The sequence below is a fragment of the Pangasianodon hypophthalmus genome, chromosome 22 (assembly GCF_027358585.1).
Source record: "Pangasianodon hypophthalmus isolate fPanHyp1 chromosome 22, fPanHyp1.pri, whole genome shotgun sequence".
NCBI lineage: Eukaryota > Metazoa > Chordata > Actinopteri > Siluriformes > Pangasiidae > Pangasianodon > Pangasianodon hypophthalmus.
Genome location: NC_069731.1, coordinates 12,168,259 through 12,220,699, shown reverse-complemented (window position 1 = coordinate 12,220,699; position 52,441 = coordinate 12,168,259). Strand labels below are relative to the sequence as shown.

The 52,441-nt window shown below is 38.2% G+C and overlaps 2 protein-coding genes across 2 annotated transcripts; one reads left to right on the top strand and one right to left on the bottom strand.

The window, feature by feature from the left end:
• The first annotated feature begins 976 nt into the window (after window positions 1-976).
• On the top strand, window positions 977-7,940 carry cdv3 (carnitine deficiency-associated gene expressed in ventricle 3). The gene is made up of 5 exons (XM_026937979.3): window positions 977-1,530; window positions 3,515-3,591; window positions 3,803-3,933; window positions 5,788-5,950; window positions 6,530-7,940. Exons 1-5 carry the CDS (start codon window positions 1,336-1,338, stop codon window positions 6,654-6,656), a joined length of 693 nt encoding a protein of 230 aa, XP_026793780.1. The 5' UTR covers window positions 977-1,335; the 3' UTR covers window positions 6,657-7,940.
• A 554-nt stretch (window positions 7,941-8,494) lies between these two features.
• On the bottom strand, window positions 8,495-52,176 carry vps41 (VPS41 subunit of HOPS complex). The gene is made up of 29 exons (XM_026937978.3): window positions 51,928-52,176; window positions 51,366-51,404; window positions 42,608-42,715; window positions 38,432-38,509; window positions 38,188-38,262; window positions 32,601-32,663; window positions 32,042-32,107; window positions 27,106-27,225; window positions 24,417-24,563; window positions 24,265-24,331; window positions 24,062-24,159; window positions 22,048-22,177; window positions 21,391-21,506; window positions 21,166-21,222; window positions 20,953-21,014; window positions 20,790-20,871; window positions 20,250-20,342; window positions 19,418-19,545; window positions 18,166-18,310; window positions 17,264-17,305; window positions 17,114-17,164; window positions 15,629-15,766; window positions 15,470-15,524; window positions 12,884-13,024; window positions 12,499-12,635; window positions 10,923-11,022; window positions 10,788-10,832; window positions 9,452-9,531; window positions 8,495-8,977 (listed from the first exon to the last, which is right to left on the bottom strand). Exons 1-29 carry the CDS (start codon window positions 51,946-51,948, stop codon window positions 8,897-8,899), a joined length of 2,565 nt encoding a protein of 854 aa, XP_026793779.2. The 5' UTR covers window positions 51,949-52,176; the 3' UTR covers window positions 8,495-8,896.
• Window positions 52,177-52,441: the final 265 nt, after the last annotated feature.

Genomic DNA, 52,441 nt, shown 5'->3' with positions numbered 1-52,441 from the left:
TATGACTTATAACACTACAGCAATAAATTTACTGCATTATTTGGTGTTTCAAATGTCAATGATAGCATTGTTGACTGTATTTTAGTTAATTTTTTAAATTGAACTAGAGAATATTTGAGCTGCCTTTTGAATTGCAAGATTATCATTATTTCAGTAAGAAATTTAACTACACTTAAACACAAAATCATTGTACTGTGGCACTGAACCAGCAGTTCTAATACTTGATTGAAAATCAATATATCTTGTATCCCATCATCCTATTCCTCTTATTTTCATTAATATTTTGTTTGTTTAGACTGAAAATATTAGTTGTATTAGTTCCTTGCCTTAGGGACGGCCAGGGTGGTTTCCTTCAGGACTAGTGGAGTATTAGCATTTGCATTTGCATCTCAGGTTACTCTGTGTGGGTTTCCTCGGGGTTCTCTGGTTTCCTCCCACCTGTCGGAAACATGAACAGGATAAAGCAGTTACTGAAGATGTTGTTGCTGTTATAATAATAATAAAAATAATAATAATAATAATAATAATAATAATAATAATAATAATAATAATTAACATTATTAATTATAATTAATAATAACAACAACTACAACAACAACAACAACAACAATAATAATAATAATAATAATAATAATAATAATAATAATAATAATACATATGCTAATAATATATTTGAATAATCCAATCCATCGGTTATTGATTGATGATGTCTAGGCATGTATATATTTGGCACTTTAAGTTGATATGATTGTATGATTGGAAAAACCGAAAACAAAGTCAATTTTCAGGGTAAACTGCTTATGCTTTTTTTTTTTTTTCATGTTTTGAGTGATTTTTTTTTTAATCCAACGCATATCTGTTCTCTAATTGGTTAGCGTATCTATTTAATTGATTTAGTAGTACTTTTTAAAAGTCTGAGCGTCGAAAGCCGGGCACTTTTCCAATCCGGGGTAATCAGGTTTGGGAAGAAACTCCATCCGGTTGGCTCTCTGGATGAATGGTTTCGTCCAAAACCGTGTACTACCATGCTACATAGTGTGTACCGCACCGTTAGTGTCGTACTGTTTTGGCACCCTCTTTAGTAGGGTAGTGTGCGGTTTTGAACGTGGTTTGAATAACGTGTCAAACAGCAGCGTCAAGTCACACACTTCCAGCTGGTCAATGTGGCGGCAGCAGAAACCCGGGGCGTGTTTCGTGATTTGAGTTTTGACACACACACACGCGCGCGGTGCAAAGCTATTTAAAGCTTGTATTCCCTGATGTGTAAATCATTATTTGACAGCTGAAGTTGCTCTGTGAGAATTTAAGTTTACGAGTGAGAATTTCTTCGAGAAAATGGCGGAGGTTGCTACACCCGGCGTGGAAAAGAGCCTCGACGACTTCTTTGCTAAGCGGGATAAAAAGAAGAAGAAAGAAAAGGGTAAAGGGAAAGAAGCAGGCCCGGTGAGCGCACCGGCCTCGCTGAAGAAGATCAAGAAAGAAAAGGAGAAGTCGATGAAAAACGAAAACCAAGACGCGACCATTGAGAAGGTAGCCATCTGTGTGGCCAGAGTCACGCCAGTGGAGCTGCAGTAGCGCTAACGCTAACGCTAGCTTTCGCCACTGCCGCTCAGTGAACTGCTCGCTAGCTAGTTAGCTTCGATGCTATGTTACGATACTAGGCTTAGGGTCAGGCTAGCAAGCTAACCCCGACAGGATGGGCTAATTCAGGAGGTGAATGTGTGTCCACATGGCGGCCAGCTAACTGAAGGCCAGGAGGAGTTAGAGCAGGAGCTCAGACGCTGTAAGCTGCTGGTTATCTCTAGCTGTGCCGCTCGCTGACATTGACTGTGGCGCTGCAGAGTCATCGTGTCACTGCTCGAGCTCTCGCTAGCTGAATTAGCAGCGTGATTTAGTGAAGACGGCTGGACTTCCGAGCTAATTCAAATTCCAGTTTATCGCACTGTGACTGAAATTAGCACAATATTCTAAACTTATTTTTCCCTAATTATGAGCGCTGACGTTAAATCTGTTAACCAGGTTAGCTAGCTAGTTTCTTCATAGCTATTAGATAACTGAAGTATCTGGCTAACGCTACAATACCGAATTACCAAAAAAAAAAAAAGTTGTAAAAGCTATAATAATAATAAGCATAACAAGCATAGGATTTCAGAGTACTTGGTAATGTTAAAATTTTCAAGGTGTCACTCTTTTTAAAAAGGAGTGTTTTAACTCTTTCAAAAAAAGAAAAAAGGGTTGGAGTGTAATTTAGCATTATTAGCTAACTCGTTACACTGACTACTGAGCTATGTTTGTGTAGTAAGTGAATGTTAATGTATCTGTTGGTGTACTGTATTGACACACACAGGACAAAAGAAATGTCACCACTCAAAATAACACCTTAAAGCCAGTGGTATTGTTAGGGTGTAATGAGACCATATGGTTATCTGTTGGAGGAATGTCACTAGGCTGTTCCCACAAGTCAGGGTTGCTAGGTGTCAGCAAAATGTCCAGCTCTCACACAGCACAGAAAGACCTGAAAGTTCAGCCACTGCAAAAGGGACTGGGATTTTTATGATGTTTCGCAGTCTTTGTGTACAAATCGCTACCCGAATGGCGTCTTGATCATCTTGTGTTCCAGATGATACTGGAGGTTTTGAAGGCACCATGGGTCTTTGGGGCCCAGCACTCTTTACTAGTCAATGCATGTAATCTTACCAAGAACACTAGAAACTAGCTAGATTTCAGTACCATTCAAGTTTCGTGACCCAGTGATGAGCGATGCTGAGCTCTGAGAAGCATATTTTTCAGTCAGTAATCAACTGAGCCATGGCACATTAGTTACAGACTAGTAGACGCATATAACGTACAAAATATCAACAGGATCAGATAAGTGGTTAGAGAGAAACAGTTATTTCAGTGTTTTAGCACTGCTTATTGAGGAACATGCATTGAACTGATAGGCTACCGCAGTCAGGGACCGTACACGTGTATCAGATTTGGTGTGAATAAGCAGAGGCATTGTGGAGATGCGCTTCAACTTCTGTCTGTCATATTCACAGTCATTCTCAGAGCCGTCATGGGTGGATGGTTTCGAGAATTCTTTATCTTTGTGCAGTCTTTCCGAAACAGATATTGAAGATGCGTTGCCAGTGTTGTGAAGCTCAGTGGAGAACTTTTTTTCACCACTCTACTCATCCAGCAACTGGAGTCAAAAAAACTTCCCCCCACTGACATTGAGAAGAAAATGTTTCATTTCAAGTGTCAACTGTAACACACTCCAGCTTGTTCATGTGTAGCTACATAAAGTACCATTTTCCATAGTCTAGATTAATTCGTATATTTAGCTTGTCATATTTTATTAAATTGTTAGTTGTAGGTTTTTTTGCATAGTAAATTGGGCTTTGAATTACATGGGTCTGGACACTGGAAATCTTGATTTTGCAAACATAGTTAAGGTGGGTTAGTGGAGAAGACAGTAAGCAGGCCAGTACTGAGTTAATGAAATTTTATTCTTTTGCTTTTCCATCTGCAGGAGGATGAGGAATGGAAAGAGTTTGAGCAGAAGGAGGTGGACTACAGTGGCCTGAGGCTTCAGGCTCTGCAGATAAGGTAAGGACCACTTTCTACTGGGGATACGAATGGTGAATCATCCATCCAGCAACCAGCCAGTATTCTGTATGGTTTTAGTGCTTAATATTGACTGATGTTTTATTTAACAGTATGGTTAACATTCTTTACATAGAACTGTAGTCTGTATTTTGACACGTGCATCGGACATTTTTTTAGGTATTAATGGTGTGAATTTCCGTATGTCTCATAGTGATGAAAAAGAGGAGGAAGAGTATGAGAAGGAGGAGGTGGGAGAGGATGGTGAGATCATACTGGTCAGTGGAGATAAAGTGTCTGGCCCTTGGAACAAATCCGGACCTCCTCCACCAGCTGCTCCCGTGGGTGAGTGAACGAACACACATGGTTTAAAGGTTTGGCTTTTCTCTAGCAACAGAAAGTAGGAGAGAGCTGGCACAATTGTAACACTTTTTTTTTTCTCCCTCTCTAAATGCATCCATGTAAATGCAGCTTCCACTATATTCATAAAAAAGTACATCACTTCTTGGCCTGTGGTATGATTGTAACATCTCTTATAAATTACACAATCCTGGTACAGAGGGTCTCAGACTGTTAAGAGTAACGAAAGGTGACTAAAAAATGGTATACTATGGCTTAATAAAATAAAAAAATTAAAGATAGGTGTTGGGTAAGTTACTTCAAAAAAGTAATTAATTACATCATCAAAGTTATATTTAAATTACTAATTACTCTGGCTGAAAAGTAATTGCATTACTCACTTCCTAAAATCTTCAAACTTGCGACAGCCATGAGAATCATTTCAATACGTTGTTCTTTTGTCAAAGGCATTCTTAAAGGCTATCTGAAAAAATATATATAATATAAACCAAGTATGAAAAATTTTGGAAGACATTTTGCTAAAAAGTGTTCATTTCCCCTATGTATGGAGACTCTTGGGACACCCTGTATATTAATAATAATAATAATAATAATAATTATTATTATAATAATAATAACCAACCTTGGGTTAAATATAACAGTTTAGCATTAGGATATAAACAGTTTTAATAATTAAGGACCTTCTACTCCAGCCTTACATTGTTAGGGGCTTTGATGCTGCAGTAAATAGTTTTATGAATGGTAAATTCTTTAGTCTCTTTTGCTCATTTCTGCTGCACTAAACTTGAATGTTTTATAAATTTAATGATTTAATGGTTAAAATGTGAAGTTCACTGAATTTTTACTAGCCTAGTATAGAACATGAAGCATCTCTCAACTGGCATTTAATGCAACCTGAACGTAAGAGTTGATCCGGGAAAATGATGTAAAAAGTGGTTTGAGTGTCTCTGGCACTGTGTATTTAAACAGTGCATATTGCAGTTTTTGATGCTATGTACATTGAAACAAAAGAAGAAAAAAATATCTTCAAAATAACCTTTCAGTGTGTGTTCTGTTCAGGAAAACCCACAGAATCACCATTTTAAGTACAAAACTGGACTTTCATGAATGCCATATTTAACCTGGAAGTCATGTTATCCTCCTTGGCTCACATCTGTTTAGGGCATATAGTATTATAGAGAGAGCACAGGATGTCCCAGAGTTGATCTTAAATTAGTCTTAAGAAGGACTGCTTATCTATGAGGTGGATGTTACTGCTAACATCAGGGGTTTGCCAAGTTCTCAGAACCTAGTGATTTTGTATTGTAAATGTAAAGAATCAAAGCAGTAACTGTCTTGAGAGCAGATAAATAAGTAGCATTGCAGTGTTGCATGGCCATGGGATTTTTTTTGTTTTGTTTTTGTTTAAACTAGTAAAGCAATGGAGTTCCTTTTTTGCAGTCTTTCTGCCATGTTTAGGTTTAATGCATCACCAGATTTGATAGAGTCTGGGACATATAGTTCTTAGCTTTAAACAGTAAAGCCAGAATTAGGACATCTTTTGCTATAATCTTTTACTTTCTGTGTGCTCATGTGGTATTTTTTATTTTTTTTTGTCCAGTACCAGATATTTAAGGTCATAGATTATGTAATGTGTATATTGTACTCATTGAACGACAACTGAATTGCAGTATTCAGTATGTACTGGGGCTATAATTGATTGTATTTAAGAAGTGGTCTTCCCAGAACACTGCAAAGGAAGTATTTTTTTTTTTTTTTTTTAAATGTTAAACCCCTAAACTTGAAAATCTGAAAATAAGTAAAGTCACCTTGTTGACTGTCATCCTTTGTATTTTGCAGAGGAGAAAGAGGTTCCTGAGTCGAAGCCTGCTGGTGTATATCGTCCCCCTGGAGCTCGGTTAGGTCCTCCAAAAAGAGGGCCATCACAGGGGCCTCCCGAGATCTTCAGTGATGCGCAGTTCCCCTCACTTCTTGCAACTGCCAAACACGTGGAGACTCGCAAGTAAGATGCTCGTCTTTTACCTGGATCGCTAACAGCCTCGAGCAGTTAACCATCCTGTTTTGGTTACTGTATAGCCTTTGTTTTTTTTTTGTTTTTTTTTTTAAATAACACACAGAAAGTCACCAAACGGAAGTGTGGGCATGTCTCAGCAATGGTGTGATCTATTCGGACCAGACTTTGTAGCTGAGTAAATGACCGTGTCCTAAGGGACTCCAAGAAGTTTGGTCTAAATCCCCTCTAGGGGGTGCTATAGTTCACATAGTAAATCTGCTTATAACTTTTTTTCTTGATTCTCTGGAAGGTACCTGAAGTGTTCTTGATGTGTTTAAAAAAAAAAAAAGTGATTTGCCAAACAGGAAGTCAGCCATTTTGAAACTGCAGTGTTAATGCAGTGTTAATATAATATAAAAAATCAAGTTAAAAAAGAATATTGTCGTAATTATTTTCTATTATTTAATTGCCCACCCCTGGTTGTGACTTTCTGGGTCGCTGTAAATAGAAAGAATTGATTCTGCTTTAGAACAGTGCACAATTATGAGCCAGTGTTTTTTTTTGTTTTGGGTTTTTTTTGCACTTTAGGGATAGAGAGATTGAGAAGACGTTCGAAGTGGTCAAACACAAGAGCCGTGCCAGAGAAGGGGAAGGTCCAGGAGCCGTGCAGCATTTACAGTTAGACAACCAGTTTGCTGTTCTGGAGGATAAATAAACAACGTTATGTCCTCACCCCTCAGCCCACCACCAATGGTGCAGTCCAAACCACAGGGCAAGATGACCCGCCGCTGTGCTGATGCAGTCCTGATCATGCTGGAGATGCAACACACACACACACACACACACACACACACACACACACACACACACACACACACACACACACTTGTGTCTATACTACATGGTTCTTTCCTCTCTTTTGCTCTCTGTTCTCTCACACGATTCCTCTCTCTCTCTCTCTCTCTCTCACACACACACACACACACACACCCCACAAAGACATTCAGTAGTGCCCTCAAGTATTTCACTCACACTTGGCTGGCCAAGGTTCTCTCTTATTGAACACATCTAAAAGGGCTGCGGCAAAGGGGACTGAGTGACTTTAAAAATTCTCCTTCTTATGACAGTGGAAACAAGCAAACTTCTGTGATGGTGGATTTACTCAGAGCAGTGGATGGTTGGAGAGCTGCGCAATGGGACATCAGCTGAACTCTGAGAAAGCCCTCTCTGAGGATGGACTCTTATCATGTGATCAAGTGAACTTCTGTTGAAATTACACACATCTATTTTTTTGCTTTGCTAAATCAACAGAACTCCTGAACGTGAAGTTGTTTTCTTTTCATGATTCGAGTACAGCGGGAGTGTTTGGGTCAGGCCAGAGGAGAGGGTAAGACTACCTCAGTTGCAGATCTGTGGTTACCCTGTTGACAGAGTCCTTGGGCCTGGTCACAATCCCAGCTGAAGAGGAGCACTTAACACTTCATCCTAAACTTGAAAATCTCTTGTCTCTCCCCCACTTTCCTCCTTTTGGAGCTCTAAAGCTTGCGCTATTTGAATCAATTCTATTAAAAGTGGCCTTACTGTAAAGAGTAAAAGCATAGAGTGATTAGAAATATATAAGTATATATGAGTGAGAGAAATGTCTATCATCCTCTGGAGAGATACGTGCTGAGTGTGTGGAAAGCTGCTGCTTGCCTCAATTGTACCACTTCGAGGAGTAAAAACCACCTCCCTGCTTCCTTGTACTGGATTGTAGTGCTCAGTTGTAGTTTAATTTTTTTTTTTTTCCCTGGACTCTGCTTAAGCACTGATTGTTTATTGCAAAAATGAATTTGGTGCAAGGCTTACTGTGTTCAGAAAAAAACCCACCCTATTTTGATTAACTGTTTCCATTTAATGTTTTCACCCTTTTCCTCTCTTTCTACCCTTTTCAGTATGCTTTTTAAGTCTGATTTCATGATTGGCAAACCAGAATTAAAGCGTAACCTTCTGAAGTGTCTTCACTGGAATCTTTGTGCTACTTTGAGTCAGAACTGGCAAATTGCTGAATTTTCTAAGTGTTAGTGTAGCCTGAGTTTAGAAAAGCTGTCAGGGACACGGACTCTGCCTGAATATGGGGTTATTCATTTCTTTGTATTGGCTTCATGTTCATTTAGTCAGGGACCAGCTGTCAGTTTGCATCTTTAACATTTACACATACAGGTCCCCTCCCCCCGCTTTTTCTTAATTAAGTGTTCTCTTTGCTATCTGAATGGTGCTGGGGCTTTTCCCTCCGGGTGTCGTTATAAACTATAAACTCAGCTTTTAAATTTTCAAGGTTCTCACTCATTATATTTCTGTGGCCACAATATGCACGTTTTTGAAGACTGTAATTTCCAACCTTTTAGCTAGTCTGTGCATTCTCATGCAGGTATTGATGACAAGTATTGAAGTCTGTGCTTTCTTTTCCCAGATAGAAGAAGATAATTAATATAAGCCTTGAATCATCGAGAAAGTTGTTAGGGCATTAAACGTTTCAGAACTGACAAAAACAGTATAACATTAAAGACTGTGCACAGTGCAATATTGATTAAATTTATTGTGAGAGAAAAAGGCCAAACTACTGATAACTTTGCCTGGCCTTATAATATGTGGCTTCTTATAGCCACATAGATGATCATCCACCCACTGGTGAGCTCCTGCACATATTCTTCTTTTTCTGCTTCACTGACAACTAAATACAAGTGTACAAATTACTTACATGCCAAATGGAACAATTTATAAGCCTTGCAAAAAAAAATTACCAAGTGCCTTACAATTCTGCACACAAAAATGTAAAAAAAAAAAAAGATTCTTAAATAGTATGTGCCAATAGAGACTCAGTTAACCAGACTTCATTTTTTTTTTTTACCAAGACTTGCAAAACAAAATGATAGACTGCAGTATGTATGTAAGGAGTCACTAGGTGGAAGGACACTATTTCTTTATCTCCAGAATGCCGCTGCCTGGGCCTCTTCGCTTGGCACTGCAGATGTTGCAGTACTGTCCACCTGGCATCTAGAAAATTAAAGACACAATAAGTATGTATTTACATGCCTCATTTTCTAGAGTGTTTGTTAATGATTCTTAACAAATCTGAGGCACTTAAAACTCTCTGCAGCATTTACAGTATCACTATTTCAGTCTTAAGTTCTAAATTTAAGATTAAACACATATCATGCCTTGCATTATGAACTAAAAAGGGACAGATAAAAGACAATGGAAGTCATAGTTCCTCAGCATGTGTAGATATCAGGTTTTCAAGAAACAAATAATCATATGCTAAAATAATATGAAAAATACAAAATAGAAAAATAACCAAACTAGAAGTATTACCTCTGAAACTGCACATTTAATTAAAGATCAGACACTAAATCCATAGAAATCTGTAGTAAAATCTAAAGTGAAAGTTTTAAAACTGAAAATGAAGTTAAAATCCTGAAACTAGCTACAGCGACACTGAGTATTCTGTTTTTAGGAGAAAAGTCTTACTGTTCCTGCTGAGGGGAGACACTCTTTATGGAACATATGCCTGCAGTGGAAGACCACTACACTGAAGGGCTGAGCCGTGTCTAAAACACACAACGTGATTTGGAAGGAATTACACATGTTCCTGTCTTCTGCATACTGTAGCATGACCTATACTAAAATGTAGAAGCATTATGTTAAACCATAGAAAATGAAGGTAATCAGGTGGAAATGTTGCATTTAGATGACAAAATGGGCCATTGTTATACTGTAATAAGGAGCAAATAATACTATAATGAACTGTAATATAATGAATATATTACCTCATAAGATATAACCCTGTCATAATCATGCCAAGGCAGATGACACACGCTGTCAGGACATGTCTAGTCATGGGCTAGAATATGTTTTATGCCCTTGTAACAATAGCAGTGTCACAAAGCAGGGTTACAGAAATCAGGATATGGAATCCTATATCAGCAAGCCTGGGGTGACCTGGGGGGGCGGGGGGATGGGTGATGGGGGGGGTCTTTACTCAAAAGGCAAGCCTTCTGGGTAACACTGGAGAGTGGGATTATTAATCTTCTACACTATAAAGTCAAACAGTATCTAGTATGTTGAAAGGACTTTCAGTATGAGCATATTGTGAATAGGAGTCCTGGGACTATGCCACAGCTTCTTGGTGGCAGGGATGACATACTCTGTCTCCCGTCAATCAGAGTGACATTAGCCAATCATGGGCATCTGAGAGTTCATTTACACGGAAGAGGGTGGACAGCACTTTCTTTCGAGTGCGTTACATTGCCCTGTGACGCAGCATGAACAGCAGGTCAAAAAAGATGCAGTTGGCTGGTTCATGTGTGTCTCGGAAGAAGCGTGTGTTAGCCTTCACTATCCTTGGTTGGTAGCTGTTGTATGAAAGGAGAGGTCTGGCTGGTGGGTAGCGATTGGCAGATGACCATATTGGGGAGAAAATGAAGAAGTGCTGGGATGGACATCAGGACAGTCTTTATGATTACAGCAGCAGTTCTTTGGTACCTGTTCTTTGGCACAATTTATCCACTGAAGCAAGAGTAAAACAGGCATAACCTGCTTTTTGCAGAAGAGCAAAGTTATGAACTGAATTTCCTGTAAAATAATACCTGATGACATAAAAAATGACTAATGGTGCTCCGGCCCACATGAAGGACTGGTCATGAAAACATAACAAATAGGAGCTCTTAATAATAATTATAGAACAAAACAGGCTGTAACGGCAATTACCAGTTACCAACATGACTCTGTTCATGACAGAGTGACACCGTGTTTATGACATGACTATGCCAGTCTCATGGCACAGGATTCATGCTAGAAATCGTACCTGATGGTAATATTGTGACATGACATGCTTCACAGATGTTCTCCTCTACAAAAAAATAAGAAAAACGGCATTAATACACATTTTCTGGAATGTACAGATTCACAAATGAGTGAAATGCTATGAATGGTGTTTTACCGTCCACTCGAACGCCTCTCATCTGTGTTCTGTGCATCTTTTGCAGCAGGGAGAGCGAATCTGCTACCAGGATCTTCTTACAGCCCTCTCGCAATAAAATCTAAAGGGAGATTCATGAAGATGCTTATAAACTTTGTATATTTTACCTCTTTACATTCTATTTTGATGTACATTCCTGGTGCAAAAAAAAAAAAAGGACCAAGCCCAAAATGGGAAAAATATGAAGCTTTTAATAGTCTTAACAACAAATCATTGGTCAGGAAGTTAGCAAGAATTAAACAACTAGATAAAGGAAGTTAGTATGGGAGCTTTTCCTTTTTATTTCTTTAAATGGTTAAGCCTCGTGGCCCTTGATGGGCTGCATCAGGTGTGGCAGATAACCAAATAATGACTTTTAAGGAAAAAAAAAAAAAAAAAAACATCCCAGAAGATATTTTTTGGAAAATTCTGTACACTCAGACATGTGTTACTTTGAATTTTACATCAAACATTTTAATCATTATCATAATTTTACCTTTGTGATTTTACCAAGAAGACTATATAAGTGAATTTCCCTAGTTCTAGCTTTTCCCTAAACAAATAGTTCACTGCAGCAAAAGTAGACAAGCAAACAGTGGTACAGGAGCTCTCAGGAGTGTTTAATTCTTACTAATTTTCTGGCCCATGATTAGTTGTTAAGACCATTAAATGCTTAATATTTGTTATTTGTTTTGGGCCATTTTTTTTGCCCAGGAGTGCAGATTGAGATATGGCCAAACTTTTCTTTCTTTATTTCTTTGTAATATGTTATTGTTTCTATAGTAACCGCTTACACAGCGACTTGTATGGAGGACGGTCCACATTTAATGGATTAAAAAGCTTTAAGCTTTATCTTTTAAGTTTTCAGACACAGCAAAATCTTCAAGACAGGAGTTTAACATGACAAGTTGTTTTTTTCCTTAAAAGGGAGAAAAAGAGGCTGGTGAGGGAATGACTGTTTTATAGCTCTTATAACATAAGTGATAACAGGAACTAACTTGTTTCACAGATGTTCCATAACATGAAATGTGCCTATAAATGAATAAAAAGTATGATGTTTTTTATTCTTTTTGCCAATAACTAAAAATTATTGGCAAATTGTTGTGGTATAAGAGGAATAAAACAATTAGGGACCTTGCTGTTAATTGGAAAATAATCAACTGACATGTCATGTCCCGCATTAATTGTAGCACCGTGATTCTGGGGGGAAACTATATTTCGTCCCTATATTTCCTTTCATTCGTGATGTGATGAGACATGACAGTAAAGCGTACTTGATTTAATTGGGGTTGTAACAGTAACCCTGCTTCATCTCACCACCTTGCCATGTTTATTTTCCTGCAACAGCATGCCCTGTGGAGTTTTACTGGAGTGTTTTATCTGGAGATTAATATTAATGCAAAACACACCTAAAGGCATCTAACTATAAACCTAAAGCACAAACATCAGCATCTTTGAATCTCAGGCATAAATCATGTTCATATCCAGTACACTATACCCAAATGCACACTAAGTTGTATGAATAGACAGCATTCAGTAGTGTAATGGCTGACTCTACCTGTAGATTGTAATCCTGCAGGATTTTGACGAGTGAGTCTCTGAGGTTTGGGATCTCCATGCCTTCTTTAATGCGCTGGATTAGGAGAATGGGGTCCACATGGGTTCCTATGTTGTTCAGGAGGCCAGTGATGAAGGCTGGAGAGAGTGTGTGAGGTCAGATTAGAAATATTTTTTAACCATAATTGAAGATCAAATTGCATGTTCTTTTGGGACTTTCAAATTTTTCAAATGTAGAAGGTTTGCCAATATACTTGACTTAAACCACTTTATTAATGTCAGCATCACAGGACCTTTCATACTTGTCTGGTCCTGTTTGACAAACAGCACTGATAGGATTCAAAATGCCACAGAATAGCACGGGATCAAGCCTGGACTAGACGTACGCGGTTTATCTATGGAGTAAGAGATGAGATCCTCCCACAGTTCAACATCATCCTGCTCTTTGGCAAACTCGATGGCTTTATCCACATCTTCCAGCTCCTCCATGATCATCTGCAACGCCCGCCTACAGTTCCCCATACGACCTTCAAACAGAGCAAGGAAGGCGTTAACAATCCTCTCAGGGACAAAAGTTTAGGATGTACGTTTATCAAACTTTTTTTTTTTTTTTTAGAGAAAAAGTGCTAAGCTAGAATCAGCTTTTATACCTGTACAAGACTTTATAATACTTTAAATTAATTAATACTTAATACTTAACACTTTTATAGCATTTATAGTTATGTTTAATGTGGAATGTCTGCAAAACAAGTTTGTTCCTGTTATAATTTATAATAGTTATAATCAGTTATTCCCTTGATACTTCCTTTTTTTCCTCTTGAAGTTTAAAAAACCCCACACCTTTGCATGTTACTGGGAAACTGCATATCTGCACATGTCCTACAGACAATCCGGTCTCGGAAAACTTAAAAGTGGAAGTACAAGTACAAGTGAGAGTAAAAAAGTTGCTAATCAAGTATATGTAAATGTTTTTATCTGATGAAACTAATGTCATGTTTTCATATGAAGAGTAACTTTTATTACTTGTCTGAAACTGTCAGAAGATGATTTTCATTTTCACCTGAAAACATCATTCAATGTGTGTAAGTCTGCTGGACATATGGAGGACTAATGCTATATAATTTACTTATGAATTAATCAGAAGTAAAATATCCTGTAAATAACCAATATTTACTATTAGCTAGAATCTGACTTGCTGCCAGTTTATATTGGCTACTGGATTCGATGATTTAAATATAGTTAATGTTCGCATATTAGCTAAACTAACCTAAACATGCTTTTTCAAATTAGATTGATTTCACGCCCTCTAGGGAGGCAAAGGACATAGCTCATTTTATCTTCTGGGTCTTTGCTAACGACAGCATATTGAAGCATTTTACACAAATAGCTGTAGCATCAAATACACTGTAGAATGAGAAGATCACAGCAGATGACAAATTGTTAAATTCTTAATAGTGTTTTTCTACACTGATGAACTTGACTGGATGCTAAACTGAGCCCATTCGATTGATAATCAGCATCTGTCTTTGGCTGGATGATTCAAAAGACCCTTGTGATTTGTAATGAGTACTTTGAAGGTCTAAATAAAATTGTAATTTTCTTGGAAATGTAATTAAATAAGAGTACAAGTATTCAAGTTCAATAATACTCAAGTGAAGTATAAATATGCCAAAGTATTAATTAAGTATCGTAACAATATATTTTCTACCCCTGTTGGTCAGACGTTGTGCGTTAATTTTCTTTAAACTACAGCGTCGTATATTCTCAAATCTGATTGGTCATAAGGGTGTGCATTAATTTTGCATAACAACACGGCTCGGACAGTAGTTCAAGCTGTAACATGAACTATAATTAATAGTTAATATTAATGTGCTCATTCTAATATGTTATTGTTTCTATAGTACTAACTCATTCACAGGGACTTGTATGGTGGACGTGCCATATAATCTAAGACTAACAATAAACGGATTTTGGGAAAGTCTTCAGGACAGAGGAGTTTACGCTTCCTGGATTCTCTGTAAAATGACAAGCTGATTAATTGCTACATAATCTAAGGCTCATATTACATGGATTTTTTAGCATTTATGGAAGGAGTCTCAGGTGTCAGTGCTTTGTAATGGTCAGTTTTCTGTTACAGGAAAATCCTCAGGACAGAGGACAGGGGTTTCTTGGTAACATGACAAGCTGCGATTTTTTTTGTCTTATAAACACAAGATATAGGGAGAGAGAAAAAAAGAAAGGCTGGAGGAACTACTGTTTATAGCTGCTGTAACAAAAGTGATAACATGAACTGGCTTCATGGATGTTCCATAACATTACATTTAACTATAAACTGATGAAAAGCATGATGTGTCGTTCATAGTAAATTAAAATTTGTAATTGTCGGCAAATTGTTCAATAGGATGCCTGTTAAAATTCAGAACAAAGTGCCTAAAAATTAATATACTTTTATGACCCTGTTTTTAAAAGTATGCCATAAATGACATTCTGGATCAAGTTACATGATTAAAAGAAGTTTAAGACTTTTAGCGTAGCAAATAAAAGAGTGTTTAACGGTCTAACATTGAACACTGACTTTTGGCTCGCAAATATGTAAACAGTATGCACATTTAAAAACTATCTGAATAATGAAAATCATTCAGACAGCCCTTCATTCTTAGAAATAATGGCTAAGTGTAGAACACTAAAGGTTATATGTAGAACCCTACAACAGAGTGCTTCCTCATCAGCGAGGATTCCAAGTATGAACTGCTCTAGGAGGTGAAGGAGTGAAATAATTCAAACAGCAACTGAGGAAGCCCTTTTTTCCTAGATACAGAGCCCAGATCTGCACTCTTAAAAAGGTGAAAGATATTTTATGTATCATGCTTTTATTTCTGCTTTTATTTCACTATATCACTGGACCTTTCATTAGCTTAGTGAGAAGCCTCACACCAGTAACTATAAATAAGCCCACAAAAGGATGGACTCACTGAGTAGAAAGACTGTTTCCTCCACAAAGTGTCTCTGCTGGCAAATCTCCAGGGCCTACAAGAGAAGAGCAGACTGTAAATGTATATTTCATTTTCAGAAAGCATTATCAGACATATGTATAAACACGATAAAAGAGCGTATCATGTCAACAGCTGTACCTTCTCCAGTGGGCAGTGAGTGCTGTCTCTGAGGAAAGGTAGAAGGTTGGACCGGTCGTACTCAGCATAAAGACTGATCTGCTTCTCGTGATATCTCTGGCCCTTGTGGTGATCTCGCTTAAACAGCTTGTGCAGGTACTGAGAGCAAGAGAAAAAAAAGAGTGTCTCCTTTTAGATGTGATAAGAAGGTGGAATACTGCTTTGAGCAGATTTGATAAACATTGCAATAAACCAGCTGACAAAGTGACAAATTGAGGAAAGAGAAGGAGGGTGGAGGTTGGTAAGCCTGTCTGATGTTTGCGTCATGTCACAGCCTTTTCCCCTCCTGTTCAGTTTGAGGAGGTGGATATGCTAAAAATATTGGTTTTTGTTTTGCATTTTGATTTCACACTTGAACAAAAATAGCAGTAAAGTGAGATAAATTCCTGGATAGACAGTAGGTTCCACTAGTAGAGTCCACTATCAAGATATTTTATTGGTTATATAAAAAATATACAACTTTGTTAAACTGTACACTAATATAAGGCTTTTAAGTTTGTTCTTATTAATTAAAGCATAAAGAATAGTCACACAGCATATTGGACTGTACTTCCTAAAGGAAAAATACATAATGACTTGAATGTAAACGTTTATAATTAACACTTAAGTGATCTTCAGTGGTGTCCAAGATTTATTTTGTAATGAGATTCTGAATTTTTTTTTAGTATAAAATTCTTTCATCGATGTTAGTCTATTCACTTCAGTTAACAGTTCCCTACAAAATAATGCCAGTCGACTACCTTGTGATAGAGGTGCCAGTGGGATTTAGCCCTCGCTTAATCTCAGCCTAAAGAGAGCAATGCAGCAAAGCTTTAGTTCTTTAGTCTGACCAGCTCTCTCATCTGTAAACTCTGCTCAAACAGATCAGCTTCCAAAGCTTTCATGCTAATACCGTCATCAACACCATCACACTTGTAGAACAGTAAAGAGGCAAGCTGAGTCTCTCACATAACGTGAGTCTCTCACATTTTCCTTTAAATCATAAGCCAGATGTTTATCACTGAGATATAAAACTGAGTAAGAAATTAAAGGAATATCCCAAATCACACATAAAAGCATAATGGAGACAATCAAGTGCACTCATTAAGTCCCACAATAGGTCAGTTTCTGAATTCTGTTACCTATCGGGTACAAAATACCCATAATGCACTTTGATGTTGTTAGAGAATAGTGAGGACACCATTTCAGAGTCAGATTGTGTTTCCTAATGTGTAGCTGAAGCAATCAGTACAACTCATGTTGTACAACTCATGTTCAAAGTGAATGCTAGTTTTGGAGATGCCACTGGAAATATTGCTTGCTCCAATTTTATATTTCCTTGTAGTCTGAAAACAAACACTGCTGGATTTTTTTTTTCTTTTAAATTTTAGTTTTCACTCATTTTCTTGGCACCAGCAGCAAATTATAAAGATTAAAAACCCTGAATTTGCTGTAGATGCTGCTTACCACATGCAACAGCTCAGGTCTGTCTTTCAGCTCTTCAACTACTCTGTCCACCTGAAGAATGAGAAAGAGAGAATAAAAAGTCAAGACACATCAGTAAACAGAGTTTGTGTGTTTTTAATCAGAAGACAGAGAGCACTGAGGTGAACTCACAGATATTTTATCTTCATTATCCAGCAGCATGTCAACAGCTTTCTGAAAACGGGAGAGAAAGAGGCGGATCTTTCAGACATATGTGACAAGTAATCAATGCACTCTTCCCATGCCATCCAACTACAGAGCATCGACAAGCCAATCTATAACCGTGCTGAACATCAGTTCAATAATACACATCAATTCAACACATCAACTCTGTAACTAAGCCCTTTAAATGACCATAACTCTCTTGTTTTTATATCTGTACTATTAATTGCTTTTGCTTGATTAAAAATGTGTGATGGCCTGGGAAAACCCTTCACCTGTTCAAATTTGAACATTTTCTACTATATACTGCATAGTTCTGAACACTATTCTGAACTGAAATTGTTGTCTTATTTGCACATACCTCAATCACAAGTATAGTTATAACATTTTAAAATCTAAATTTTACATTTTTAAAGAATTATGAGTTTTTTATTGGAAATGGGTTTTCACTTTAATTATCAGCACCTTCCACATCAGTCTCTGTCTCATCACCTGAACAGGTCACGTCAACTTGATCAGACTGACTGCATTTACCATTGCGTTTGTTAAACTGGCTCTTTACCAGGTGTGATCTATGCTGGCTGTTTTGGTAAAATATATGTATGTCTACGTAAAACAGAGATGTATATTTTTAGCAGAATACTGTGAAAACTCTTTTTTTCCGTCTTTTTTGACATTTGACTGGTTTTCCCAGACCGCCACACAAATATTGAATACTCCTTAACTGTTCATCAATATTTTCCTATATTGTCAAATATCTTTTAGTATGTTTCTTTGTGCTTTCAAAACTGACAAAAGCTTCTATACACTTTAATAAAAATGAGCTCCTTCTCCAAAGCAAACATCTGAGGAACATCTTGATGATAGTTCACCTCCTTGTCAAAGTCCATGAGGAGGACAATTTTATCCTCAATGGAAGAGAAGAGGTTGTGTTTGTGGATAAGCTGGTAGACGTCTTTGTGTCTCAGCTTTAGGTAGATCTCCAGAGCTCGGTCATAGCGCTGGTCATATGTGTATCTAAAGACAAAGATACGACATTCAGAAGTAGATGCACTTTTCACAAAGTTATTTGCAGTATATATTTGCAGTGGTATAGTAACTAGTGTTCCAGAGTCATTTTTTTTTTTTTTTTGAGGAACAAAGTTCTCTCCACGATTTTCATCTAACTCTGGCACCTGCACTAAGTTACCCATCTGAATGGAGAAGTGTGCTCAGTCTGTTATGCGCCACTCGTTCTGTTAGAAGATATAGTTAAAAAGGAGTGACTAACCTTCAAGTGTTAGCTAAGGTCATGCAGTCAATAGAATACTGTTAGGAAATTTAGCTAGTGTTAACTCTCTTGGTTTATACCATCACTTCTTTTTCTTACACTGTATTGCCCATTACAATATCCGTACAAGGATTACCCATACTTATATTTCCCTGCTTAATATATAGATCCTCCTGAAAGTGTTATTTCTGGTTAGTCATACATGTTGTTGACAATTTGTTGGTCAAGAAGTGTTACTGTAAACTAGTAAGCTAGTGTAAACTAGTTAACAAGATAGTTTAGGCATGAACTATATACCAGAACAAGTGCAAAGACCGCCCCTGTTATGATATCCACCTATTTATACAATCTTTGGCGTCAATTAAGAGAATTTGGGTTACTCTATGTCTACATTCCAAATTTCCTACTACCAGTTTAAATGGTATTTTACCATAGTTTGGTAACTATGGGAGGGAAATGTGTACGGTTTAGACTGTTAGTATGCAGTTTTGGACAACACAATTGGATAACAGGACTTGTTTTGATTAATTACTGGAAATGACTTTAAATTTGTGAAACATTTAAGTGGAAACACATACAGAGACATGGTAGCTCAACTAAGTCAGAAAATCAGAACTAAGCTGAATCATTTTCATGTGATCCGGGATGTGTCAGACAAGATAGCAGAAGAATATATACTTTTTTAAATGCACCTTGTTTATAGTTTATGGCCACGTCTGAAATGGATTGGCTGTAATAACTATAAGCTTCTTAAGTGCCTTATAATTGACTATTATAACTGAAAGAATTCACAAAAGCAGTATTATCAAGGTTGAAATCCAACACAAGAAATGTTTTCTCATTGAGCTACTCACAATTCAGCCAGTGTAGTGAGCAAGATGCTGTTGGTAGGGTCCTTTCTTAGGTGGTCTGTCACTGCCTGAACTATAGTCATGTTGTTGTAGAGCTCTCCTGGCCACTCTCGGATCAGTGTGGCAAAACCCTGCAGGAGACGAGAATTCAACTTCAATTTAATTTTATTTGTATAGCAGTTTCAATAATAGACACAGTCACTAAGCAGCTTTACAGAAATCCAGATGTAGATTCAGATCTCTAATGAACCACAGGTGGCAGTGGCAAGGACAAACTCAGAGATGAGAGGAACCAGACTGAAAAGGGAACCTATCCTCTTCCTGGTGATACTGGATAGTGGGATTATAAATCATTACTCTCCTACAGTTGTATACTATGAAGTGAAACAGTACTAAGTGTGTTGAAAGGATGTTCAATATGAGGCTACTCTGAATAAGTGTTGTGGGATGAGCACAGGACAGTTTTTATGACTACAGCAGCAGATTATCTCATATTGATGCTACAGTGAGTCTTAGACAGGTTTTGGGAAGTGCTAAATTTTAGGGAAGAAGAAGTGTATTAGAATAGAAAATACATTGGATTGGAGTGCATTTTAAGAATTGTCACTTCATTAAATAGTGTAATATGATACCCAGATGTATAAATTTGCACAATTATTGCACTGATTTAATTATATCCTTAACTGTGAAGCCTTACTAGTATCAAAGCTGGAATGTAATGTGTAGCCTGTGTCCCAGTGTTTTGCTTTAACTATGGAAAAGACTATTAGTCAACTATCATTCTGAACTGGTCAATTAATAAAAATCATGCAACCCCTACTGTATATACACTCACATCATAGTCAGTCTTGAGGAATTCATGCAGGATCATCTCATAAATGGCAGGTCTGAGGCGCAGATCTCCTCTGGGTAAGTACTGACTGATGGACTGGAGTCAGAAAGAGATTTTAGATAAGCAGTGTTACACTCTTGTATGGCAAAGTGTATGACACATGGGATTGAGCTGCAAGAACCTTCTATTAAAGCAAGAAAGGTGTAGCAAAATCACAGGTGTAGCAGTATGGGAACTTTGAAAGACCATAATGCCCTCAGGAGATGTAATAGGTAAGTCTGTTCTATTGGAAAATGAAAAAAGCTGCCAGTGTAAGGAGACTGAAATACTGTACAAATGCAGCGGAAACATTGTGTTTTCGCATTTCTGAAATGTGAATTTACTCAGTTATTTTTAAGCATTATTTACAGACACATAAAAGCAACATATCCCTAATGATCACACTCAGATACTGAGCACCTGCTATGTGAACATTCCTCTCCAAATCAATGGCAAACTGTTGCATCAGTTTATTTCAGCGTGCAGCACTTCAGAATAACGTACCTTCAGTTGTCCAATAGTTTTGAACCTGTACACCTCATTCTCCCATAGGTCCATATTTTTTCCTAGAACTTTCTGACATTTTCTGTAAGTGGAACAGAGAGATACTGTGACATATTTCTCACCAATATCTATCTTTAAAATATAAGAGAAACTGTTATAGTACCTTGCTGCAGCATCATAGTCCCCTTTCTCCACCAGGTGATTGATGTAGGCCATCCCGATTTTCTTCACATTCACACACAGGCAATTAAAGTATATAAATATGTAAACTAATGGTACTGTTAAAATTAATTTACTTTAGAATTTAACCACATTTTTGACAGAAATCTTCATGTAATTAAGATTTAAGTTATGCTTAGATCCTGATAGTCTGTACCTGAACATCATGCCTTTTGATATTCTTGAAGCTGATCTCTGCTGCCATTAGTGCCTCCTGTAACACACGCCAATTTCAAACATCTCCACAAATATATAGCTCATTAATATAAATAATGTAATATAATAAAATTAATATATTAATGATAAACACCAATAGTTTCAAATTAAATCACTGGAGTTATTCAAGTCATTCAATAATCTGCTGCTACTTATATACTCAGACCTCATATTTCTTCTTGTCGAGCAGCCAGTCGATGTGGTCATCCTGGTCTCGTTCTTTAGCCACTACAATGTCTTTAGGGCTTATGATGTAGAACAGAGACTCTCCCTCCGAGTGCTCTATACACCGAAAACAGTTGGATTTATGATTGGCTCAAGGTGGCATTTCAACTTTGTGACATGCCAAAACAGGTTATTTACATTTACATTTACGGCATTTGGCAGACGCCCTTATCCAGAGCGACTTACAATAGTGATAAATTATAAATTATATATAAATTATAAATAGGTTATAAATCTATTATGATAATATTAATAAAATGTATACTCTCATCTTTTTGGAAAAAATAAAATTTTTTGTTATATTCAAACATATTTTACAATGTGCTGAAAAGGTAAATTTATTGTCCATATCCCAGTACTGTGTAAATAGCTCTTCCATATTTGCAAATTTAGTGTATTTATACCAAAATTATTTAATCAAAATGAATCATGGTGAAATCTGAAATGTCACGGTGTACTGAATCACTTCTTAAAGAATCCTAAAAAAAAGATTCACCCCCTTGGATAAATTCAAAATTGCTTCAGGGATACCAAGCCTGAGGCTGTCAATTCAGAGCAGTAAATGATTTAACTCTCCCTCTATCCCTCCTTCCATTACCCAGTCTGTAGTCCCGGCATTCATTTTCCTGAAAGTTGCGGACAGTCAAAGCATCTGACGAGATCTCCTCACAGCTCTCGGGCAAAGGCTGGATGATGTCTAAACGTGGACGTGACCGGAACTCCTCCTCCTGTGATACACACATGTACACACTTAAACAATCCACACTTTGAAGGCTTGGCCACAGACACCACTGCTACCGCTGACATCCAGTCATCCTGCATCCAAAACTCAAATTCATGTCCTTCAAGTATGAGAACTTCTATATTTAACAATGTAAATGTTTACTCTAATAGATAACCATTCCACTTATACTTATCATCTACTTCTAATAATAAATGTTCCTATGTCCAATTATTGCTTGCAATTATTGACTTTGTGCTCTTCAATGACAAATTCATGGAAACAGTGAACAAACAGCCTACACAAACTCATTCTATAGAATAATTCTAACATAAAATGTATCTATGTGTAAATATGAATATATATCTTTATCAGTGCAAATGCTTAATATTCCACCTAACAATTGAGGGCAAAAGTTTGCACCCACCATAGTTTTTGATTAGTCGAAAAAAAGGAAAATGTGTCTCTATTTAACAAATTATATTACAGAATATTTACAGACTATTTATATCACATTCAGAAAGGAGAATGTACAGATATAATTTTGTTCTAGCAACACTACTATAGCCCATATGAATTATAGGACATAGTATATAGTATAGTATAATGTATATAGCACAGTATAATGAAGTATAATCTAATATAAGACATAATCAAATATCAAGTATTAACATGAAGTTATACATTTAATCTCAGGCAAACCAGTTTGTTTTCAGATTCCAGTTTTGGAGAATCTATGCACTGCACAATGATACCTACCACCAAGATCTTCCAGCAAAGTCACGTAGTGGCGTATGGCACAATATTTTCAATGAACATAGCAGTCATATAGCCATCATCCCCATTCTCCATCTTGCCTGAGTGTGTGTCAGACTACACGAACGATTTGGAGCTCTGTTTGCAGACATTAATTTCCTGTAGTTTTCTTCGATACCACTCATCTCTTTTCTTGTCTATTCCTCCCTCAATGTTTTCTCCTTCTAACATTCCACATTCCTCACCGACTAGTACGGTTGAGTGGTTTTCACTTGATATACCATGCACTGTTTATTGCAAGTCTTCTAATTTAGCTGGATTAACACTCCTTGTTTACAAGTGGATATTTTTTCCACAAAATATACTTTTGGGTTGGATTTCTCTCTGCCTCACTGCCTCAGAATTGGCTATCGTTCACACCTAAGCACAAGGGCAGGCAAGGTTTGCTTCCCAAGAGCAGACATTCCCACTCAAAGCCCTACTCTTTGGCCTTACTCTAGCATCATGGCTGTTTTCAAAATACATGCGAGTAACGTTATCTCCCTGATGGCCACTGGCATTAAGATACTGCTGCATTTGGACGATATTACTGTACTTAGGCTTAAGGTGAACTCAGAGAAGAGCTCCCTAACACAGAAGCAAGGCACACAAATGCTAAATACACTGAGAATGCTAGCCATCAGCCCAGTGTGTGGTGGATATTATTATTCTCACCAGATATATTCAGATGTGCAGTATCAGAATCTGTTAAGCTACATGCTAGGACATTAGGCACATTAGGTTTCCTGGGGCTGTGGCCATTCCAAAAGTGAGTCATCAGCCTGTGGCTAGACCCCAAATGCCACAGACTGAAACGTGCCCTTGTCTCAGTGAAGGGAGCCCAGGCATTAGCTCACTGACAATGCACGACGTTCCTAACAGAAGGAGACCAGCTGGGAGCATTGCCCCACTTTATTTCACACTGCAAACACTGTGTCATATGTCATATTTCATATTTCATGACTTTGTTGGAGGGTCTTCGCATGTATGCACGTGTACAAGACTGTATCTGGATGATTCACGGTGATTATAAGGGGTGGAGCAGAACTAGCGAGGTAACTCACTTGTTACACAGAGGGAGAGTAAGGAATCCTACCATATGCTCAGAATTCTCTTTAACAAAGTAAAGAGTGACGAGCTGATCTGCCAAAGGGGCCAGTCCGCTGATGAAAAACTCCGTCTCAAATGCTGACACTGCAAGAGACCATGACACAACATTTTTAGATCAATTAATATTTTGTAAATGTGGGTCACAATGTTTTGTGTTTAAATAATCCTAGAGTGTAAGCTAAGAATTACCAATCTCGACATAGCGACTAGGTAAATCTCTCATTTCTGAAGGGTCGCGTTCCTTGACAACACAAATCTAAAACACATTTAAAAATAAAGAAATATGTTAATTTTGCTCAGAGAAAAGGTGGACAATAAACCTTCAGTGAATACCTACATACCTTAACTGAAGTTCCCCAGCCAATAATAAGTGTGGTGTTATCTTTCCAGCAAAGGCTACAGGGGTACATGTCAGGCCTCAAGCTGGAGTTGTCCCGTAACACATTGGTGATTCGTTGCTTACTGCTGATGTCATAGATCTTCACCCCCTGAACAAGGATGAAAATATGACCATCATAAGTCTAGACAGCAAACTCTTCTATTTTTACATATACTCACCATCCACTTTAATAGGAATACCTATACATCTGCTCATTTATGCAGTCATCCAATCAGCGAATCATGTGGCAGCAGCACAATTCTTTTTGTGTCGTGCATGCTGAGATGCTTTTCTGCTCACCACAGTTGTAAAGAGTGCTTATATGAGTTACTACATCTTTCCTGCCAGCTTGAACCAATCTGGCCAATTTCCACTGATCTTTCTTATCAACAAGGCTTTTCCACTCACAGAATTGTCACTCACTCAGTGTTATTTTTGTTTTTCACACCATTCTGTGTAAACTCTAGTGACGGTTGTGTGTGAAATTCCCAGGAGATCACAGTTTCTGAAATATTCAAACCAGCCCTTCTGGCACTGACAACCATGCCACGATCAAAGTCACAGAGATCACACTATTTCTTCATTCTCATGTTTGATGTGAACATTAACTGAAGCTCTTGACCTGTATCTGCATGATTTTTTGCATTGTGCTGCTGCAACATGACTGGCTGATTAGATAACTGCATAAATGTGCAGGTGTACATGTGTTCCTAATAAAGTGGACAGTGATTGTATACGTTACTGGATTTATATCAGCATGTCCATTGCATAATCAATATACAGTTAAGCCCAAAGGCATACTTTGAACAAACATAAACAACCACTGTGTCTCCTAAGTCTGGGCTCAGAGTCAGATGTTGGTGACATCCCATACTTTTGCTTCTTGGTTCCTGCTTCATCGTCTCCTGCCGGTTAGCAGTTGTGCAATACATCATCTTCGAGAAGGCATTTAAGGGACTGCCACACTGGATGCAGTAGCTTGATTTCACATTTGTTCTGCTGCTTCTGTTTACTGTGAATTTTGCTTAATGTCTTTGAGTGTGACTCATAGCTTGTTACATATTCCTCTTTTTTTGTTGCTATTACTTACTTTCTGTAAATACTTCCCCAGTTTATGTGTTGTACAGTGTGGTGTTTGCATTTTGCATTGTGTTACAGGTAGGTTGGCTTGTGGTGGCACAGGTACACTATATTACCAAAAGTATTCGGTCACCCATCCAAATGATCAGAATCAGGTGTCCTAATCACTTGGCCTGGCCACAAGTGTATAAAATCAAGCACTTAGGCATGCAGACTGTTTTTACAAACATTTGTGAAAGAATGGGCCGCTCTCATTTCCTCGCTCCTAAATATTCCACAGTCAACTGTCAGCTTTATCATAACAAAATGGAAGCGTTTGGGAACAACAGCAACTCAGCCACGAAGTGGTAGGCCACGTAAACTGACGGAGAGGGCTCAGCGGATGCTGAAGCGCATAGTGCAAAGAGGTCGTCGACTTTCTTCACAGTCAATTGCTACAGAGCTCCAAACTTCATGTGACCTTCAGATTAGCCCAAGTACAGTACGCAGAGAGCTTCATGGAATGGGTTTCCATGGCCGAGCAGCTGCATCCAAGCCACACATCACCAAGTGCAATGCAAAGCGTCGGATGCAGTGGTGTAAAGCCACTTTTCAGGAGTTGGGCTTGGCCCCTTAGTTCCAGTGAAAGGAACTTTGAATGCTTCAGGATACCAAAACATTTTGGACAATTCCATGCTCCCAACCTTGTGGGAACAGTTTGGAGCGGACCCCTTCCTCTTCCAACATGACTGTGCACCAGTGCACAAAGCAAGGTCCATAAAGACATGGATGACAGAGTCTGGTGTGGATGAACTTGACTGGCCTGCACAGAGTCCTGACCTGAACCCGATAGAACACCTTTGGGATGAATTAGAGCGCAGACTGAGAGCCAGGCCTTCTCGACCAACATCAGTGTGTGACCTCACCAATGCGCTTTTGGAAGAATGGTCAAAAATTCCTATAAACACACTCCTCAACCTTGTGGACAGCCTTCCCAGAAGAGTTGAAGCTGTAATAGCTGCAAAAGGTGGGGTTAGCAATGGGATGGCACTTAAGTTCATATGTGAGTCAAGGCAGGTGACCGAATACTTTTGGTAATATAGTGTACATTTACTGGTGGTGTGTAATACTGTTCATACAACATACCAACTGTATTTTTGAAGAAAGTCAGCCAGTGTGCTTTTTTTTTTAATATATATACACCCAGAAATCATGTCACACACACACACACACACACCTTCTAAGGAGTAACACATGGAATTCAGTTTTGTAGATAAACTGCAAAGTAGAAGTACAGTTTTCTTTTTTTCCACTCAGAAATCAAGGAGGATATAAACTTTCTTGCACTTTTGCACAGGAAATTCAATGCAATTCAAACTGTTTTTAAAATATTAGGTTCAATATAGATTGCAGCTTCATTTTAAGTGCAGCATCCAAGCACAATTATATTATATTTATAATTATATTGCTGTTGTATTTTATATACTTTACAGTGTTTTACTTAGGCACTGCGGTTACAAACCACCATTGATAATATCTCTAATGCTACAAACGTGAATTTTTTCCCTCTAGTTTATGAAGTGTAATCGTACCACGTTGTTAGCCCAGGCGATGAGATTGGCCCTCCACTTGACGTTGGTGATGGTTCCCTCTCCCTCATGCAGAACGGACGTCTTCCAGCGGTTCAGCCAGTTTCTCTCATACAGTAGCAACTACAGTATACAGAGACAAAGATTACTAATTTGTTCACAAGGAACTATAAAAAGAAAATAACTAACACTTTTCAAATCATTAACAGTTTGATCTTTAAAACTTGGCCAAATTAATTTTTTGCTATTAGCTGAACCTACAAGAAGCTGGGCATGCCACCACATTTAACTGTTGATTATCTTGCAGGACTAGTACATCTCTCTCTCTCTCTCTCTCTCTCTCTCTCACTCTCTCTCTCACTCTCTCTCTCACTCTCTCTCTCTCTTTAAAAGGTGAAAACTGGTCCACTGAAACATAAATTACAAAAACTAAATTAATCATATTGAGTTGCTTGCAGGACTAGTAGCTGAGCCTCTCAGTAAGCCGTGTTTTGTAGGTTACAACAGCAGAGGGCAGGAGAACACAAAGTTAACACTTAACTGCTATATCGATGCCTTTTATAGTTCAGGTGCTGAACTGAAACTGTTGTGCATCTTTAAATGGTTAAATGTAGTAGGAGACTGTTTCAGCTTATACAGATGTTTTAACATTAGGTAGAAATTCTGTGTAAAAATAAATGTACAGTAACATACTATTGCCATATAGTCAACAATATACTTACAACATACTATTGTTATTTAATCAAAAATTAATAAAAATAAAAATTGTTTGCTCATTTGATAATTTGCAAAATACTATAATTTACAATTATAACTTATAATACGTAAACTGAAATCACATTTTAGCTGCTAGAGAATCCAAATGGTTAGAAGAAAATGTACATCAGTTAAAAAAAAAGAAACGAACAAATAAATAAAAAGAGAAAAGAAAATCAATTAGTCTGCTACCTCTCTTTTGAATAACAGAATTCAAAAAAACTGTATAAGATTTGAATATTTTGTTAGATAAGTCACAAATTAACAAGAAACAACAGGCTACAAAGAATACTGTGTAGTGTGTAGCTCAAAAGGTGTTTCATAACAAAAGTCATAACAAAATATCTGTCTATATGTAATTATGAACCTTGTCTTGTTCATCTGTATCCAGATAGGTAACACAGAAAACATAAAAAAATATTACAAATATTATTTTATTATTATTATTATTATTATTTATTATATCACTGAAAGGCTGTATATAAATTTGTGTCAGATAAAATTGCCAGTTTGCTAATGCCACATGATATGAATGAACAATTGAGGAATAGATGCACATTTAAGGATTAAAACTTTCATTTTAAAAATAGTCCCGGATGCAGTTTGCTTTAAACAAAAGCATCAGTTGAACACCAACAGTAGTAACAGCTGCCTAAATCTGCTCTCACAACCCTCAGTAAATTTTACACAGGTGCAGTGTAGTACCTCACCGTACACAGCATGCTATTAGGACTAGAGTAAGAATTGCAGGAGTTCAGTAAGTAATAAGACATGGCTCTGTGCAATGACCCTCTCTGAGACAAGTGGAGGAATCAAATTTAGACCAATGTCACAACCTTGAACTAGCTTTACTATATTCTCATGAGCGTGCTTATATAAAAGATTATATAAATGACCTCTCCTCATCATAAAGTGATTGGGATATTTCTCCAGACTAGACGTCACTTTATTTGCTTTTAACCTTCAATACAAAAAGCTGTTATAAGAAAGCACTGCTGTCTGGTCGGGTCTGAGCCGCATACACCTCATTGATGTAATAGCAAACTATGTGGAAATGATTATATATGAAAAACCAGTGGGCATGCCACAATGATCCAGCCCACTTAAATTAGAAGAGCAAGGAGGTTTTTGTGCACATACACATATGTGACCTGACCTGTCCTGTCCTGTCTGTATCCTGACACGACATAAAGAATAGCTCGTTCAGAGCGGCTCCGATTCTGCACTTTGAGCTGTGTTAACAGATCACGGCACAGCAATGGGAGATGACACTTCAGGAGCCCTGCTGACGGAATTGAATTGCCTTTGAAAAGATGTGTCCTCAGTGGAAGCTGTATTGATTTTCATGGCAACGCTGCATTATGGGAATCTTAAGCCAGGGAAACAGAAGGTAATCAGCAGAAAGGGGAAGCCAAAGGCAGCAGACACACTCCAACTCCGCTTAGGACTGAGTTAGTGGACAAAAGCCATCCAGCATTTAATTACTTCTTATATGCGGTATGTGAAAAGTATGTGCAGCCATTTTATTTGATCGGATTGTGGGTTACACATCAAAATATTTTCAGGGATATCTGAAAAGATTTTCAATTTCTATTTCTTAAACATGTTTATCATTCTTCAGATAATGTGGAAAAAAAACAGCTGTGGAAAGAAATGCAGGTTCACATAATACATCGAGGACAGCATTAATTGAGTCCATATCAGGCTTTAGTTGTTAAGACAGCAATTAACACTGAATGTACATGTATTACCATTTGAATTAAATATATGCAGTATCAATGGTGAAATAAAATGTGTGTTGAACAGGGTATGCAGGTCTATTAATACATCTTTAGTTTTAATTAATGCGTCAGTGAATATTAAGCAACAAGAAACATATTCATATCAGTTTTCAGAAATACCACATGGCATTTCATAGAGTTGGATGATATGTAAGGAATTAAACACAAAGGCATGTGCTGTTATAGAAAAAAATTATTAATGATGTGGGTGGTGTGATGAGGTCCGATATGGAACAGAGTGTTTTATTCCACTACTTTTACTGTAATTTTACTGATTATGAGACATTTGCACTGACAGTGAACACTGCCATAAATGTTAAATAAACATTTTTCTTGCTTAAATCTTGATCATAGCAATTACTATGTTTTAATTTGTTAAAGAATGTTAAACATTTTTACTGTTGGCTTAAATAATGTGCATGTGTCAGCGCAACTGTAATTTACACTAGCGTTTCTAAATTTGGTTTGGCGCAAACCAATTTCTTCACATTTTCACTTTGCTGCAATGCTCATGGTCATAAAATTGACGCGGCATTCAAAATCTGCTGCTGCAGTGGGATTTTCAAACATATTTTGGTTAGAAACTGCATTATCACCTTCCAAGACCCCTCTTAGCACAGATGCAGGGATGAAATGATTCTTTCTGTGCCTTATAAGTCTTGTCCCATTTAATACAACTAAATACAATTTATTGCTTATTTATTTACGTTCACAGCATTTGGCAGATGCTCTTAGCGACTCAAAGAAGTGTTTTGTAGTCTCTATCAAAATGACATCCTCATGCTAGTTCACTATGTCAGCGATAAAGCATACCATTTAGAAAAGGTTTTGTGAAACCCTGTCATTTTATATTAATGAAATTAACTAAAGAATATGAAATGTAAATAAAGAAAGTGAGCCAACACAAACCCAAGAGGGAACAGATGTTTAGAGACCAGTATGATTTATTTTTTTTGGAGGTTGAAAGCTGGCTTATAATTTGGTTCCATTTGCCACCATTTAATGCTGTGCAACACTTTAGATTCAGCACATTGGTTGAGACACTTAACACAATTTTTAAAACAGCATTTTCCCTGTGTGATAAGCTTTGTCTCAGTGATTACCTGGGAACAATGCAGATCCTTTTCCATGTCAAACCATTTTGTTTTCACCTCACTTAATTCACATCTAATTCACCCTTTCTGTAATTTGTCTCTAGATCTTTGGCCTTTTCATGTTCCGGTATGCTGTTTAATATTTTTTATTACCACTTCTATTTTTTCACAGTTTACTTGTCATTCCGTATTTCCAGTCCTCTGTGCGATTTACATTTTATGAAGTTTTGTGTGCATTACTAAATGCTAATGAGCTGTGTCAGGAATGTTTTTTTGTCCTTTACACTGGCATTCATCAACGTATGCACAAAAATACAAAACAAAACAAAACAAAAAGTGTTTCCATAACGTTTTGTTCAGAATGGCTTATACAAAATATTTGTAACAAATTTACTAAAATATTAATAAATGAGGCCCAACCTGAGAATTTGTCATTTATCATGTTTTGATAATGAGATGCATATAGTTCATATAAGGTTTTAATTGCAGGTCTATATTTGCACCATTTAGAAGTAACGTTGTATTTTATATGGTTAATATCAGGACCCATGCTGATGGGAATCATGCGAAATCTACACCTTCTGATTGTTACACCCCTAGTGAGTAATGATGGAGTCAGTCAGTGTAATAAAAGAAGACATGTACATTACTCAAAAAGTTATTATATACTGATATTGTATAATAACATTACCCTAAGCCTATCCCTACAGTATCGGAGATTTACCCAAGACAAGGATGCATAATCATTTTGTTTCCAAAAATGTTCTCCTTCAGAAAAACCATGTATTCTGTAAGCTGTATGCTGGAAAGATATGATTCACTATTTATGCTGTACAAGACAGAACTCCATATTTCCAGGGTGACACAGCTTCCTCTGAAAAATGAGTGTGTATTTGTTTTAGTCCATGTTCTACATGTTGCAGACACTATGGCACTCTGGGTAATGACTGTTATTTGTTCCGCACGGGGAGACAACACCTCTCCCAGTGAACAACACTTTGAGAAAATGGACCTCTTTCTTGTTTGCTGTCTTTCTATTCTTTCTCTCTCTTTGACCCTGCTACAAGGCCAAGTTGTATTTTAGCTCAGAAAGCCGAAGATATGGAAGCTTCAGAGTTTAGAGCTTATGCTTTAGATGGTGGGGGGAGGGAGGGGACAGCAAAAAAAAAAAAAACAAAACAGAAGACATGTTGTCTTGCTGGAGGAGAATTTAATACATGTAAATTACAGCAAATATACTTGGTAAAAGTTTTGTCTTTTGCTAATATGTTTTGTCTTTTGCTAATATTAAAAATCAGAATCTTTTACCTTGTTTCCTCCAGTTACAAACTGCTTGTTGTTTGACTTGCTGAACTGAGGATGTAAAGCCACCACCTGGAAGACATACAGAAAAAATACAGTTAGCTGCATTCTGAACAAATCTAACCAACTGGAACTAAACCCTTCATCTGAATAGGATTATAATATCAAAAAGTGTATAAACTTACACAAACTGAGAAATCCAAGCAGGAATCATGTAATAATAGATGGTCAACAGTTTCAAAATCACTTCTCAGAGACCAATTTACTTGGCAATGGAAATGAAGGTTTTGCTTGTGGTACTCTGAACCCCCCTTGCCTTCCTAACTTGCCTTCCTAATATTACACACAACAGAATCCCTTTTGCTCCTACTTGAGCAATATATGAGAGTGATCCAAGCTAAGGAAGCCCCAGAGAAATTAATTAAAACTGATGGAGAACTGAAACATAATTTGAAAAACCAACAGAGCGATTTCTGACACAAAGTCAAACTTTATAGAAAAATGTCCACCGAGCACCAGCAATCTGCTAGAGGAAAAAAGGGGGATGTTACTCACAATAACTTACTTTAATAGGACAGTCAAAGTTCTCATGGAAGCCCTCTCTGGTGTAGAGACCAAACACTTGCACCTGAGAGTTAAAAGATGAAGAAAAGTGTTAAGACAAAAATAATTAAAAGAATCATTTTAAGTTAAAATGGCTGGTTTTATTCTTCAAGTTGTCCTGGACCAGATATCACAAACACGTCACATCTTTCAGCAGACAAGTTATACATCCACTAGGCTCCCAATTAGTGGACAGGTCAACTCCCACTGCCCTGACAGGACTTCATAGAGCGGTCTTAATCTGCGGTTCTGCTGTACTCCCTAAAGGCTACAGGCAAACCTTAACTTAGCAATTCACTTACACCTGTCTGTGTGAGCTAAGAAAAAAGAGAGTGTGAAGTCTGAAAGGAAAGTTGTTCAGAAAGAAGAACTCTCTAGGTTCGAACAGGGTTATATCATTGTCATATCATGGCATATCTTTGTATGTCTGTTTGCTAAGATCTCAGTGTTAACAGGGTGGGCAAGTCAAATTCAAGTGTGTGCTAAAATGAACCACGATAAGGTCTTGAGATGCATGTTGCCAAACACATAACAAAATAATAAATAAATAATAAACCCTGAGCCACCAATCGAGGACTCCTCCTCGTACAATTGTCTCATGTCTGACATATCTCGGTTATTGAAGCAGAGGATAAGTGGCACCAACGTTAACACCTCTGTAGAGTGAACAATGGCTGGCGTGTCAATTTTAATTGGCAGAGTCACGGCACAGGCCTCAATGTTGTCGTTTGTCTGCTATCCGTGCTAAAATCAGTCTGAGAAAGCCACCCGCCGTGGTGCTGATTAGCCTGGTCAACCCTACTAAACGCTCATGTCTAGATCACTGAGCAGATATAGGTAAAAGTAAAGGAAGCACAAAAGGGTGGATGAAGAAAGGGGATTTTATTTTAAATGTTGTTAACATTGGCTTTGCTATCTTTCCATAGAAAGAATTCTTCAGAGACTGTGTCAAACTTCATATTCATTATGTTCATTAAAAACATATAAATATACAAAATTTGCTTGTATTAATTCATAGTTACCATATATATTTATGCCACAGTGTTGTTGAATTCCCAATTATGATTGGTCAGGTATTAATTAATTTCTATCAACAGCAACTCTGACAACAGTGCCAATGAAAAAACGGAACCTGGTGAGGAAAGGACTATTTATAGTTGCTACAACACCATGGATAATAGGAACTGTTATTGTAAAATAATTATTATTTTTATATTGTAAAAATGAATATTTTCCTGTACTGCATGTTTTCCTTGCATATAATGCAATCCAACAAAAAGCTTAAATCTTGAACCGGTCAAACTCAAAATAAAGGCCACTGATTGTCTCACTAACAGAAACACTTGTATGCTAAATTCATTTTACTTGCCACATTTGCGTGAGGTAGATCATTTGGTGTGTGCAATTCCAACTTTGGAGATGACTCTTAGATTTCAGTGTCTGAAATTGACTCAATTGAATTTTGGGATCAACTCCCAGCACATTTGACATGATCCAAACGTTGGATGGCAACTTGACTTGACACAATATTAAAAATATATATTTTGTAACTTAATAAAATTAAACAAATGTACTGTTCATCATCTCTCTACATCTGGGGCTCTCGGGAAACGTAGAAACTTTGTTGCCCGGCAGCTGCACTCCCTTATGTAGACAGGCACACTGGTCTTCACCCATCTCCTCTGTCACCTCTGGGCCTATGCGCCACACCTTGGTACATTGTTTACATGGCATCACTGGTTGGACAAACTCCTCTGGAGTCCACAGCCAGGATCAAAGTGCACCAAGAAGTGCTTAAAGACCACACGTCATACTGCCTTGTGGGCAGCCTCGGGAGAGGCAAAGGCTTCAGGAGTCAACCCTGACTAGAAAATTAGAGCTGGAGTCCCAAAGTCAATCTGAGGTTGTTAGCCTCATTCTGGCAACTCCTGCTGCAACATCGGTGCAAAGCTGTATTGACTACAGGACTACATTGGTGAAGCTGAGAGGGGGGACTTGTTACATGGGGAACAGGATGTCTCCCATACAAACCCTGCCCAGGCCTGCAGACTGGAGAGGTTACTCCAATGTTGTTTCACCATGATGGCATAACACGGACAGCAGTAATTACTAGTGATAAGCCTAGCTCAGTTGCTGGTGCAAGGATGATAGGCGATGCATGGATCAATATTGACAATGAGGGAGATCTTTGCATCTCACTGTAAAGCTAAAACTCACCTCAAGCAGGGCAGCCCCCAGCCAGTAAGGTGCTGTCCCGCCATGGTCTGCCTGCCCTACTGGGTGTATGGGGCTCAGGGCCAAACAGCTTGAACCACAGATTGTAGAGCCCAGCACCAGACAAGGAAAAGAAGACAAAAACATGATAAGCACTCAGACTGGGGTGTTGGAACATTTGGACCATGACTATCAGACTAACAGAAGACCTGCAGGAAATTAGCGAAACAAGCAAGACAGCAGTGATCAGTAACAAACTGCTGAGACTTCATGTTGATATAGCTGCTCTCCAGGAGACCTGCTTGGCAGAATCAGGTATCCTTTGTGAAAGAGATTATACTTTCCTCTGGCAAGGTAAAGACACAGAATAAACCAGAGAGAATGGCATTGTCTTTGCCGTTAAAAACTCGCCGCTAAAGAGCCAGGTGAAAAGGGGACAGAGAAAATCCTGTCACTGAAGGTCCATACAATTGATGGACCTGTCAAGTGTATGTGCCCATGCTCTACTCCTCATAGGAGATCAAAGATGAACTCTAAAGCCAGCTGAAGACTGTCATAGAGGTGATCCCCAGCCAAGAACAGCTGATAATGCTCAGTGACTTCAACGCCAGAGTAGGTGCTGATCACGACTCCTGGCCCAGGTGTCTCGGCCTTTTTGCTATTGGCCTTCTTCCGGACCAAACCACAACATAAAGTATCATGGAAATATTCCCATTCTAAACACTGGCACCAGCTGAACTTGATCATCACAAGACGCCACCACCTCAGAAATACACTCATCACACTTTCTGGCCAGAGCACAGACTGCGACACTGATCACACACTAATCTGGTGTAAGGTCAGACTATGACCAAAGAAAATGCATTGGTCCAAGTCACTAGGAAAACCATGGGTAGAATACCGAACACCTAGTGTTTGAAGTGCATCTTCAAAACACTGGATTTTGTGAAGACCTCAACCACCCAATCATTACCCCCCACACCAGATGCCCAGAAGAGATGGAATCAACTGAGGGACAGTCTTCATACCACTGCATTCTGTCTTTAAAAAGAATGAGAGTAAGACACATGACAGGTTTGAAGCCAACTCCACCAAGCTTAATGACACCATAGTGCAGCACTGTTAGAACACAAACACTATCCTACTCAGGCAACCTTAAAAGCTCTAAAGTCAGCGAGAAGCAATGTCCAGAATACAGCTCCTTGCTGTGCACATGATTACTGGCTTCAACTATGTACAGACATCCAGCTTGTGGATGATTCCAGCAGCATTCGTGAAGTGTATGATGGGATCAAAAGAGCCTTTTGTTCCACATGCAGCACAGTGGTACCACTGGGGAAACTCTCAACAACAAAGGCAAACAGCTGGAGAGATGGGTGGAGCATTACTCTGACTGTGGAGCATTACTCTGACCCAACTGTACTTCCAGCAAAACACCATCTCAGACACCACACTCGACTCTATTGAGTGACTCCTCATCATGGCCGAGCTAGACGAGATGCCCATTATAGAGTAGCTGAGCAAGGTCCTCGACCGTCTGCTAACTAGGAGGGCATGAGGACTAGATGGAAAACCACTGGAGTGCCAGGAATACCTTGCTGGTTCCCCTGCTCTGTCAGTGCTGGGTGGAAAGAGCAGTGCCTCATTACATGAGAAACTGCAACATAGTCACTCTGTATAAAAACAAAGGCGACAGAATCGACTGCAACAATTATCAGGGAATCTTGCTGCTGAGCATGGTGGGTAAGGTGTTCACCCATGTTGCCCCAAACAGACTGCAGAAACTTGCTGACAGGGTATATCCTGAATGACAGTGCGGCTTCAGGTCCAAACGCTCCACGATTGACATGATCTTATCTCTATGCCAGCTACAAGAGAAATGTAATGAGCATAGGCAGCCACTTTACACTGCCAAGATTGGATACCCACCCAAACTCCTCAACTTATCCAGTCACTCCAAACAGACATGAAGAGGACTGTCCAGTTTGATGGCGCATCATCATAGGCTTTTGACATCCGCAGTGGCATCAAGCAGTTTTGGAGTTTACCTATCTCATTTCCACAGTTTTTTCCCATGGAGAGGGAAATCAAAATCGGTTGTACAACCACAACATTCACAAAGCTATCAAAGATAGTGTGGGAAAACAACTATGGTCCACTCTAAAGTGACAGAAAGCAGTATGTGCTTCCTCAACACTTCTGTACGGTAATGACTCCTGACTCCTGGACTCTCTACTCCCAGCAAGAAAGAAGACTCCTTCCACCCGCTCAGGCTAAGATGCATTCTTGGCATCAGGTGATCCGATCAGATCACCAAAGTCGAAGTCCTTACCCCCACCCAATCGCCCAGCCTCTTCACACTAGGATTCTGATGGCTTGGTGAATTCCAAAGGACCTGCTGTATGGCAAACTGGCCTCTGAAAAGAGAGCACAAGGGTAGCCCCACCTCTGTTTCAAAGATGCTTGTAGAAGAGACTTGAGGTTGCTGGACATGGATGTTGATAACTGGGACGCTAGCCAGCAATTGCGACCAATGAAGGCAGGTGAGGTGCAAGTGAGGTGCAGATGAAAAGTGTACTCGGCAGAAAAACAGCCAGAGAATGGGACCTGCTGATACCAACTTCAAATGTGGCTGGCGTAACAAAGACCGCCTTTGCCATGTGTTCCAGTGTCACGTGATACAGTGACATGTTTTCTGTGCGCAGATCCATGGTCACCCGAGACTGACAGATGCCAAAGAAGCAGAAAAAGAAGTGAAAATTTTAAAAAATAGTTTAATTACTTTCAACATAACTAATTCAAACTGCTTGCTACTTCTGGTGCGCTGTGACATAGTGAGTGCTGCAGAATGGTTAATAACAGTAATGAGTAATGAATTTCATTGCCAACCATTTTTATTATAGAATTTTAGTGATTTAGTCAATCAGTTATTGCAGTCATACTCCAGTCATTCACAAACACACCTTACTGAATTTCAGCAGGTAATCAGCGGAATGGCTCTGACAATATGATACAGATATAAGTGAATATATATGTAATCAAAGGTTAAGCACTGCTTAACCTTTGGCTGCCTTTAAAAACCTGTGAGGGAAAGGCATTTGTCCTGATCCAAACAGTGGGGTGTCCACTGGTTATTCTATTATTTTCTTGTTTTCCTTTAAGATATCTGAATAATTATTTCTTCTGGCACTTCATGACGCAGTCACCAGTAATAATAATAATAACGCAGTCACCAGAGACACACCACCTCACTTTTCAACCAGCCTTGTGAGAGTTTAATTTGTCATTCATCTGGTTCAACCCTGCCTAATGCCAGCAGAGAAGAGAAAGCTTACCTTTCCATCCTCTGAGCAGATCCCCACATGCTCTCCGCTCTCATCCAGACTGATCTGATTTATCTTCACCGAACTCTGTGAGAGACAGATTGACAGAGAGTGATTTATTGACTGTGGTATTTCCTGGCCAATATAATGCTCTGCAAATCTCAATACTATACAAAACAGTGCATACAGAAATAAATGAAATACAAACAGTCTTAACCTTGGTAATGTTACCACAACCATTCCCTAATTTACTTACAATTTCATACTTCTGGGTGACGTTTCCTTGGACATCGAGAAGGAAGACCTTCCCAAAGTGAGTCCCCAGGGCCAGAAACTGGAAGCCACAGAGGAGACACAAACTTTAGTATACATGAGATCCGTAGACATTTGTCAGGAATTTGAACTTTAATCTGCTGTACTGGAGTATTAGTGTACTCTCATGAGTGTGTTTGAGGGAGTGTGTGTGTCTGCGAGTGTGTGTGGGGCTTCAGCTTGTCCCCTCAGGGGCAAAAAAGTGTGAAATTGCTGGAGGCCAGAAAAGCCTATTTATCAGAGCATGCCAGTGTGAAATGGCATTTTTTTTTTCCAAAATATCAAAATGCCTCAACATAATATATGCACCGAGGATCACATCCTCAAACCTTCTTAGCAAAAACCAGACACTCTGTCTGAGGAGACAAATGCATAACAAAACACATTAATACAAAAACCACATTAGGAAATATAGCTATATAACTATAGCTTTGATTTTGCTGTTTTATACAAACAAAACAATTTTGTATATAGACAAAATTGAATGTTACATATTAGATAGCAAACTAAAACAACAACAATACACAATTATAGAAAATATATTTAAAAAAAAAAAGTATTATCTGTTTGATACTTTTTCTATACTACAAAATGGTAAAGAGTTTGATTCCATAACTTCAGCTGTCTAGTTTTGGTGAGCCTGTGCCCACTGTAGGGTCAGATTCCTGTTCTCAGCTGACAGGAGTGGAACCTGATGTGCTCTGCTGTTGTAACCCAGCTGCCTCGAGGGTTCAGGATATTATGCAGGCTGAGATGCTTTTCTGTTCAACACGGCTATAAAGAGTGGTTAGTTAAGTTACTATAGCATTCCTGTCAACTAAAACCAGTCTGACAATTCTTCTCTGACCTCTCTCATAAACAAGGCCTTTCTGCCAGCAGATCTCTGCTCACTGAATGTTTTTTTTTCTTCTGTTTTTTGCACCATTCTGTGTAAAACTCCCAGGAGTTTCTGAAATGCTCATACTGAAAAAATCAGCCCATCTGGCACCAACAACAATAACACAAAGTCACTGAGATCACAATTTACCCCATTTGGAGGTTTGATGTGAACACTAACTGAATCTCTTGACTTGTATTTGCATTTTATGCATTGCGCTGCTGCCATGATATGACATGACATAACATACAGTGGGGTCCAAAAGTCTGAGACCACAGTGAAAATCTGGGATTATTATTTATTTTTTTTTTCTCATAAACAGAAAGTTTTAGAATTTTGAAATATTTAAAACAAAGAAAGTATATGTTCAATATCCATGCCAGTCCATGCCAGCTCGAGTGCACACTGTCAATAAAGCAAAAAGGGGATGTACCAAATACTCTGAAATTTATGCAAATGTTCCAAAGATTCTATTTTTCGCTTAAGTTGTTGTCAATAATATAATTTGTAATAAAAATTGCTATATTAAATTAGAAAAGAAGGCAAAATAAAAGCATTTTCACTAGTGGTCTCAGACTTTTGGACCCCAATGTATATAGGAAAAGTAAATTTTGAGTATTATGGTACGTCAGTGTCTACTTTAAAAAAAAAAAAAAAAAAAAAAAAAAAAAAAAAAAAAAAAAAACTTGCATGAACTAGTTCCACACTGGATTTATGGTACACTATGGATAATAATATAGTCAACTATCCAGGGAATATAATTTGCCCAGTGAGAATTTGGACAACACAACAAAATGTATGACACCCATATAATGCATTATATGATAAATAGAGACATAAATAGCAGTGACATTTTCAGAATGACTGAGAGTTTTATTTTAGACATAGTAATAACCCACTAACAGACAAAAAGTTTCCTGTCTTCCTGTGCACTTTTGTGAGTATTCACTCCTGTGTGAGCCTCTAGGACATAACACTTATATTGGCTAATTTATTATCAATAGATTTGGTGAGTCTGGTATTTGGAATTTAATCATTTTGTTAAACATTTTATTGATTCTATGAGTTATATTGATGTCCTTATCATCTGTAAACTGTCTGATTTACATTTAGTAGGCTTAACTGAGTTGTTTGTTCTAATATGTTTCAAGTATAATAATTTAGCCAAATGTATTTAGTTAGTAGTTGGTTAACATTAAAGCTGAATTGGGATGAAATAAATAGTTAACATCCACAAAACCAGATTGTAAGAAATGGGACAGAACTTTCACTTCAGATTTTCTGACCACAAAAAATAGCATCTGGAAGTAACAGGAAATACTGCCCAACCAAATTAGCAATACACGGGTGTTATTTCACTCAAATAAATATACTATATGTGCAATTATGCAATCAGCCTATTGAGTGGCAGCAGCACAATGTATAAAATCATGCAGGTCAAGAGCCTCAGTTCACATCAAACAATAGAATGATGAAAAATATCATCATGGCATGGTTGCTGGTGCCAGATGGGCTGGTTTGAGCATTTCAGTTGATCTCCTGGCATTTTCAGACACAACATTCTCTAGAGTTTACACAGAATGGTGAGAGCCAGTTCTCTCAGTTCTACAGGCAGAAACAGTTACTTAATGAGAGAGATCAGAGGAGAATGACTAGACTGTTTCAAGCTGACAGGAAGTCTACATTAACTCAAATAACCACTCTTTACAACCATAGTATGCAGAAAAGCATCTCAGAACTCACAACACTTCAAACCTAAATTTGGATGGGCTACAACAGCAGAAGACCACACCAGGTTTCACTCCTGTCAGCCAAGAACAGGAATCTGAGGGTACCGTGGACACAGGTTCACCGAAACTGGACAGTTAAAGACTGGAAAATCATTGTGTGGCTTTTAAAAAAATTTTTTTTTTTAAATATTCAACTGTCCTGTTCCAACACAGGATTTGTGTGGAAAAAAAACAAAACAAAAAAAACCCCAACAACAACAACAACAAAATCAAAACACAACTGTAGGGTGTAGCTCTGACTGCAGTAATTAACAGACAACATAGAGTAAATACAAGCTCTTAATGGTTTGATTTTCTGAAAACAACTGAAACAAAAAAAATCTAGTTTGACTTATAACAGAAAATTAAAAAATAAACAAATTCAAAATATTTAAATGCTAATGATTAAATGAAATACACCACAAATTTGACCTGAAGCAGAATATCTGCCGATTAATGATAGTGAGACACTAAGTCCAGTAACACTGCTCAAAACATCTGCACCCAGAAAAGCAGCGAGAGATGGGTTAAAAACACTGCATGTAAGAAGCTGTCCACACACACACACACACACACACACACACACACACACACACACACACACCAACAGTATGCTCCCATGCTTCAGTGCAGTCTATAATGAAATGCTTATATTTACAGGCACAGCGGAGCATGTCCGACAGAGCCCCCCACCATCTGCCCAAATAAAATCAGCCATAATAAATAAATAAACGGGGTGGCCCCAGCAGCCAGAGCAGCTCTTAAAGGGATTTATTGAAATGGAATGGTGCAAATGAAATTCTGATTGTGACCACTTAAAACATGAAGCTACATTAGGCCTGCTGGAGCATGTGCCTGGTATGAGGTTACAGGAGCTACACAGGCACACGTACATAAGAATAAAATGACAGAAAGACACAGAATGGGACAGAGTCTCTTATCGGAGATTCAGCCCTGTGATGCATCTTTTTTTTTTTTTAAGAAGAAAGAGAGAGATCTCCAGGGGGCAAAAAAGGAAAGGAGGAAAAAAAGAACAAAAATCAATAGCGGTTAATAAAACATCAGGTGAGGAGGCATTACTAGGTATGACTATTCCTCCAAAGCGGGTGTGCATGAGTGAACTCGCTGCCATGATAGTTTCTGGCCAATATAAATTATCACAGAATTTGCAAAAAAAAAAATAAAAAAAATGTGGGGAGAGACAATACATCAGGAAATGAAAGGATAGCGGTGGCACCTGGCTGGTGTATATATATGTACACTATATGTTTGTACAAAACACTGTGTTCCTTGGAAAGCAAGGATGCTCATATGATTAATATAGATTTACACTCAACATGAGGAATGCAAAATAAAAGATGATAAAAGACATGCATTTGAAATTTGCAAAAACAACCCACATAATAATAATGGAGAGTGGTTATTTTTGCAGAACGCTAATTTAAACATGGAAAGTTGTGTTACAAAATTATACCTTGTCATGTACGGTCAAGCAGCTGGCCGCATCCTTCTGCAGAATCTCCGTCACCCCATTGGCCAATCGTTCATATTTCAATTTAGGTTCCTCCTCACTGTCTTCTTCCTAAGGGGAACACACACACACACACACACTATTTTACACACCTGATATGACTCCCAAAGCGCAGTAAGCTTGGTATAAAAATCCAACACTACCCTACCACTAAGACTCTTCATTTATGTTTCACTTTGTGAAACTTCTAGAGCAAGTTTGTGTGAAATGGAATCAAACATGGTTTGCTGGCAGATTCTGAGCACCTGAACCAAAGCTGTCCTGAGGCTGCTATTTCTTCATCCTTAATAAGAACCTTATCCCTTCACAGAGACTCGCACTGTCAGAATGCCCTCACACACATCTTAGCAAATGTTCTCAAGATCTCAGACAATGAACAATAAAACTTTCAGCATTATATTTAGTTCAGCCCTTCAACTCTGCTGTTCACCACACCATTCAATCTCCTGAAGGAAGTTTCATTAACCATTTAAAGTATGCTATACAAAACAAAACAAACCAGAATAACGGATAGAGAGGTAATATGATGGAGAAAAAAAAAGAATTTTACAATGCGTCAACAAACAAAAATAATGCCAAGCACTGAAAAAAACAAATGTGGATGTATCAGGTGGATGCAACAAGACAGCAATTCAAAACAAGGCAGAATCAGTAGAAAAATAGTTTGAAAAGCACCAAAAGCAAGAAGTGACTTGTTGGTGACTTGCTTAGTGTCCTGACCTGATTTAAAGAGGGCAGTGTATGACATCTCAGGGTTAGAACAGATATGTCAAGAAAAATAGGCAAAGATTTGCCCAGCAATCTGAGAGTATAAGAACAGATCTAATATAGAGGAGAGGATCCAAAAGCTGCTCACAGTATAGGCCTGTGCTTTTTTAAATGCATGTATTTATTGTCTTAACACACATTATTTGACCATTTTGTTATTTGTGATAATTAAGAAACATCTGTGAAACCTAACACGTTAAGGCCCTAATTTACTGTGTGAAGCGCTTGCAAATTTGTTTAAATAAATTGAGAAAAAAAAAAAAAGCTCTGACTAACATCACTTATGAACATTTACGTCTTTCACATGAGCAAAATAGCATGAGTTGTCTGTTTTGCTGAATGTTTCTACATTGAGGTGATAATACAGATCATTGTCAATGCACACAGTTTTACCCGAGCACTGTAATTTACTACATCCCAAAGTCAGTTCAGGGACTGCGACTGTGACGGAAGCAAAGGGCAGGTATTAAATTTGCAAAAAACCTTTTTGTTGCCTGAGGACAAAATTACAATTTTTATATTTACTTTTTTTCTACAATTTTTTGTGACAATTTTTTATATTTACTAAGTCTGAGTAATGAGTATGTTTATCTAAATTATGCCTTAGTCTTTGAAAGCAGAAATCAGTACGTTGATAAAAAAAGATCACTCTTGAAATTATTTAATATTAGACATTTGCTACACATTTGAACTTTATATGCTAAGAGCATTTAAACAGAGCTTTTGAAAAAGTTTTCATTCAAATTTATACTATATGGCCAAAAGACTTTGGACACCTCACCAGGACACCCATATGTGCTTGTTGAGCATCCCAGTCCAGGTTTAGTCCTCCCTTTGCAGTTATAAAAAACCTCCACTCTTCTGGGAAGGCTTCCCACTAGATTCTGGAGCGTGGCTGTGGGGATTTGTGTCCATTCAGACACAAGAGCATCAGTGAGGTCAGAAACTGATGTCGGGCGAGGAGGCCTGGGGTGCAGTCGGCGTTCCAGTTCATTCCAAAGGTGTTCAGTGGGGTTGGGGTCAGGGCTCTGTGCAGACCTCTAGAGTTCTTCCACACCAACCTTGGCAAACCATGGACTTTATGGACCTCGCTTTGTGCACAGGGGCTTTGTCATGCTGTTTGGTCTCTAGGCCTCTTAGTTCCAGTGAAGGGAAATCTTAATGCTACAGTATACAATGACATTCTGTACAATTGTGCGCTTCCAACTTTGTGGACAGTTTGGGTAAAACCCACATATGAGTGTGATGGTGAGATGCCCATAAACTTTTGGCCATATAGTGTACCTTATTAACAATTGTGCACTCATGTCCACATTCCTGTATTTTGTTCAATTATGTCATAACTTGAACATTTTCGTAGAAACATTTTTGTTTCACTGCCTTTAATAACTATCATACACAAGTTTTATCTTCAGTTTCACTTAGTTTGCTACTCGCTGCAGCTTTAAATATCAAAAAACACACACAAACATCTTGTTTCCTTTGCACAATTATTTTTTGCCTGCACAGTTTATCAGATGGTATACGCAAATTAGTACTTCTTATTTGGAACCTTGTTATTTGGACCTCAACGTTTTGTTTGCTAAAACAGGCTAGTGACTCAAATGCAACTCATATCTTCAGTGTTCCCTCCAAAACACATGCACTGAGGTAAAGCTTTTGGAAAATAGAGTCTGGGGCAGCTACAGACCCTACAGTTTTAACTTTTATTTACTGCTGCCAGTATTTGCTGCAGAACCAGATACTACAATTAAAAAAAAAAAAACGTTTTTTTTTCCTTTTTCATTCCAGCAGTACCCTGACCAAATAATTCGGTACTTGCACTGCCACTTCTGTGTTGTCATTTTAACATTGTATATGATATATGAAAACTGTAATTTTGGGTTTTACAGTGTCAAATCCTACGTTTTCTCACACTGTTCTACCTGTACTCAAGGATGTTTGTGGAAAAGTGTGATTTGTAAGTACAGAGGAGCTTCTTTTACTTCTAAAGGGTGTTTTCTCTCCTCATCACCCAAGCTCCCACGTCCATTTCCTGTCTTCTCCAGATGTGAAATTTCGAATACCTGGACATTTGTCATGGTCTACAAAGCCATTATAGTTGTGGAGCGAGAAAAAAAGAGGAGGGGAGGAAAAAAAGCACAAAAACTTTCTACATTGGTGTGTGTGTGTGTGTGTTTGGGGTGGGGGGTGGTTTAGAGTGATAGCTCTGCCATTTCATATCCCATAATTTCTGCCTCTTGTTAGTGTTTGCCGCTGTGGCGGATGAGTGTTGTGCTGGTGTTTCGTGCCGCTCCTAATTGGTGCCCTGGGGAGAGGGGGATGAAGGGGAGTCTGTCTTTAATTGCCCTGTTCTTGGAGTGGTGTGACCAAGCACACACTCTTCTGCCTCACACACACACAATTCTATCTCTTTCTCCTCATTCTATCTTCCTTGTATCTCTCTCACTCCTCGGATTCTCCAGATTGTCGACGCAGAGCATCAAACTGACACTCAGATTAATGTCAGTCTAAGCCTGCATCCTCCTTCGATTCCCTGTGTGACATCACGTCTCGAGACTGCAGCACTCGTTTTTTCCCCGCTTTCCATCCCGGACATAATTCTTTGCTGGCAAGAAATTTCTGAGCAGCAGATTGCAAGAAATTATCAATGGCAATATCAAAACGGATGTTGTAGTTTTATATGAGTTATTTCTTATTAATAGCTCATAGAACACAAGCTGTTGAAAATGTGAATGTCATTTAATCTTATATTTGCATTATAAATAAAGGAGAAGTTATTTTATTTATTATTTTAATCTTGATATAATAAAGGCACAGTTGGGATACCAAGACCCATTACTCATGCAATTTACAGCTCAGTGTGGTTGAATTCTCGGTTCAGATTAGTTAGAAGGTGCATTATTTCTGTATAACAGCATGACTCAGACAGTAGTTCCGGCTGTAACATGAACGATAGGTTAATATTAATGCACTCATTCTAATACTTTATTGTTTCTATAGTAACAGCTCATACACAGGGACTTGTATGACAGGCGCTCCGCATAATCTAAGGCTAATTATATAAAGGGTTCCAGGGTTGAAACTGGTTCAAGGAATGAAACTAAAAAGGTACGAAGAGAATTTATAACAAACGAAAACACAACCAAAAAAAAAAAAAAAAAATAAATAAATAAAAAAATCGTCTTTAACTGTTCCAGAACAGAAATGTTCATGTTTACTATTGGATAATGATGTTATTATGTTGTTGATTATTTTCCTGTAACAGCATGCCCTGTTGTGTTTTATTCATTAGATAGCATAACTTTAAATAGCAGAACCCTTTTAGATTTCCAGAGTACTCTATACAGTACAGTAAGTAAAAGCGTAGCCATAGTGTGGATACTTAAAAATGTACAGGGAGAGACAGAGGAAAACAGGTGAAATAAAGTAGGAGTAAAATCTAGTCTGAAGGAAGACTGTGAGGAATTATAATAAATCACTACACACACTGAGGTTTTACCCTGAACCCAGACATTTTTTTTTATTATTATTTATTTATTCATCCTACATTGTAAGGAGCTGCAGTGAAGGTATTCAGTGACTGCTTGACATTTCATTCTCTCCATCACTTACAGCCTCCATCCCATCTCAGCCTGACACACGGTATTTTATTTATCCGCTCGCAGGCATGTGGATACTCTGGTGACAGAGAACCCTTTTCAGAATCATATTCATCTGCCTCCTACAGTCTAAAGCACATTCACATTACTCAGTAGTTAAGGTTCTGTCCTAGTGACCAGAAGGTTCTCAGGTTGTGACGGTTGTGAGATAAACACGACTGCTAAATAAACAAATATAAATGTCTATAAACCAAGTAAGACATAGGTCAAGAATTACATAATTGAAAAGAAAAACAGCACAATAATAATATTTTATTATTTATAGGCTACCTTAAATTAATGCCACTTCTTATAAATATATTATTTTATCAGTACTCCCAACATCTATTACAACTTTACAACTTAAATTTTTTCAATAAGATTTTGTATACATAATTGTCATTAGCTACCCTAGCTGCTTTTGTGTTTTGAACATAAACATTTTAGGTGATTTAATGGTTCATTTTTAATCTATGCATCTCATCTGTCTAATTCTGCAAGAACGTTCTGAGCAGCAGATTGCAGATTTGTGATTGTAGGGTGCAGCAATAAATACAATGAGAGAGCGACTGCAGCTTAGGAGTGTAACTGATTATTACTGTTGTACTTTCTTTGCATAATGGTGTCTGATTATGACTTTAGACTCTCAAAGAAGATGAAATTAACCCTCTGAAGTCAGACTTATCACTGGCAATATTAAAACGCATGTTATAATTTTATATGAATTATTTCTTACTAATAGCTTTTTCAAAACAAGCTGCTGAGAATTTCGCTTAAGCCTATATTTGTGTTTATAAAGAAGAGAAGTTATTTTATTTATTTTAATCTTAAATCTCAGATCTTAAATCTCAGATCATTTAGATTATTTAGAATGTTCTTTATTCCTGCATAACAACACAGTTCGGACAGTAGTCCCAGCTGTAACATGAACGATAGGTTAACATTAATGCACTCATTCTAATACTTTATTATTTCTGTAGTAATTAACTTGCATTCCTAAGGTATAATACACCTAAGAGAACATCATCAAGTACATCATGGCAACAGCTAAATAAATAAATAAACTTTTCAAAATCACGTATTTTAGACAATGTGTCAAAGTTATGGAAGACAGATGCAAAAATACCCCTGGCAAAATGCTGTGGGACAAAATTCTCAAAAGAACACGTTTAGAAGCATAAAGCCGACATTCCATTAAAAAATGGTGAAAGCATTTGAAGATTCCTCTAAAACCCTAAGGAAACATTAAAAGCCACCACGCACATTCGCAGAATAAAATATGTCAGTGGATCAGATAGAAAAATAAGTCAATCTGATCCAATACTGTCCCAGAATTTCAAGGCTGTATCTGCACCAGCACACAGTATCAGACCAGGACATCTCGAACGTACACATCAGGTTTAAGATGGACCTCGAATAAAGAGACATTTCTAAAACCATGTGACTTTTTCCTTTTTAAACTCAATTTAAACTCACAAAAGAAAAAGAGATCTGGAGTTTGTGTAGCGTAGCTCGTTAAAATATAATAAAGCATCATTTCGTGATTGATAGAGAGTTTTAAAGTCTGGTGTGCATGTTAACACCAGGTAGACTGAAGCATTTCAATACATGAACTGCTTTATTCATTCATTAATTCAGCTTCAGTCCCTGTTTTGTTCTGGTCAGGGTCATGGTGAATCCGGAGCCTATCCCAGGAGCACTGGACATGAGGTGGGAATAAATTGCAAGGCACCATGCATTCACACACTTATCTAGGTGCCTGTTTCAACCTACTGCAGGGGTTCCCAAAGAGGGGTCGCTCGATTTACAAATGGGGTCACGAGAGAATCTCCTCTTTGGTTTCATTCAATTATTTTATAACTTAATATTAGAAATATCGAAGATGGATTTTGTACGCTAATATTACGAAATGTCATTGGGAGTCACATTCCGATAATATAATAAGGATTCAGACAATTATTACGTAAGGATGTTAGAATTCTTACAATTATACAAGAATGCTGTTCATAGACTTCAGTTCAGCATTCAACACAATCATCCCACAACTGATAAGGAAGCTGAGCCTGAACTGACCCCACCCAACCCAGCCCACCTTTTCGACCGGGAAACCCCAGACCGTCAAGATTGGCAACACCACCTCCAGCACCACTACACTGAACACCTGCGCTCTGCAGGGCTCTGTGCTCAGTCCACTGCTGTTCACACTGCTGACTCATGACTGTGCTGCAAAGTACAGTTCAAAACACATCAAGTTTGCTGATGACTCTACAGTTGTGGGCCTCATCAACAACATTGAGGAGTCAGCAAAACCCTACAGCAGAATGTGAGAACAGCTGAAAACTCATCGGAGTCTCTCTACCCACCATCATCACCTCTTACAATAACCACTGCATCCACAAAGCTGGCAGCACTGCAGATGATCCCTCTCATGGACTCTTCACCCTCCTGCCATCTGGCAGAAGGTACCAGAGTATCCGTGTCACCACCAGTCAGATTACTCAACATGCTGCCGCCTCCCAACACTCAGGTGGACGAGTCAAACACCTAACCCAGTACGACTCAATACCACTGCACACCTACAATTTACAAAGCTGCATCAGACACTTTTTTTATGAAACTCTTTTTGCTGCCAACATTGCTGCTCCACTACACAATAGTTTACTGTGCACTGTGCAATAGCTTTCCCACACAACACTGTTCTGCTGCCCTGTGTGTTCACTGTTCTGTCTATTTATTGTCCTGCACTCATCTCACACTGTTGTGCATTTGCATTTTATGGAGTCTTGTGTACTGTTATACGTTACATCATGGTCCTAGGGAAACAACATTTCATTCCAATATATACAAGCCATACAGTGGAATGACAATAAATACCCACTTGATTTGACAAACCACTTTTAAATGAATAGGTGCTATTTTAGTCTTTTTCACTATCCTGACACACCGCAGGAGCAGAGTGGCCAAATTTCCCCTGTCCATCTACCTCCGCTAAAGAAATTAGTATTGAATTTACCGTGCAGTGTCTGGCGGCGAATCTGTGAAACCTGAATCTTGCCTTTTCAGGTGCTGCAGCATTGATGATGTGCTGTTATGGTATTTGAGTTCATTTTTGCAGGGATGGCAGACAACAACACTGTTTTTCACATCTAATTTAAAGTGCTCCCACATAGTTGACATTCTTTGTCATTTGTTGTGTCGTCCGCCATTTTGATGAATACTTGAAACGTTAAATTGTAATTGAGTACGAACACTAAACGGTTTTCCTATTACGGTTAGGGTTATATTAAAAGCCTCTCACCTTCAAACCTGTCTTCTGGATTTTCTAGATTAGTAACAACTTTTGAATGTAAGGTCAGAGATTTGAGACGCAGTTAATAACAACAATCTGGACGACAGCGGAAAGTTTTAAAAGCGACAGAGTTCATGAGTGTGCATAGAATCACTAAACATTTTACAGCTCGACTTGGAAACCTGATGGACATGTGTCATCTAGTGGATGTTGCTTTTAAATCTTCTGGATGTACATAAAATATGCAAAATAATGCATCAAGTATAAAGCAGGCTGTTTCTCATTGGGCCATAATCGCAGCACCCTGGCATGTAACAACACAACATTTCCCACTAGAGTGGTACATCAGTGATGCAAGGAATAAAACCTTTAGGTTTTTAGTCACTTACATTACTCATACATATGTTACACAATAAATAATGCATGACATAATAAAATGTTCAAATGTTACAATAGCCCTATATTATAAACCTAGAATTTAAAAAGATGTAGGGTGGACAAGGCTTGGGGTTGAAGAAAATTCATAATGTCCATTTGAGGTCATTTGCCCAAAAGGTTTGGGAATCCCTGACCTACTGGCATGTGTTTGGGAAGTAAAGGAAACCAGAGAACCTGGAGGAAGCACAGGCGGACACAGGGTGAACATGGGAAACCCTGCAGAGATAGTAATCAAATAAGGAACCCTGGATCTATAAGGAGGCAACGCTACCCACTGTACAACCAATGTTCCAAAAACTTTATGGTACTGTCATCATTCTTGCCGAAATAAAGTTATGCTCATATCTGTGACATAACACGAAGGCAATTTGAAAAATATGGTTATTGGCTTTATGTGTATGGGACAAACCATGTTTTAGCCTTGCCTGGTCTCATTTACCTTTCGAAGAAGAAATGAACAAAAAAGATAATAAATTTATAATGCCAGCTATTTGATTTGTGACAAGAATGATCTCAAAATGAAAAGCAAATATAAAGTGCTTAAAAAACAGACCCATAATCCTACCTCTGAGTCATCTGTGGACTCCTCACTAGGTTTCTTTCCCTGGAAAACAAGAGACACCTTAGTATTACACCTGTATGTATCACGTATACCTTTATAAGAAAGCCTACGCACAGAATGTGAATTTTACGAGACTAAGATAATTCACAAACGAAAAAGTTTTGCACTTCATTCCTCTGAATAGATGACAGAGGGAGTAATGAGGGAGTCCAACAGTGTAGTGAAGTTAGAATGGTATAGTCCAGTGCAGGGGGGTACCGTGTACAGTACAGTACAGTGTAAAACTGTAGTTTACATGACTGAGGAAACAATATTTAATTGTTTAAATTGATATTAGATTTAGATAATTAGTCATTTGCACCCTCTCCTGTATCAAACCTTTATTTGGTATTCAGTTTTACATGCCGCTGTGACTTAGCGCAGATAGAGAGCTAGCATCCCCCCCCCCTTTCCACCATCATTTACAATAGACCTCTAAACTAACTGTACATTTACATTCAGCAAAATATACCTTCAACTGCATAAATGAACTTAAATAACTTATGTTTCTAATGTAGACAGTTACCTGCTCCTCCACTTCCGACATAGCTCACTGCTAACAGCTAGCCACAGCCGTTAATTCATCCAAAAAGACAGCGAAGAAACGCGTCGGTTCACTGAGCTTAATAAAAAGACAGAGGATCTCAGCCACTGCAGCGGTTCTGAACAACTACAGCGATTTACGGCAATTAATGTAGCATTAACTCCTCAGCTGCAGTGATGTTCCTGGAGCTGTTAACACTGATCATAAGAACAGTCACATGACCAAAACAGGAACCAGGCTCAAGCGCATGATGGGAAATGCAGTTTTAACCTGTAGTCTCGGCCACGTTGACTTTTCTGGAATGCCCTTGCGTTAAGTGCGCATTGTAAAGAACAGTTTCAGAAACAGTTAAAGATATTTTGAGCACTGCTGTGTCCTGTACCAGCTCTTTCCAGTCCAGAGTGATCACAGTGTGCGCTAATAGTGTACAGTGTGCGCTAATAGTGTACAGTGTGGGCTAATAGTGAACTGTGTGTGATAATAGTGTACTGTGTGG

Coding starts and splice junctions, on each gene's coding strand:
- cdv3 (XM_026937979.3), top strand. CDS start 1,336: ATGGCGGAGGTTGCTACACCCGGCGTGGAAAAGAGCCTCGACGACTTC. Junction 3,592..3,802: donor CTTCAGGCTCTGCAGATAAG/GTAAGGACCACT, acceptor TATGTCTCATAG/TGATGAAAAAGAGGAGGAAG. Junction 5,951..6,529: donor AAACACGTGGAGACTCGCAA/GTAAGATGCTCG, acceptor TTTGCACTTTAG/GGATAGAGAGATTGAGAAGA.
- vps41 (XM_026937978.3), bottom strand. CDS start 51,948: ATGTCGGAAGTGGAGGAGCAG. Junction 15,525..15,628: donor CTCACTGCCCACTGGAGAAG/GTACAGCTGTTG, acceptor CTTCTCTTGTAG/GCCCTGGAGATTTGCCAGCA. Junction 10,833..10,922: donor GAGAGGCGTTCGAGTGGACG/GTAAAACACCAT, acceptor ATTTTTTTGTAG/AGGAGAACATCTGTGAAGCA.